The 72,089-nt window shown below is 45.4% G+C and overlaps 1 protein-coding gene, 1 long non-coding RNA gene and 2 pseudogenes across 3 annotated transcripts in view; 2 read left to right on the top strand and 2 right to left on the bottom strand.

Annotated features, from left to right (window-relative positions):
- Nucleotides 1–1,286, bottom strand: part of LOC135915920 (cationic amino acid transporter 2-like) — a 146,813-nt gene extending 145,527 nt beyond the window's left edge. Inside the window, exon 1 of one of the 2 annotated variants that reach the window (XM_065449109.1) lies at nt 1,037–1,286. In XM_065449109.1, the coding sequence (XP_065305181.1) occupies nt 1,037–1,121 (85 nt within the window). In that variant the 5' untranslated portion in view covers nt 1,122–1,286. The remainder of the gene's footprint in view (nt 1–1,036) is intronic. The other variant, XM_065449110.1, reaches the window with a different exon arrangement.
- Nucleotides 1,287–9,905: 8,619 nt separating this feature from the next.
- On the top strand, nt 9,906–10,705 carry LOC139055751 (uncharacterized; annotated as a pseudogene).
- Nucleotides 10,706–55,921: 45,216 nt separating this feature from the next.
- On the bottom strand, nt 55,922–59,987 carry LOC135915953 (uncharacterized; annotated as a pseudogene).
- Nucleotides 59,988–60,313: 326 nt separating this feature from the next.
- Nucleotides 60,314–61,531, top strand: LOC135915954 (uncharacterized). The gene is made up of 3 exons (XR_010568796.2): nt 60,314–60,535; nt 61,287–61,402; nt 61,488–61,531. It is a non-coding gene; the product is annotated as an uncharacterized lncRNA (long non-coding RNA).
- The last annotated feature ends 10,558 nt before the right edge of the window (nt 61,532–72,089 follow it).

Genomic DNA, 72,089 nt, shown 5'->3' with positions numbered 1-72,089 from the left:
TGCCTTGGGCAACGGTATTGCGCATGCGCAGTACCGTTGCCCCAAGCGGGTGAGAGGTGTTACGGTGTTCTGGAAAGATATGTGATTAATAACAAAGCTCGGCGTTGGACGATGCGGGCATTTGAGCATACATTCGACGTTAGGAGCCCACACCTACCTTACCTCACCAGCCCTCTAGAAGCGGTGCAGAACCGTGCCGCTAGATTCATGAATACACCGCTGGCGTGTCATAATTAAAAGCCGAATCGGTTTTATCAAGCTTTTCTCTTCGCCATCGCATTGCCACACTCTGTTCCGCGATATTTTTTTACAGCTGTCTGGGTCACCCACCCTATATCTCGCCACCTGCGATGCACATTTCATTGCACCGGGCATGAACTTCACGCGTCACGTCCACTGTTGCATTTTCCTTGTGAGTTCCAGACGCAGCGTCAGAATGCAATGATATTTCCCACCAAGTCGCCGCAAATCCATTAGGTTTCTGAAGAATGTTACCGATAACTTTTTTTTTACTGACCGACACCATAAGCCAATTTAGTAACCCCAACCCTAATGTAAGACATGTATGGTATGTCTAATGTATAAAGCAGTATGGTGATGATGTGATTCACTGCCCATTAACACCCAAACAGGTCAGCAAGAAGGTAAGACAAGTTCCTACAGACCGTCATAGTTATCAAATTATCCTCTGACATGTCGCCGTCACACACGCGCAAAATTAAGAGAATGAAAAAAAAAATAGTTTGGATCAGCGTTGACGCGCTAGAAGTTACTGGCCTCTTATTTGCGAACCACGTTCACGATCTTACTAAAGAGTCTTCCCGCAGGACAGTCGCGGAAGCTTTACGCTGCGGAAACGTTTCCAGTGGGCGTGCGTGCCTTATTCTTATGCCGTTGTCAGTCACTCGCAGTAGACGGGCGTTGGTCAAAGAGCCACTTTCCGGTACAGCCAAACTATCTACTGAAAATAAATGCGCAAAACCCATCTTCTTATGAACTGCACCTGCACTACGCCAAGAACGGGTAAACAACTGACCTTCGCTGTTTTCGGGGGTGGCCATGTTTCCGTCGCGTGCACCGGTGTCTTGATGGACCGCAGCGTTTTGTTCGTGAGGCTGCATTATAGTCGCTCCAGCCGCGCAGGCAAAGGCAAAGTTCACTCTGGCATCTTTCCGCGGCTCATGCGCTCTTTTCCAGGTTCGTGCCGCCGCTGCTCCACCGTGTGGCTATCGGTACGAAAGTTTCCACACCGTCCCACCAGAGGGCTCGCTCTTCGAACGGCGCACCACGGAACAAAACAGTTCGCAATTGCGCGGGCGCTTGTGTGCGCGTGCGCCGAGCAGCGCATACACTCTCAGCTTGTGGCGTCGCCTGCACTGATAGTGGCTGACATAATCGACGCTGGAATGCGACGGTGACGTGTAGCCATAGAGAAAGGAATGTAACAAGAGCGGTGACTCGGCGAAAAGTGGTAACAGGAAATATGCCACGCTATAGTATTAACGCCGACTGTTTGGTGCCGCGAGCATCGAAAAAAAAAAGAGAATGGGAAATGAGATTAACAGAAGTTGTTTTATTTTTTTTATTCTTTCCCGGCAAAAGTAAAAATATCTGCGCATAACTTAAACTTTGCGGCTTACTTCCGTTGCCTAGCGACAGGCCAATCGGCGAATGACGAGCCAGATGCATGCGTCATTCGTCAGACACACTTCCTAAGCGAGAGAGACCGGCCGCGCATCTGAGCGTTGGCCTGTTGCTTCGCCCGTCTGCATGCCTGTTTTTCAATTTTGTATTTAGCCTAGTTTGGTGGGCTCCAGGCGAATTCTTGCGTTCCTCTGAACTCCGACATGGCACCGTTGCACTATTAGACTATGGCAAGGTGAGAAATTTCAAGCAATTAGGCTTACGGCACGGCACCTAGGCTAAACTTGTGACGCAGTTAACGAAAAGCAGCGCGGCCGTTGCGGCGCAGTTAATTTGAATTATTGATTCGTATTGGGAAATGTTTGAGACGCTTTTTATGAGCCTCAATGCTACTTTAACTTATTTCGGTAGTTTTTGGGCACGCTAGTCGCACAGGGTGGTGTGACGCAGTTTCGCGTGTACTGAATCTTACTGCGACAAGTTTTGGCGCTTTCACTGGCCCACGACATTATTGTAACTAGTTTCGTTAGTTTCTGGGATACTTTTTAAGCGCATTGAGCGCGCCTGGCGCTGTGACGCGGTTAGTGCAAAGCAGCTCGGCCGTGGTGCGCAGTTTCGCGCTTTAATGCACTGACTCGACAAGTTCCTGGCGCTTTCTCTGACACCAAAGATTGTAGAAAATTTTTCTCGGTACTTTTTTTTGTTACTTATGGGGCACGCTCGCCGCGCCTGTCGTTACACAGCGAAAAGTAGCTCGGCCGTGGTGACAGTTAGTTTGGCGCCTACTGAATCTTACTGTGACAAGCTTGTGACAATTATGGCCCCGCAACAATTTAAGCCTTCTTTCGCACTCACGCTTGTCGAAAACGTGACGAGCAACTGTCGAGTGATAACACGGGGGTGTATTGCTTGCGCCGGCAGAACGCGCAAAAGATAACGCCAAGGAGTTCAAACGCCAGGAACAAGTAACTCGAGAATTCCGTATTCTGAACAGCACCCACGCTTTTGTCTTGAGTGTGAGTAGAAGGAATTGTGCGAGCGTCCAGCATGGCCTGGTTGAGAGCTTGTGTTGTGGCCGCCTTTGTGTATTCCTAGCGTACTGTATCGCGTCGGTTCTAGCCAAGTTCTGGAAATGCGCAGTAGCCCGTGTATTCGTGCCATTAAAGTGCAGGAAGTAAGGCCCGGAAAGAGGGGAATGCTTGGAAATAGAATGTTTTCATGGTATGTGCGGTATTGTTTGGGAGAGTCGGGTATATTCTACGCCGTGTGTGTAAATACGTACTGCTTTTGTTCGTAATGTCGCGCATTCACCACTATCCCACGTTTCGCCTCTACACGCATTGTTCTCACATGTTAATGCCAAAATATGGACACGTATACTTATCTTCATCGGGCGACCACGTTTGGCCGCCTAACCAATGTTATCGTGCAGCGCAGGACGCGCCTGCATGTAAAAGAAGTTTCTGGAAAGTTATCGATGCTTCTATCCGCTGTCTGTTGTCGCCGAACCTTGTGTTATCTGATTTCATCGCTTGACACGAATGGTGTAGAACTTTGTGGAAGGCACGCGGGTCCGAACGATTAGTCTGGAACATTCGACGACTGCTGTATAAAAGCCGACGCGCTTGACCCGCTGATCAGACTTTCGACGATCGCCGAGCGTGTTCGCCGCTATCGTTGTGCTATAAGTGTAGCCTGTTTTGTGGGCACAGGTTCACCCAATAAAAGTTTGTTTTGTCGTTCACAGTATTGCTACTGTGTTCTTTGACGTCACGACCACGTGACAATATCACTTGCTCGTAATTCCTATTTTTTTCAGCTGACGTCATCTGGTGGAGCTTCCTACGGAAACTACTGCTGCTTACCTGGTGCCACAACGTTGGATGAATGCACAAAAAGCCCGCAACGAGCATTTATAAAGAATAAAATATACATTTCCACATTTCATAAGGCGTCTTGCGTCTTTATAAAATTGCACGTGGCACATATTCGATGGCGGCTTATGAAGATCATTCGCAATTTTTTATTTCATAAAACGATTTCCCGCGAAGAGCGCGCGCGGTTGAGCTGTAGAAGCAAAAAAAAAAAGAAAAAGGCAGCGGAGCCGGCATGACACGTACCATGCAGTATTCAAAACGCACGCGCACTAAACCGGAAATGTGGTTGAGGTATTAACGCCAACCGCTTGGTGCGCTGCAGTCATTTAGGGCGCTGGGCTCTATGGGAGTGTCCACTTTTGTTGTATTCCCTTCTCTATGGTACAGCTGTCAATCCACATGACTCGAGCCGTGGCAGTAAATAAAGCCCACGCTGCCTTTATTGTCCTCTTTCTTTCCTTTGTTTTGTTCGACTCACGCATTGCTTTAGCAAACCAATGCACAGGTCAGTTTTGCGTGAGCAAAACGCTATCGTCCTAAAAGAAATAAAAAATGTAGGACGATTCGAAAGTGATCAACTGCCATTTAGCGGGCGTGCGATGTTGATGTCGTATAGAGAAGCGCCGGGCAATTAACCTTTTATCTTGAAGCCGTGAGCCGTAAACGATGTGGGTGAAGTTCACGCGCCTGGACTATATTTACCCTTTTCACGGCGACCGCGTGCGCGCTGTCATGTTTGATCATGTGGTGACGCGTCCATTGCTTGCCTCAGCTGCCTCCGTTCCCTCTATGATTACGATAGACGTACTATACATGAAGCCAATGCGGCTCTGAGAACCTCTGTTTCGGCAGATGTTGCGGACGATGACTGGGTTGACTACTCGCGAAACTTTGACTACAGCTTGAAAAGACAAGTAGGCGCTATCGGAGCTCATTACGCTTTGGCCAAACGGCGTGAGCAGCGTACACGGTGCTTGTAATAAAAGCAGGCTTAAACTGTATTCCAAGCTATCCTAATTTTGGCATATAGAGTTGACTCAGTGCCAGTGTATTTAGCTCTTCCTTCATACTTTTAAGCGACGGCTTGTCACGTTTCTGACTCAGTAATGTTCCCCGTATGGTCTGATCTGCCTGGTCACTCGCGGGTTTGCTTAGTTGCGATAGATTTGTTCTTGCTAGGCACAATGTTTGAAACATAGATGTTATGTTTGTTGTAACAGCTTGTAGCATATACGTATTATCGCTAGTTAGTCGCTTACTGTTCAGCTTCGAACATCAGTGTGCTGTCGGTGTAGTCGCCGTCACCCATGCGTTGGTGCATTGATTCAAGTCTGCGCCCGTTCCCCCACTCTTGATAAGTTATCGATAGAGTGGCGGCGTACGTTTGCGTGTGAGTTTGGGTGGATGTGTGTAGATAACGTGCGTGAAACTTACTACATGCGAAGAAGTGACGCTACTCTCTTTGTCACCATATAACGAGCGATGCTCACTCGTGCAGACGCTCAGGGGTTGAAGACATTTCCCTAAATGTCAGCGCTACAACGCCAGCAAATGAGATATTTTTTTTAATCCTCGAGGGAAGCCGTGCATCGCGAAGAGCCGGCAACACAGGGGGTCCTTGTGTAGCAGCGGTCTGTGAACTTAGACACAGATTCATTCGATTCCTTAATATGCCAGTCACAATTTTTCGCACCCGCCGCGGTTGCTCAGTGGCTATGGTGTTAGGCTGCTGAGCACGAGGTCGCGGGATCGAATCCCGGCCACGGCGGCCGCATTTCGATGGGGGCGAAATGCGAAAACACCCGTGTACTTAGATTTAGGTGCACGTTAAAGAACCCCAGGTGGTCGAAATTTCCGGAGTCCCCCACTACGGCGTGCCTCATAATCAGAGAGTGGTTTTGGCACGTAAAACCCCATAATTTAATTTTTTTTTTAACAATTTTTCGCAGCCAACTACTGCACACGTCTTCACTCCACCCACTCCATATTTTGCAGCATGAAGGGAGCACAGTGCGTTAGCGAAAGCCCAGTTGCATTTCAGACAGCTGATCGCACAAAAGCAGGGCACGTACACGAGGTAATGATTTAGGATTCGTGTGCTGTCGCTGAGGCAACGTGCGCCGCGTCACCCAAAGCGCCATCTCCATTCTCTATAGAGCAAACTGCTTCGCAAAAAGGGTCAATAGTTTCATTCCTAAGGCATCAGCCAGAGCATTCCATATGGCGCTAGTACTATTATAGTATATATTACTGCGTGTACTTCGCTTTAATTTTGCCGTTTCAAGATTAACACAAGGACCTGGTGAAAAAGTTTTCCTGCAGGCCAGCGTAGTTCTGGCAAAAATATTAAACCCTGACGAGCAATATAGTACATGAAACCAACGCGAAAGCTGGCGTGAACCGTCGGATTCTTGGTCAACCCGATGTACCTTGGCCGCGTTGGCGCTTGTACTTTTTGATGCCCTTATACCCCGTTTAATACATCAAGTGCAATGCTGTGGAGGCTAGAGACACATTTAAAGCGAAAGCTTTGCTGACCGCGAACTTGCGATTTCGCCGTGGCGGTGCTCCGAGGAGGCACATGACGTCACAACGCCCGCCTCGCCGCGGATATTTCTCTCACTTGCTCCCTAGTCACTACTGCGCATGCGCCACTAGCACCGAGCCACACGTGTTCCGCCGCTGCGCAGCGCCGCGCCTTTCCGCCACCACCGTTTGGTATGACGTCAATGCACGTTCCTCGTCGTTGCGCTCGCCTCCACTCGCTTCGCCAGCTGCGTCGCATGCCTGATAACATGCCGGAGGATTGAAAAGGAGAGCTTGCGTGCGCCGCAACCAAAGTTGAGGCAGCAGTATGGACGGTGACAATTCTGATAAGCAGGAGGAGGCCTGGAATCGACATCGGAACGAGATGAAGAGGAAACGAATGGCCCAGGAAACAGACGAACAGCGCGCCGAACGACTGGCTAAACGCCACAACATAGCTAGACAACCAGACTAACCTGGACTTGCAGTCAAGGTTAACCAAGGCTAACCATGCCATGCCTCGGCTTTCGTTACGTATCTCCGCAAGAATATCGTGGTATAGCCGAGCGAAACCACTGCCAATTTTTTTTGCAGTGGCTGCGTTCGCATTTAGAAATAGTTCGGTGTTCCGCGACCTGATTTTTGTGAAAATTTTCTTCGTATAAGCTCAGTTCTGAATGAAAAAGAAATAATTTACCCATAGAAACAATCCATGTACTTATACGGCTACTAGCACATATTAAGTCGATTTGCTTTTAGTTATTTTTAATTGCAGTCCGTCGCGGCAGCTTCACGTGCATGCTCGCGCGAGCAAACGCAGCTGCCACGCTGCGAAGCATAGACGGAAACGCACGGAGTAATAAATTTTGCTGACCGGACTTCTTGCGTAGCTTCCACAGCGTTGAACCTGCTGTATGAAATGGAGTAAAAGCAAGCTTAAAAAGCGGAATTATGGGTAGTCAAACATGCAATATAAGCATCAGAAGCTGGACAGCCAGAAATCAGTCTCCGTACTTTCCATCCGGTTAATGTGTCAGCGACATATTGCAAGCCCCTGAGCATCTCTCATTACTACATACGCGATGTCAATTTTGAAACAACCTTGAGAAACGGTCATACATATACAAAGCTCCACCGATAATAAAGAATTCTCACAATAATGTTAAAAACGGCGCGCACCTTCAAGGCTAAATACGGAGCCATGCTGTGCATCACAAACAGTGGTGAAGGTTTTGATGTTATGCTTAGTTTTTCTGGGCGGTAACATCGACGGAAGATTCACAGTTACCGCAGCAACTTACGGGTATAACCTCAGCGTTACGCGCCATAGCAGATATAACCAACGGCCTAATGTGGCAGTCAATATCAATTGCGCATGTAAATTTAACCTCGTACGATGATGTCTTTACACCAAACAAAAATAACCAAGGCATCAAAACTAGCAGGGCCCTTAATGTGTTGCTAGATCGTTTAGAGTACCAACACCGTTGTTACCTTTAGGCAATGGGTTCCTGAATCGTCGATGTCATAATAAGCAGTAGCTGCAGTTGCTCCGTTCGTTTTGCTGTGAGAACATTATCAAAACTTCCCGCCACCCACCCCCTTCCCCAGAAAAAGAAAAGAAGAAAACATTAGTTGGATAAGGCCCTCCCGTTTGACATGTCCCCCGAGCTTTCGAGCTCAGAGACTTATGCACTTTCCTACCTGGATGGAGGACGGGAACAATAGGAGGAAGCATAACATCAAGCGTCCAGCCTTCGCAAGCCAACTATCTGTGAAGTGGTCCCCTTACCCTTTCTCTCTATCTCTGCCGTGCTTGTAAAGGTCGGCTCAAAACGCGACTTTAGTCTCGAGTACGGAGTTCACGGTATCTAGGGTACCAGTCGATGTGCACTTGTTTGTGTGTCCTGCCAGCCAATGTGCGTAATATCTTTCTGCCGATATACGTTTCTTAACAGTAAAGAAGGCTTACCGTTACCGTTGTGGGTGCCTACCAATCACCATCAATAGATTTGATTACAAAAGATTACGAGACATCCTGGCAACAACTCCTGCTTCATGGATTACCATCGGGGACTTCAACGCTCATAATATATAGGCATCTCTGGCCTCCTGAAGCCATTGGGTTCAGCGAGAGCAGGGAGAAAATGAACATGTCCGCAGTAGAGATTAGTAAGCGGCGATTGGAAGATTGGTGTAAGTAGGGGAACGACAAACCACGCAAATGCACAACACGGAGATGCAAAAACAAAGTTGCCATTGGGGTTCAGAAAATTTGGTAATGAGAATTTATCGTGGGTTTTTCTTTCTTTCTTTTTTAGCGTAGGTAGGACATTAGGCAATAAAATAACAAGAGCTTGGTGGTGCAACCCACCACCACGATCCAAAGGGGATGCTCATAACATTCATCCATACATCGGACGCCTCCTACCGCAAAATATCTACAACGGCTGCGAGAATAGCGCGCTGTCCTCCGTTTCGATGCACTGTCGAAGCACGATTTTCTGTGGCCGCCGGACTATTTGTGTAAACTTTACGGCGATGGTTTGCCACAAATTATTCGTGCTGAAGGACACCTACACAATCTGATCTCTATCAAACTGAAACAATTATTTTCACCGTTGAAACGTTGCGAAAGCAAAGCTTGCCCCGCATCGTTAAATCAAGGGCGCGGAGCAGTGCATGAAAAAAATGAAGAGCTTATGCGAGGGAAATGCATGTGTCAAGTTTTGTTTGATTTCTTGCTGCCTGCGGAACATATTAAATGTCTCAAAGGGAATATTTGTTTTCTCACAGTAGCTTACTAGCTAAATCATTAATCGTTAGCATCAAGTCAGTTCTTTTCTCTTTTTCGGCTAATGAAATCATCTTAATCGTGGTTTAAAGGAAGGCGAGCGAGGACACTTATGGCAATTTCATGCCTCTAAATAAAATGCGAGTCAGCAGGAGGTTATGTTCTCCCTCATGAGTCTGCAGCGACTGTGGGTATTTATTGATCTCGTGTGTGTCCTATTGAATCTACATTCCGTGCGTTGAGAGCCGGAAGGCTGTGACTTAATTAATCTCACTCTGTATACGGCGTTTGTTTTGCGATGTGTGCGCAAAATTAACAGATCTTTCATACTACTTTCCTCTGTTATCCCGCATGTTATAAATATGCATAACGCTGTGTTGTTCTTCCAGAGAACAGCAGCGTGAGAAGTGTTAGGTTACGTCAAATTGCAAGGTTTAGCGTCCAGAAGCTGGAAAGTGGACTATGAGGGACACCGTGGTGGAGGCCTCCTTGTTAGCCACCGTGGCCGGTAATCGAGCCTATGGCCTCGTGCTGAGCAGAGCAACGCTGTATAGCCACCAGCGCATCGAGTAAGCGGAGCAAATGTGAAATGAAGGCAATGAGCTCCAATATGAACCTGTCGCTACAACTCGCTTTCTGCTAACCTTTTTCTGAATTCTTTTCAATTGCTCGTGTTTTTAACTATCAAAATAGTATACCTATAATTCCTGCTCTCACGAAAAATTGAGCCCCAGGGATTGACAGATCCTGCTTACCTGTGCGGACTGTTGTCTATATTGAAATTCTTACGATAGCTTGAAAGAATCAGCTGTACGCCTGTAGTGTCTATTAACAGCATTTAGCCAAATGTGAGTACTCGGTTGGCAACCTGAAATAAAGCATAGGAGCTTGAGCAATGAGTGCGTATCACCGTGTCACTCCAATCTAAATCAATCAGACCGCATCCCGGTCTACGCGAACACTAAAATGGTGTCAGAAGTGTTACTTGGTCCCATGTGAGTGCCAAACCAAGTCATTGCGTCGTATCATCCATCAGGAGCAAGCGGCAACCGGCAATCGCAGCCATGGCATACACGCTCCCTCCCTTCCCAAGTTTCGACCTTCGCGCCACAGACGCCAACAATACTGGTCACGAATGGACCAACTGGATAGAAAGGTTCGAGAACTTTCTTTTAGCGTGTGATATCACGGCAGATGCACGCAAGAAAGCGCTCCTCCTGCACTACGTCGGCGAGGAAGTCTACGACATATTTCGCTCCCTCCCCGACTGCCCTACACAAGCTACAACAGCTACAAGCACGACCCAGACCACGCAGAGCCCATCGACGCCAGAATACGATGCCGCACGAGCGAAACTGAGTGCATACTTCGCCCCACGAGTGAACTCGATATTTGCGATCTACAAATTTCGCCAAGCCCAGCAAAACGTTGGTGAGCCACTGGACGCCTTCTACGCGCGCCTCCGGCAGCTCTCTCACCACTGTAACTTCGAGAACGTCGAGGCTGAAGCCCAGAACCAAATAATCCTCGCCACAACGTCGTCTCGCCTTCGCAAATACGCAATGCTTCATTCCCTCACTTTACCAGACTTACTTAAACAAGGAAGAATGCTCGAGGATGTCGAACGGGATGTATCCGAAATAGAAAAGAACGTCGGTAGCAATGCGGCGGTGCTCGCAGTGCACAAGGAAGGACAGCACCATGGCCAACACCAAAAAAACAGCCGACAGATGCCACAACAAACCTATGCACCGCAACGACCTCGTGTCTCATCAGCAGATTGTCGCAACTGCGGTGGCAAGTGGCCTCACCAAGGCGGACGATCAAGTTGTGCTGCATGGGGCAAGACATGCAAGGCATGTAACAAGGTTGGTCACTTTGCACGATTCTGTCGTTCAACGAGACAAATGGTACAAGCAGTGGACTGTGACAATGGTCCAAACAGGAATCAGACGGTCTGCAGTAAGAAGAGTTCTAGCACCAAAGAATGTGCTGCCACCTGTGACACCAGTTCAAGCAGTGACGAGTACGTTTTCTTTGCCATGACCTCACCTCAGACAGGCCCATCTCCAAAAGTTATTGTCACTGTCAACAATGTGCCAGTCACTTTCATAATCGACACAGGTGCAACAGTGTCAATTCTTGGCGAAAATGACTTTGAGAGCTATCGGCTAAAGGTGAAACTCCAGGAAACATCCGTCAGAGTGTTTCCATACAAAGCAACATCCCCGCTTGAACTTCTAGGCAGTCTCTGTCACAATGAGATACAAAGACAACTGCATTGAAGAAGACATCTTTGTCATTCGAGGAAACTGTGCACCACTCTTAAGCTTCACAGTAGCATCCAACCTGGGGTTTGTCCAGATCACATACCAAGTTAATGAGCATCAAGGTGACAAGTCAATCGTGGAAGCATTCCCCAAGTTGTTTAGGGGAGTTGGGAAACTCAAAAACCACCACATTCATCTTTTTGTGGACGACACTGTCCAACCGGTTGCACAACCACACAGGCGTATTCCGTTTGCCTTACGTGACGCCACAGAGAAAGAACTTGAACGCCTCCTGTCAGAAGACATCATTGAGCCAGCCATAGGACCTACACCGTGGGTGTCCCCTGTGGTTATTGCGCCTAAACCGCATCAGCCTGATGAAATTCGAATCTGCATTGACATGCGGGTTGTGAACACTGCCATTCAACGGGAACGACATTTGTGCCCAACAGTGGATGACATCATTGTTGCCTTAAATGGAGCAAAAATGTTCTCCAATCTTGACTTAAAGAATGGATATCATCAGTTGGAACTTGAACCTTCCTCAAGGCAACTCACCACGTACTCAACACATGTTGGCTTGTTTCGCTACAAACGACTGAACTTCGGCATCAGCAGTGCAGCTGAAATCTTTCAGAACACCATACGCCAAGTGCTCAATGGCATCCCCAATGTCCTGAATGTTAGTGATGATATTCTTGTTTCTGGGCAAACAAAACAGGAGCACGACTTGTCCCTGGAAGCCGTTCTGCAGCGACTCCAAGAAGCTGGATTGGCACTGAATGAAAAGAAGTGTCACTTTCATCAACGTGAACTGAACTTCCTTGGACTTAATTTTTCAGCTGATGGCGTTCGTCCTGATCCTAAGAAGATAGCAGCCTTCCTACAGATTAAAACACCGGAATCGCCACAAGAAGTGAAGAGCCTGCAAGGAATGATCAACAATTCAGGCAGATTTCTGAGAAATCTTGCTGACCTCACACAGCCTTTACGTGAACTGACACTGAAGGATGTTGTCTGGGGGTGGACAGAACGACAGGAAAATGCTCTTGAGAGCCTAAAGCAAGCCATGTCCGATGCCTCCACCTTTGCTTACTTTGACCCATCCAAACCGACAGAATTAGTGGTAGATGCAAGTCCACATGGACTGGGTGCTATCCTTACACAGCGTGACAGTGAAGACATTGCAGAGATAGCTTATGCAAGTAGAGCGCTTACACCAGTTGAAAGTCGCTACTCCCAAATTGAACGTGAGATGCTCGCAGCTGTATGGGCCATGGAGCACTTCCGTCTTTACCTTTGTGGAGTCAACTTCCTTTTGCTGACTGATCACAAGCCTTTAGTGAGCATACTGGGAAACCCAAGATCATCACCATCTGCCCGCATTGAGCGCCTTGCTCTACGCATTCAACAGTACAAGTTCGTTGTACAACACACTGCAGGAAGTAGTAACCCTTCCGATTACCTTTCCAGGCATCCAGTTCCTGAAACGAAAATGTGTGCCCGCATCGACAAAGTACCTAATGAATATGTCAACTTTATCCAGCGCCACGACATCCCAAAGGCCTTCTCGGTTCAAGAAGTCGCAGATGCAACGAAAGCAGACCAGCAGCTACAGTCACTTATCAGTGCTATCCAGCACCCCACACTCACCAGCTGGGTCTCAGCTGAACTGAAGCCATTTGCATCTATAAAAACAGAACTAGCAACAACGCCCGAGGGCATCGTCCTTCGAGGAACACGCCTAGTTCTTCCCGCTATTCTGCAGAAACAAGCAGTGCTACTTGCCCACAAGGGCCATCAAGGGATTGTGAAAACAAAACAAATGTTAAGAGAAAAAGTGTGGTTCCCAGGCATGAATAAGCTAGTGCACACTTTGATTAACAGCTGCCTACCATGTCAAGCAGCTGTTCCACAAGCAAAGCAAGAACCACTTGCCATGACAGAACTACCCAGTGGAGCTGGGAAGAAGTATCAGTCGACTTTTGTGGTCCCTTTCTAGATGGAAAGTATGCCATGGTGGTGTTAGATGACTTCTCACGATACCCAGTGGTACAAGTCATACACTCCACAAGTGCAAACAGTGTGCTTCCCTCCCTTCGATAAGTGTTTTGCCAGTTTGGAATCCCTGCACAGGTAGAAAGTGACAATGGGCCACCATTACAAGGTAAAGAGTTTGCTACATTCGCAAAAGAATGAGGATTTCGGCATAATCGGATCACACCTTTGTGGTCTCAAGCTAATGGCGAAGCTGAACGGTTCATGAGAACATTGAAAAAGCATGTTCACACTAGTCAGCTTGAGAACATAGAGTGGAAAGTAGAGCTCGACACTTTCCTGATGTCATACAGGTGTTCAAAACACTTAACTACAGGAAGATCACCGCATGAACTGCTGTTTGGCAGACCGATGAGAAATCTTCTGCCTTGCTATGTTGAAGCTGCTTCGGAAACGGAAGACATAACAAAGTTCAAAAGAACTGTGCTCGAGAAAAGGGCATACAACAAACAACATGCTGATGCACGAAGGCATGCTCAACCACATCGCTTCTGTGTCGGTCAGCGAGTCTTGTGCAAGCAAGACAGACACGACAAGTTCACTTCGTACTATGATCCAGACCCTTATACCATTGTCAGCGTTCATGCATCACAAATCAAGGCATCGAGAGGAAATAGAGTATTAACGCGCAGCTCAAGTTTTTTCAAAGATGGCGCTGGCCTTATACAAGCACCAGCCAAAACATCATTTGACTGTGATGACACCATATATCCTCTACCCACCTCAGTGCCGGATCCTGCACCACCTGCATTACACCAGAGTTCTCCAAGAGAGCGCTACCCAAAGAGAAACAGAAAGCCTCCACGCCATCTTTCTGATTTCGCAACCTGACATTGTGACTGTTTGTTCGTAGGAGACATTCACGGCTTTCAACATTGAACTGTTTTGCGTTTACGGTTTCCCTAATCCCATTGTGTCCGCATTCATTTCATTTTCCCCAAGGAGGGTAATGTAGTGTCTATTAACAGCATTTAGCCAAATGTGAGTACTCGGTTGGCAACCTGGAATAAAGCATAGGAGCTTGAGCAATGAGTGCGTATCACCATGTCACTCCAATCTGAATCAATCAGACCGCATCCCGGTCTACGCGAACACTAAAACCCCCACGCTTCACCTCATTCCTCCAGCCCATTCTGTGGCTAACACACTTTCGTTTTTAAACATTTTGACTTCTGTCACCATACTATATACACGTCCGTTTAGCAATTTCGCGGCTGCGCCTTTTCATCGAGCATACGTGGCAGTTGCTGCCTCGACGAAGACAAGACCCATTCTTGAAACGATGGCTCGAGAGACGTCGCTCCTTGAACCAGTGCTGATCTTTTCCCGCTAACCGAATAAAGAAGCGGCCATGTGCAAGGCGAGCGGGGTGCAGCTTAAAGAAGCGACAAGCGGAGGAGACGGGCGTGGCCACCGTGAGAGTTCGCCTAACTCCGGTAGGGGCACGACAAGCGCTGGCGTCGCCAAAGAAACTTGGCTTGGGCTTCCTCGACGCGGTGTGCCGGACAGCCGCAGCAGCAGTGAGAAAGTCGAAGGGAGAGGCAAAGAAAGCTTCGCTTAAAAAAAAAAGAACGTTTCGTGTGTTGATGACCAGGGGCTCTTTCTTCAACAAAAACTTGCAGGCAATCTATATCATATCTCCCTCAGTGTGCGGTCGCCTTCAAAGAAAAAGCGCGGGAGCAGACTTCGTGAGGATTACTCACTAAAGGTTTCATTGTGATAGTTTGCCAAAACATGGCCTCCCAGGAGGAATATAATCTTGAAACTCAGTATCGTTTACATACGTCCGAAACCGGTAAGGTTAGAGGGGGTTTGGCATTGTCAGGATTGGGGGCTCAATCCTATCGCTCGAGATCCGTTGCCAAGATTGGAGTCAGGCATGAATTCGAAGGTAGCTGGCCCATGCCGTCGTCCAACCTATCCACGCTGAGGACGTTGATGAAGGGAAGAACTGTTTTTCATCAAGAACGAGGAATATGGGTTTATTTACAGTATTTAAATCAGTCTAACATGACTGCTTGAGAAAAAGAGTGTCAGTCCAACATGACTGCACGAGAGAAATGTATCAGTCTAACATGACTGCTCAAGAGAAGTGTATCAGCATTCGCACCACAGCAGTTTTTATACACTTGGTCCTCCCGCGATACAAGGTGACGCGAACGTTCGTTTACTCATTGTCAACTTGCCGCCGCCCCGCAGAATAGTTCACGTACACACAGGCACACACATTCCGATGCCCGGCACCGATGTCCGAGGGGCGTCGTTCTGCAGACAGTTTACGCACACATAGGCACACACATTCCGATGTCCGGCACCGACGTCCGAGGGGCGCCGTTCCAGGAAACTCGGAGCCAATGGTGGGTAGCTCGTTGTCTTGCGTCCCGATCGGCGTGTGGGAAGCAACAAAAACCGGCTTTCCCGCGGCAGCTTGCTCATGCGTAGCAGGTCAGGTCCGCGCTGGAGAGCTCGGGCACAATAGTTCGCCCGCCAAACGCGTTTCGTCACAACGGCGATGGGGCTGGTGGATTGAGGCGGTTTTCAGCACAAAGCCCGCTTCTTCGAACGCATCCTAGCTGCAGCGACGGAGAGTGGGGGATGCGCGTCTTGTCCCCCAGTCGTAATTGGGTGGCAATTTTGCCTTGCCGCTCGCCATTCTTAACAGCACCTCCATGGCCCGAAAAATCTCGACTGTCTCGCGCTGACAACCACTAGGCAGGAAGAGAACGGCTGGTGGTCAGGGGGGGATTGATGTCGTGGCTCGCAGCGACCACTTGTGTATTGATGTCACCGCCCCAAAACATCCAACAAGGACAGGCAACTGGAAAATCAACCACACAACTCGGCTCTGCGCCGAGATGACGTGCACTGGCTCTCACTTTAGGCCCGCTAGGCTTAAAAAACAACAACATAAGTGCAGAAACAAAACAAAATGCTGCATTTCGCTATGCCAATTTCTGAAGCAAATTCCTGCTGACAAATTCAGCAATCATGCAGGGAATCCTGCTAAATGAGAGGGGATCTTCTTCGTTTAATAAAATTTACACTAGCAACCCTAAAATTTAGGCGGGACACTCAAACGCAGAATTCAAATTAGCCTGCTCAAACCATCCGCATTGTTATGCAACTTTCTTTTCTTATATCTAACGGAGAAGTTGTACTCTTGGAGAGTGAGGCTCCATCGGAGCAAGCGGCCATTTTTGTGTGACATTTCATTGAGCCACGTCAGAGGACAGTGGTCGGTCTCGAAGATGAACTTCGCTCCGTACAAGTAACACGACAACTTCTGGGCGGCCCAAACTAAACAAGCACATTCCTTCACTGAAGCGCTGTAGGCTTCCTCCCTTACATTTAGTTTACGGCTGGCATAGAGGATAGGATGCTCCTCGTTATCGTCGCCGTACCACGCCCATACCTCTGTCGCTTGCGTCGCATTGAACTATGAATTCCTTTGTGAAGTCTGGCGCGCGAAGCACAGGACGAGAAACCGATAGCGTTTTCAAACTTTGGAAACCGTTCTCTTGGTCCTTATCCCAGTGTACGTTACTCGGTGCTCCCTTTCGGAGGGCGTCTGTTAATGGACTTCCCAATTGCGAGTAATTCGGTATGTACCGTTGATAGTACCCCACAAGTCCCAAAAATGAACGAAGGTCCGTTTTCGTGCGCGGCTGAGAAAATTCTCCAATCGTAGCTATTTTCAGCTCAGCCGGCCGTCTCATACACTGACCGACAACATGGCCCAGATAAGTAACCTGCGAACAACCAAACCTACACTTTTCCGCTTTCATCGGTAAGCCGGCTTCCCTCAACCATGAGAACACCTGTTTGAGGTGCGATACGTGTTGTTCCCAGCTGTCCGAAAAAATGGCCACATCGTCAAGATAAGGCAACGCGAACTCCTGCAAATCTTTTAGTACAATATTCATTAATTTAGAGAAGCTAAACGGCGCGTTCTTCAGCCCGAAGCTGAGTGCGAGAGGGCGAAAAGTGCCTACAGGCGAGAGTATTGCGGCATAGCGGCTGACACTCTGAAAGGGGAACTTGCCGGTACCCCCGCACGAGATCTATAGTTGAAATGTATTTAGCAGCGCTAACTCTTTCAATTCGTTCCTCAATGTTGGGTATCGCGTACAGCTGATCCCCAGTGATGGCATTTAACTTCCTGTAGTCAACACACAGACGCGGGTGCTTGTTAGGGTATTTCTACGAGTATCAGCGGTGACGTGTAGTCACTCTCAGCGGGCTCAATAACTCCCTACTCTAGCATGCGCTGTATCTCCACCTCCATAATCACTCTATGTCTTGGAGACACTCGGTAAGGCTTTGATCTTACTGGTTCGGCTGATGTCAGCTCAATTTCATGCGTTATCAGTTCGGTTCTACCCGGCCGATCGCTGAATCTGTCGAGATATTCCCCTAACACCTCTTTTAGCTCATCTAGCTGCTCGGGTCTTAGAGCGTGCGAGCTTACCGAGTGTTATACTACTTCTTCTAGGCCGATTTCAGAGTTGGAGGTCGCCCTATACTCCTTACACTTGGTACTAGTGCCATCCGGCTCTTTGATGGTATAGTTAACGACTCCGCTCCGCTCTACATACGGCTTCATCAAATTACAGTGATATATCCTCACTTCCTTCCTGCGACCGGGCATTCTCAAAGCATAGTTAGTATCTGAAAGTTTGTGCAACACTCTAACGGGCCCGTCCCAGTGAACTTCAAGCTTGTTCTTTCTTGAGGGTTTGAGGATCATTACCTGGTCTCCGGCGTTAAACGTACGAAGCCTCGCATTCTTGTCGTAATAGAATGTGGCGTTCTTTTGAGCTATTGCCATGTTCTTTCCGACTAGTTCTTGGGTTGCGCTCAGCCGTTCCAGTAAATTTAGCTCGTATTCAACCACTGTTGGACTCTCCCCTCTTTCCTCCCACATCTCTCTTAACATTCTCAGTGGGGAACGGAGTGTCCTCCCATACACTAGTTCTGCTGGTGAGAACCCTGTCGCTTCATGTGGAACCGTTCGCAAAGCAAACAATGCTGCCGGCAGACAGTTCTCCCAGTCCTCCTTGTGCTCGTAACAGAGCGCACGCAAAACTCGCTTATGCACCGAATGCCACCTCTCTACACTGTTTGACTGAGGGTGATAGACAGAACTGTCTACTAACTTTACCCCGCACTTCTGCAAGAATGTGGAAGTCAGTGCGCTCGTGAATACTGACCCTTGATCTGCCTGAATTTCGGCTGGAAACCCAACTCGTGCAAACACTGTCAAAAGCGCGTCTACTACTTCGGTGGAGCTGAGCTCTTTCAAAGGGATTGCTTCTGGAAACTTGGTAGCCGGACACAGCATGGTAAAAAAGTACCTGTAGCCCGATTTTGTTTTTGGAAGAGGCCCTACCGTGTCTATTACAAGTCGTCTGAAAGGCTCTGTTATTAAGGGCACTACCTTCAGTGGAGCTTTCCATGTCTCTCCTGGTTTACCAGAACGCTGGCAGGCGTCGCATGATCTTACAAAGTTTTCTACGTCTTTGAAACAGCCAGGCCAGTAGTATCCCATAAGCAATCTTTCCTTTGATTTGTTTATGCATAGGTGGCCGGACCACCCATTTCCATGACAGAGAATCAAAAGGTCCTCCCTATACTTAGTAGGTACGACTAAGTGATCTAAAATCCTACCATTTCGATCTCTGTAGTGCCGATACAACAATCCTGCTCTCTCACGTATCGTCACGTTGCGGCTAGCAATGCCTTCTTTAGCTGTGTCACGTAATTTAGCTAAGCTCTCATCATTCTTTTGCTCAGCTGCCAGTGACTCTCTATCCACACGTAAGAGCTGATCAAAGTTCTTTGAGGCCGGTGATAATAACGACCCTGTCTCGCTTGTGAGTGCGTCAGCTTGCTCTTCCTGCAGGCTAGAACTTTGACACTCTAGTGCTACGCTCTCATTGAGCTGGTCAGCTGGCAGGCTCTCCTCAACTGTTATTTTGTCCCTCGGGCCTAGCTCGGATTCGGATATTGAAGTTATCTCCTTTTCTGCTTCCGCTGGAGGAGCTTGAGCATTTTCAGCCGAAAGCGCCGCGATCTTAAGAGCTTGGCCTCGGGTCAATGCTTGTACTATGCCCTCTCCCAGTTTGAGCCCTTTGTCACGCAGTAACTGATTCGAACGATTCGAAAAGATGTAAGGATACTGCAGTGACAAAAATTTGGAAACTGCAGCCTCCGTCTCTAGCTCCCCGAATGGTCCATTGATTTTGACTTTGGCCATGGGCAGACACAGGCTGTGTTCTTCTACAACCTGTTTTATCCATGCTACTTCTCCGGTGAAATCATCTACCGTCACGTAAGATGGATGGACAATGTCCATCGTGGCGGCACTGTCTCTTAGCACTCGGCATGGTTTTCCATTAACTTGCAGGTCGTGAAGATATGGACTTAAATGTTCCATATTCTCATCTTTTTCCCCCACGTAGGAGAAAACTACGCTAGGCTTCCCGCAGTTTACAGCTATATGTCCCAGTTTGTGGCATTTGTAACGGCGAATTGGTCTAAAAGATTCGAATTTTCTTTTCTGTTCTTTTTGTGCGGTTTCTCCGTTAAGTTTCTCCTCGCTCTTTTCTGCGGGTTTTTCCGCCATGTCTACAGGCTCCGATCGTCTAGTCTGCGCACCCCTTTTGAACGGAAATGGTTTCCGCGGTCCATTTCGACCGTCCAAGTTTCCGTCCTCAGCGTTCCACTTTCTACGGGTTGCGTACTCTTCGGCTAATTCGGCCGCCCTTTCCACAGTGTTTACATTCCCTCTGTCTTGCACCCACAGTTTCACAGCTTGGGGGATGGTTTTGTAAAACTGCTCTAGACACATGCATTCAATGATCAGGTCTCTGCTGTCGTACGCTTCCGCGCTTTTAAGCCACTCGACTAGGTTGGCCTTTAAGCTATATGCAAACTCCGGATATCCCTCGCTATCTTTCTTGCCTGTGCTCCTAAACCTTTGCCGAAAATCTTCGGCTGAAAGGCGGTATTTCTTCAGGAGACTAGCCTTAACTTTTGCATAATCATATGCATCCTGTGCATTCAATCTGGCGATTACTTCTGCCGCCTCACACGGCAACATAGACAGCAACCGCTGTGGCCATGTACTCGGGCCGAAGTTCATCTTTTCGCAAGTCCTTTCAAAATTGCTTAGGAACAAGCCTATGTCGGTCCCGACCTCAAATGGCTTTAACAGCCTGTCCATGCGGTACGATTCTGCCTCACTTGATCGTCCCAGAGCGCCTTCACTTCCTTGAGACAACTCCAAACGTTTGCTTTCAAGTTCAAGTTGCATTTTTCTTAACTCGCGATCTTTATCGCGTTCCTCTCTTTCTCTTTCCCGTTCCTCTCTGTCCCGTTCTTCTCTGTCCCGTTCTTCTCTTTCCCTTTCCCGTTTCTCTCTCTTTTTGAGAAGTTCCAATCCCATTTCAATATCTTCCTCACTGGCCTGATTGGAAATTAGCTCCAATAATTCCGATTTGAGCATTTCCTTGCGTATATCTAGGCCCAGTTCCTCACCAATAATCAACAACTCGTCTCTCAGCAGTGTCCTTAACTCCATGACTGCTGCTTTACTGCCTTGATTCTGCTCTCTAAATCTAGCTAGGAAAACACAACATACCTAACACTCAACAATCTAGCTTCCCTACAGTTCTAAACAGAAAAACCACAAAATGAAGCCTAGAGAGTCAAAGCAAGAACCAAGCACTCACCGCAGATACAGCACCATGTCGCAAAGTCCATCTCACCGCTGTCAGCCAGTTGTGAGGATTGGGGGCTCAATCCCATCGCTCGAGATCCGTTGCCAAGATTGGAGTCCGGCATGAATTCGAAGGTAGCTGGCCCATGCCATCGTCCAACTTATCCACGCTGAGGACGTTGATGAAGGGAAGAACTGCTTCTCATCGAGAACGAGGAATATGGGTTTATTTACAGTATTTAAATCAGTCTAACATGACTGCTTGAGAAAAAGAGTGTCAGTCCAACATGACTGCACGAGAGAAGTGTATCAGTCTAACATGACTGCTCAAGAGAAGTGTATCAGCATTCGCACCACAGCAGTTTTTATACACTCGGTCCTCCCGCGATACAAGGTGACGCGAACGTTCGTTTACTCATTGTCAACTTGCCGCCGCCCCGCAGAACAGTTTACGCACACATAGGCACACACATTCCGATGTCCGGCGCCGACGTCCGAGGGGCGCCGTTCCGGGAAACTCGCAGCCAATGGTGGGTAGCTCGTTGTCTTGCGTCCCGATCGGCGTGTGGGAAGCAACAAAAAACGGCTTTCCCGCGGCAGCTTGCTCATGCGTAGCAGATCAGGTCCGCGCTGGAGAGCTCGGGCACAACAGTTCGCCCGCCAAACGCGTTTCGTCACAACGGCGATGGGGCTGGTGGATTGAGGCGGTTTTCAGCACAAAGCCCGCTTCTTCGAACGCATCCTAGCTGCAGCGACGGAGAGTGGGGGATGCGCGTCTTGTCCCCCAGTTGTAATTGGGTGGCAATTTTGCCTTGCAGCTCGCCATTCTTAACAGCATTGCTAAAGGCGAATTAAGCTGTTTAATGAAAACAAAAACCTTTTTCTACTCGTTTGCGGTGGAGACTGTTTTTGTGTCAGAGTACCTCTCTGTGTATATGCAAAACATTTTTTTTCGAATTATTCACTGCATTCTTCTGCAAACATGCTGCCCATCTGAAAGCTGTATTGCTGCGGATCGGGCATTGCTTGAACTCTCGCCATGGGATCTCTAAGAATTATCCCCAAAATAATTCCATCGTATTTAAAAGAATCTTTAGCCATGGAAGAGTATCCTGCATGAAATTGTCTCGCAAAAGTTTCAAAACATTTCGCTGTATTAAAATAGCTACACGTCGTTCAGCATAACCCTCCTCTAACATTGTGGGTATTCGCAGCCAGGTCGTTTTTCCGTGTGGCCACGGCAACTTCACGCCTCACAACGCGCTCCGGGGATGCTAGTACTGTCTAGGTTCGGTTCGTTTGAACCACGCCTGCCCGCGTCTCTTTACGGCGAGTTATTTCTGGTTATGATATGGCTACATTTACCCGAGGCCGAAGGCGGAGATGTCCATCCCTCAAAATGACTGCGCTTGTGCCACGTTATGCTAGTGCAACGCTTTACATCGGGGCCGGGGGGCGTGAGTAACGCACGGGGCAAAAGGTGTGCACAGTGCGGATGGCCGCGTCACCATACATGTATACAGACGGGACAAGGATGAAAGCCGCACCGAATCGCCCGATGAGAAGTTCCAACTTGAGTCTCGGAGAGCCGGATGCTTTCTGGTGCTCAACATAGATGGCGTGGAAACTTATTACTCGCTAGGATTAAGGCTTTACTAGCACCCCGAACTGAACTGCTGGCAGGGGCCTATAAGCAGCGAAGCTTTTCCATGGAGCAATGAGTTCTTCCTTCCATTGTCTTTCCATTCGTTGGCCAGTTCGCTCGTTGTGAATTGTGTGCGCGACTGACTTGCCGGCCATGTGGCCTTCAATGACCGTGCGCATGTGCTAACGCGCCGCGCTTGTAACGCTGAAAGCTTGTAGTAAAAATCATTGGCAGGGTGAGGGTGTCAGCAGTAAAGCAGACTTTTGATTTACGCACTTTTTTTCTCAAGTTGTTATTATTAAACAGAAATCAAAACCTGTAGACAGGGACCTCCAATTTGTGGGCATTCAGTGCGTTGCTGAGAAAAAATCTCCGCCGTTTCGTCTTTTGTCGATGTTCATGAATTGCTTCAGCCGGCATGTTGCAGCATATCTGCGACCGGGCTAATTTTTCCAAAATATGCTTAATGTGTGTTATTTACACGTGCACTACTCAGCTCCGTTAACCCATGCTAGGAGCGGTGTCCCAAAGTTCGAGAGGGCGCACGCAGAGACCCTCGGGCACATCAGCGCACTTTTTTTTACGCTTGAGATCTGCATCAAACAGCCGCGATTTTATTGAAGGGACGGTCACGAACGTTTTAGGCAGACTAGCATGCACAAAACATTTAATTATGCTTCCTGTTAAGACCACCTTACTGTCCGCAATTTCGCCAAAATGGACAAACGAAGCGCTGCGTTATTATTCGTCTTAGAGAGCATGTATTATCATTACAAAAAACTGCGCCGCTACATCTTCCTGAGCATTGCAAGCCATTTGGCTGTGACTCTCTTTTTCAAGAAACTTCCAATATCTTCAAACAGGCAAGCCAGATGGCAAGAAAAATAGCAGAAGCATGAAACGTAAACATTAGGGGGGGGGGGGGATGTGCATGTTTAAGTTAACCGTCGGTCATTCTTCATGAGACAGAATTTCGTTATTTATATCAGTACTGATTATTACATCGAATCATATACCATATGTCCATGCGCATCTACCGGTTTTTTCGACTTCGATTCCAATAAATGTGCGTGAACTTCCTGGATATAATATCACGTGTGAGTCAAAGGCTCGTGTTGTCGTGTTCCTTCCTTTTGTCCGTGTCCCTTCGCGATTAAAAAAAAGAAGAAACGATGAGTCCTAACCAAATGGCTCAAGCACGTACCAACAGACAGACAGACAGACAAAGAACTTTAATAGCAAGGTCCTGAGACGCTTTGCCCTCTAAGCACGTACCAAGGATTTTTTTTTTTGGCGGAAGGTGGGGGGGGGGAGGGGGCTACCCAAGGCAACTTTTCTAAGCAACTGAGGGGGGGGAGGTCGCTTTACTAGTACAAAAGTGAATAATGCCCACCATTCGCCATAGAGACGCGTAAGCCTGCAAAAAAGAAATTAAATAAGGTGTATCTATCTAACAGGTAAGCCTGTGAGATACACATCTCCTTTACTTGGCTTACAAGGAATCACATCAAATGGACTGGCGCAGGAAGAAAACTGCCAAGAACAAGTGAACAAGCGAAAGTGTAAAATAATTTCTAGTAGTGTTTTTTTTAATTAGATCTGCAACAATTATAGAGAAATACATATTTGCGGAAAAATCAGAGTTCTTTTGGATCCCTCATTTACCGCTCTACAGAGTTACAGCGCCAAAACCAACTCGTATTATTATTTGGGAAGTTGCGTAAGGACGCGTGGCCGCCAGCCCCGTACAACCGTGTAGAGCACAGGACGCTGACGTTTTAGACGCACCGCGCCCACCGCGGAAGGTTAATAAAACACCCACATAAGATCAGCTGAGAAGTGACTATACGTCAGGCGGTTCGATGGATAACTGCAAAAGCGTCATTCAAAATATACGGTATTATTCTCTACTTCCGGCACCGTTCTTAAATAAAAAGATGTTGATTAATAAATATTTTCACAAACAACGGTTAAATTTGTAAATTTTTCCTTCTCATTCGTGTTTGGCTGTTGCCTACGCTCTGTCCCTTAGTACTCCACTTAATTCCTCAACTCCTTGAGACTCTTGTTTCCGGTTTCCAATTTTGCACGGAAAGTGCTGTGCAATTAGGGCAAAAACTAGACGAGGTGAGGGGTGACATCCATTTGCTTATGGGTTTAAGGGTTATTGCACGGTTTGATGATGGACGCTGTTTCCAATTAGTTTATTTTCCACCTCATCTGACCCATATGACGTGTATATGGTTTCAGGCATCTGGCAGCGTCGCGGCGAGTAGTCACTCGTAGAAATAATGAAGCAAACGAAAAAGTTAAACGCAACTGGCGTTTTCTACAGCCGCTACTCGTTCCACGAGCATACAAACCGGCTCACTGCGAACCGAATCCCTTTCCTGGTCCTTGGATCAGTCTAAACAAAGAAGTCTAAACGAAGCACCAACGATGCACTCAGACGTTCCGATGGATGCTGACAACTGAACGCATCTCGAGTTAATCGGGCGGGCACCGAATCAATGAGAAAAATGGCCTTAGTTTACACCTCAGAAGCTGGCGGGTGAACAGGGAATCGGCAACTACGGTGTCGATTCTATAAACGCTAGAGGTGAGATGCTGGTATACAATTCGCAGAAACAAATAAGCTGAGACTAATGAACACTTTTTTCAGGAAACGTAGCAACAGAAATGGACCTGGAAAAGCCCTAATGGTGAAACAAGAAATGAAATTGATTTCATACTTTCTGCCGATCCCAGCATAGTGCAGAATGTTCAAGTAATAGGTAGGGTAAAATGTAGTCATCATAGGTTAGTGAGGGCCAAGATCCGCCTCAATTTAAACGGAGGAGTAAAATTGGTCGAAAAAAAAAACTGGTCAACTTAGAGGCAGTAAGGGTAAAAGCAGACAAATTTAGGCTGGTACTTGCAAACAAATATGCAGCCTTAGAACAGAGAGGTAATGATGATAACATAGAGGTAATGAATGAAACCGTAACGAGGCAGGCTTTAGGGGCAGCGATTGAAGTGGGAGGCAAGGCACCAAGGCAACCAGTAGGCAAGCTCTCCCAAGTAACGAAGGACCTAATAAAGAAACGACAAAGAATGAAAGTGTGCAACTCAAGAGATAAGATAAAATTCGCGGAACTGTCAAAACCTATCAACAAGGCGAAAATAAGTGATATTCGAAACTATAACGTGAGAAAGACTGAAGAAGCCGTAAAAAATGGACGCAGACTAAAATCAGTGAAAAGGAAACTTGGCATAGGACAAACCAAGATGTATGCACTAAACGATAAGCAGGGTAATATCATCAGCAATCTCGATGATATACTAAAAGCAGCGGAAGAATTCTATACTGACCTTTACAGTACCCACACGACTCAGGAGCGCTCTATTCAAAACAATAATGAACAGTATACAGAAACTCATCCTATAACTATAGATGAGGTCAGAAAGGCCTTGCAAGGCACGAAATGGGGAAAAGCGGCAGGATAGGATGGAATAACAGTCGATTTAATCAAAGATGGAGGAGACATAATGCTAGGAAAATTGGCAGCTCTCTATAGAAAGTGTCTATCGACTGCAAGGGTCCCAGAAAACTGGAAGAATGCAAACATTATACTAATACGCAAAAAGGGCGACGTTAAAGAACTAAAAAATTATAGGCCCATTAGCTTACTCCACTGTGGCTTACTCCCAGTATTATGTGAATTATTGACCAATATAGATCTCCAAAAGAATAAGGACAACACTGGAATTCGGTCAACCAATGGAGCAGGCTGGCTTCAGAAAAGGTTACTCTACAATGGATCACATCTATATCAATAACCAGGCTGTCGAGAAATCCGCAGAGTACAATAAACCTCTCTATATGGCTTTCATAGATTACGAAAAAGCATTTGATTCAGTAAGGATACCAGCAGTCATAGAGGCATTGCATAATCAAGTAGTACAGACCGCTTACGTAAACACCCTAGAAAATATCTGCAGAGATTCCACAGCCACCTTAATTCTACACAAGAAAAGTAGAAAGATACCTATAAAGAAATGGGTCAGACAAAGGAGACACAATCTCTCCAATGCTATGCACTGCCAGCGTAGAAGTATTTAAGCTATTAAACTGGGAAGGCTTAGGAGTAAAGATCGACGGCGAACACCTCCGCGACAATGCAGACGAGTTAGAACAAATGATTGAGGACCTTAACAGGGATAGTGTAAGAGGGGACTGAAGACTAATATGCAGAAGACAAAGATAATGATAAGTAACCTGGCAAGGGAACAAGAGTTCAACATCGCAAGTCAGTCTCTAGAGTCTGTGGAGGAGTACGTTTACCGAGGTCAACTAATCACAGGGAACCCGGACCATGAGAAGGAAATTCACAGAAGATTAAAAATGGGTTGGACTGGCCGACATACGGCAGACATCGTGAGTTCCGGAAAGGGAGCTTACTGTTATCATTGAAAAGGAACATTCTGCAATATACGTATCGTGGTTGCTATTTATATTTACATTTACTATAAACCAAACCTCAAATCATTTCTGCGAACTATAATGGACTCTTTGCTCGTGCTTACGTATACGGACCGTTGTCGTCTGCAAGAGTTACCGTACGAGCCCGTGACGTAGCTAAAAAGGAGCGTTGTAAATAAGCATGTTTACGGCGCAGGGTTTTCAAAAGAGACGCGGTGTATCGCACAAAATGTTTTGGATAACTTACTAAGCACGTGGGTTACGTGGTCATTTCATGTCGTGTGTTCGACGAAGTATTGGCTACCAGAAATTTCATTGATGGCACTATTTCTGTGTCTATGTCATTTAACTTAATTAGAACAAGCTGAACAGGCTTCTCTTGAGGTCGAAATAAAGCCCCGAGCTAAATATGTGCGACAAGAAAAAATAATTGTTTGGGCAACAAATGCACCGATTTTGATAGGATTTTTTGCATTTGAAAATAAATATTAAAGTTACAGAACATCCTAGATTTATGCCGTGTATGTAGCAACATGTTTTAGACTCGTGCAGCAATTTAGAAATTATAATTTTAAGTATTTATTGATTACCAACGCACGCAATGAAGGACTCATTTTCTTAAATTTTTCGTTGAAATTTCGAAACGGGAATGTCTGAGTAACGCCACTGGATTCCAATCATATTTTTATATGGATGGTTAAAGTGAGCTTTGGATAATTGATAGGCTGAGTCGTTGGTACCTTAAAGATCCAATGTTTTCATTTTTTACTGATAACGAGTCGCCATTGACATAGATATTGGAAAATGTGTGACTTCATATAAAACTGGTGCAATAATCTGAGGTTGTCACACCTTTTGAGGTTAGAATAAAAATGCAAAATTTTCATGAAATATTGGTTCATGAAAATTGTCATCGTTCTCCTCTTTGTACTAATCTCGCATACTAAATTCGCGCGCACCATATTCTAAATGTTGCTTATGATTTCACAAGTGTGTGATCGAATATCTTAAAGAAACGAAACCACCTCGTTGCTTTAATACTGCCAACCGCTTTACAAACACTTCTTCAAGTTCCCAGGTTAAAATTTTGCCATTTGGTTGACGTTCGTACATGTATAAATAAGTAAATAAATAAATAAATAAATAAATGCTGTTATTAAATGCGCATGTAGAAGCACGCGTGCGCAAAACAGAAATTAGAAAGAATAAATCTTGAAACTGTGAATGCGTCTTTACAAGCAAAATTTTTGGAGTCGTGTTTTGAATGTTTACCTAAATTTGGGACAAGTATAGTCCTTTCAAAGCTAATTGAAGTACAATTAAAGTAATATCTTCGAAAGTGGATGATAGAGATAAAGCTCCAGCATATGAACAGCCAAATGGCTTGCCCCGTGCCCTACCTTTCAGCTGAGTTGTGCCATGTGCATGGCCATGAGCTCAAATCAAGGAGACAGGGTGAAACTGTCTTTAATGAACAAAGGTAGTCGACCTATATGCTTCATGATATGAATTATACGGGGTGATGAAAGTAATTACATTTGCAGCTGGACACAACACTGTATTTGGTACGCCACTTCCGGACGCCTCTCTTTGGTAGTGCTCGCTCAGTCCACCAGTGGAAGCTTAAATATGTGAATCTATGATGTCGCTCAGCTTCAGATACTTCCGAATATGACGAAGGCAGTATTAGTTCAAATGGCCCAATTGACTACTGCCGTGAACCGAGTCGAGGCAGGCGATCTCATTGCGAACCACGCCGGCGAGTCGCATGAATTCGTTCAGGTCTGCCATGCTACGTATAAGCTTTTTCGTGTCGACCAAGTCCATTGCCTGCTACTTCATAGCTTTTCCAGCACGAAGTTCTTCCACCAGCAGTGGACAATTGGGCATTCTTCCCAGCGCTTCTGCGGTGTCCTTCTTGGGATATCCGATGACGAAGCCTGCGGCGCGCTTTGCCAGGCTTACGTTTCTGTCCACGACGTTTCGTATTCTGAGCTTTTCTGTCAACATATTTGGTTCGCTGTGCGTGAACTTCACGAGCGCCAGGTCGTAGTTGTCCTCGAAATTTGGCTTTGACAATTCGCGGACAAACTCGCTGAAGGCTTCAGACCCAGGAGGCTCGAGCATGAATTGCCACAGGCCAGGGCTTCGCTGAAACAGTTCGGCTAAGGGAAGCAGGCTCATTCCGGGATTCTGTGGCAAGTTTACGCTCAGTATTCTGATGGCCGTGTTGTGGAGCACAGCGTCGCAGAACAATGGAGCACACCGGTTGTAGCACGGGCTGCAACAGCCGCGGTCAACCTGGATGGCCAGAGTTGCCAAGGCGGGCGCTTTTCAGTTGAGCTGAATAAGTGGCGAAGCGGCTGGTGCACGTAAAATTGAATAGGGCTCAGGCAGTCACGCTACGTTTACTGCAAACCGGACCGTACCCCACTCCGTATTTCATAAATAAAATTCACCCCGAAAGAGAAATTAGGAAAGAATGTACCGTGTGCGATGGCATTATTGACATCAGACACATGCTGGTGGGCTGTCCCGCGACTCTCGCCGATCCCCAAGAAAAATGGCTTTACTGGCACAAGATGATGTCAAGCTCTTCCTATCAAGATCAACTACAGGCTGTCCAGAGGGTCCACGATGACGCCATAGGGCTCGGCCTGGAGGTGCCGACGTGGACGCGGCCAGCCACGGTCTGAAAAGACCGGGCTTCAGGACACTAATAAAGTTTTGTGAATGAATGAGTCAATGAAAACCGGCTGGTTCGATCACAGCCGTAATTCAGAGGAAAGAGAAGACCTTCAGCATTACATGGTTGACGAGTTGGCACGCGGCCACCTTACTAGAGTGTTTTAGTTGAGCGTCTTTACGGTACGCTCCGCTCCGGGTGGCCCCGCTAAGGGCCGATTTACGCTCGAGCCGCCCATCGCCGCAAGCCGCACCGCACGCGTGCGGTCGCGCGAAAGATTGCACGTATCAGACACTTGTGATTAAATTTCGGTTTACAATGTGTAAGGTATACACTGTACACACAGTGTAAATGGTAATTTCTGCACAAGTGCTGGATACGTGGAATATTTTGCGCGACCGCAAGCTTGCGGTGCGGCTTGCGGCGATGGGCGGCTCGAGCGTAAATCGGCCCTAAGCCAAAGCGGAGCGGCGGGCGATTTTGGGTGCCACGGTCGTACGACCATTCGCATCGGCAGCCGCACTCAGCAGGTTCTCAACCAAATCCGCCGCACGCGGCGCCGAATCGCACGCCGCGCATGCGACCAACTTGCTGAATATTCTCGTGCGACTGCCGCATCGGTCGGGCGACCGCAGCCAATGACAGCGCAGGTAGCGCGAACGTCACGGCCACGTCATAGACCCGACGGGGCGGAGCCGGCGAGTGAGCGCCTCGCCGCTTCGATCATGTCTGTTTTTTTTTTCTTCCTGGTCGAAACGAGGGCCTCTTTCGCCGCTGACGGCGGCACATAAATAAGCTGCAATTTGTTTCTGACACGAAGTAACTTATAGAATTAAGTGGCCTCGAAAGAGTGCATGTTATAAAACGTTGTGCGATATAGTAAATTGTTGGCGTGATTTCTAATCGGACGCGGTCAGCGCAGACGTGCCAGCAATCGTCTATACGAAGCGGCTCGCCTGACTGGCGTATTTACTCATCGCTACTAACGGCACCGAGAAAACTAACAGTATTTTCACTTAAGAGAAACATAAATGTTCAAGCATTGATTGTGCTGATCAATTTAGGCGCTTTATTACGAGCTGCGGACGCATCGGCATGGGCCCTCGGCCTCTGATAGACGGCCGGCTAGCTAGGCCTACGCAGTCTCCCAGCGATCGGAAGCTCGCCTGGTAGCTCGTTCGCTTCCGTCGGCGCCAATGAAATCAAATGTGCTGCAATTTAAGCGTGAGATAACTGTGTACATGTTGTGGCGCTTCGTTATACGAGCTGCAAGCGATCGTGTCACAAGCGCCACCGGTGTCGGATTCGATGGCCGAGCGAGCTATGCCTGCCGGCTACTATAGACCGTTTTTTCGTAGGCGCCGCCATATTGTGAACGCAGTGGCGCGGCCTATGAGCAGCGCCATACTGGCTTGGGTGAAAGCGGTCTTTTGCATGGCAGGTATACGCTCGGCGGCAGGTTCTGGCGTTTGTTTTCGCGGTTGTGCGGTTTGTTTAGTATAACGTGCGTTTTCCACGTGGTAAATGGTTCTGTGAGACGTGCTGAAGTGGTTTAATGCGTCATGGCCGGAGTTTCTGCTGGCGTTGAGGTGGGCGGAACACGCAGCGCCATGTGTACGCGCATATTTGAGCCTACAATAAGCCTCGGAGACGAATTGTGTATTTCTGAATGTTCCAGTCACTAATGTGACCTTATTGCGGTATTATCCTCTATTTCTAAGCTGCGCTTTACCCACGGTACCCACGCTGACGGCGTGAGCGTGGGTACCGTTCTGCTACGGTAGGAGCTGTGATGTTATACTTTGACAAGCGTTCAAACTGTTCGCTGCAGGTTACATTGCGTGACTACTTGGTTCGATGAATGAGGTTTCCGCCCCTGAATAAAATAGTTTTGGCAAGTGATAGCAGCATACCTTACAGTCCGAATTACGCTTGTCCAGCAAAGGGACTGTTTACGAACTGCGCGAGCGTCTCAAGCAGTGGTAGGTGCTGGATTACATATATCTTTGTTCTATATACCGCATGGTCCAAGCATACCACATCAGCGGTTATATATTTATAAACGTTGTGCGGCGTGACTATGCGAGGCCCTCTTGCGGCGTTAGCCCGTTTTCTCTTGCTTTTTCGAGAAAGAGGATGATAACCGAATTTCTTTTTCGGTTGTGTTCATTCCGTTCTCAACGACGCACTCTCACGCATTACGGAAATTTTGTCCTCAAAAATAGGCATCGCATTCTTTTTATGCGATCCCTCATATATTATGGCTGTATGCAGGCCAAAAAGGCAATGTCGAAGCGCACAGCTTACATATGTACCGTGCTGGTTCACCAACCACAGTGATCGCTGTGTTTAGCAGCGCCATCGGCCTCATGCAGGAAGGCTAGCGTAGACATATGGTAATTTGAAGCCTACTAGACTTGAAATGCGCGAGAACGATGCCGGTGCATCACAAATATTTGATAGCCTGCCGCTTAGATGTTTCGTGGTTGCCTTGGGTTGGCCGTGCACGAACATGCGCTCTCATAAGCTTTATGTTTTACTCCCTACACCAAGCGATCAGATATTGAATAGATTTACGAGTTCGTGCTGCTAATACAGAGACACCGGTTCTCTTTGTCGAATTTAAACCGATATAAGCAAAATAGTTCACAACACATACACACTCTGCGACTGATAATGTGCGTACACCGTGGCTGATAAAACGCGTCAGATTTTTGCGCCCCCAAAAGATATTTCCGCCTACTGTAGTTACCTATGCACGGAAAAGCTACCCTGACGAGCTCATATGAACGGACATGGCGTAAATTTCGCAAAGTAAGATCTAAAACATCTCGAAATCGTTCCGCAGCACGCGACAGCAATACTTTCAAGCAGCGCCGCGCCGGATCGCCCAAGCCAGAGAGGAGGAAAGGCTGTCCGCGCGCCCTATCCTCCTCGCCCGATGAAGCGGTCTTATGCACATGATGTCATCCGCTAGGAGCGCTAGCGGCATCGACGGAGGCCGCCATAAATGCGGTCGCAAGTGCGCGCTGCCTACGCGAGCAGGCCTGCGTCGCCAAGTGGCCCACCGATACGCACGAACCGTCAAACGACCTTTTCAATGTGTCTTTTTGACTTGGCTATCGAGTAGTACGTCTTAGGTCAACGATGGGTCTAAGCACGTACGTGCGTGGGTTGAGTGAACCACAAAAATCGCGTTAAGAAAACGAAGTGCGCTCGTGCGACTGTGTCGACCAGCTCTAACTCAAGGATCATCAACTTCGGCGCCATGTCGGACTACTGCCTCGCGTGGACGTCGCAGACATCAAAGATTACACTGCGAATGCAACGAGCTTCGCGACCCGCGAGCAATCGAAATCCTACAAGTCGATGGAAGGCCACAATAATCTGTCGAGCGGCTGGGTGCCGCAGCCGCGCGTCAAAGTGCTCGCGTAACATGATCGCCTTCATTACGGAATTTACACCGCGTTGTCCACTTGCGTCGTCAAAGGATAGCGTTAAATTTGCTTCAATAAAAAAAAAAGCCCTCCTCCCCCCTCCTCCCCGAGAACTAAACACTGATTTCACACAGCCTTCGTAATTTTTATGTTACGTCAATTATTCCGGTCTTGCCAAAACAGTCTTTTTTTTTTGCCCTCCCAGGTTTGTCAATCACAATTATTCGATGAAAAGCCACTCGCACCATGGCTTCTCGCAAAATAAAACGGCGAGGTGCTGGCGGCACACTGCGCCTGCAAGGCAGGCCTGGCAGAGGCGTGCTCGCACCTAGCTGCTGTGCTCTTTTACATTAAAGTTGCAGTTAGGAAGAGAAATAACCACGTGTCGAGAGGAACCCAATCTGAACATATTCCTATCACCGAGTTTCTTTCTTGTGTGACTGCTGCATTCGAACATAGCACAGTTCACCGCGACACCGAAGCTCAGTTGACGCACGGCCACGCCGGAGCGTAGTCTGTCCGGATACGTAAACATTGTACGTACACCTGTTCGTAGGCGTTGAACAGCACTGCGCTCGAGACACTGAAAGGTCCTGCTTATATATCAGCGACTGGATAAGAAAACAAGGCGAATGGCGGCCAAAAGATAGGGATCAGGTGTTCGCGCGAGCAAGACCGCTGCCATTCTTTTCGATGCTCCCCGACCGTCAATATGGCGTGGCTGCCACAGCGACCCTGTCGCCGCCTCGCGGGTCGAGCTCAGTGCATACCTGAGTCGAGCTCAGTGCATGGGTGGCTGTCAACGAAGCCGTTACTGCTAACGCGGCCTTGCGGAAACACGTCTACAGTGCTTCCATAGGCGTGTTTATATTGTCATCGTTTGTTTCAAACAAGAGAGCTGTGCAAATACGTTTGCTTTCACTTTCTGTTCGAAGTTATGCAGCATTCCGAACTTCCACGCAGGGGCGCCGGTTCTGGGTGGAGCTAACCGCTGCTCGGTCATTCGTACCATGTGTCCCGAATCGCCGCATGCGGCAAGTCGCACACGACGCGCCGTACGACAGATCGCACGGAAAATCGCACTATGTGTCTCCCGCTTTATACGTTTAGCGTAGCGGAGCGGACCTTTCGTAGTTGCAGCGCCCTCTGGCCAAATTCAGGTAATGAAAGAAAATTAAAAAAAAAACATTTTGTCACGTTTACAGAATAAAACGGATGTATGTAACTTCTACGTGCATTTAGTATCTAGACGTGCACTTGTAATGCAATATCGGTCCATTTTATTGAGTGGAAAATAAAGCGTCGACTTGGTGAACGCCACGTGATACCCAGCGATGTTGCATTCCGCATCCAATCCAATCCTTTCTGACGCCAATACGCCTGCGACGTTTTTGTTCACACTTATTTCCTTAGAAAACAAGTTGGGGTTGCGTTAGGCAAGTTATTAGCGCTCGCACTAGTGATGCCGTCGAGAAGTGTGCTAGAGGACACCTTTCTCATGTCTACATTGAAGTGATCAGAGATAGAAGATTTGTTGTGCCACGAAGTGTTCCAGTACACGCGCCGAGACCCGCTGTCACTGCATGGCTACCTCGACATCGATGGTATGGACGACGGGCAAATCCGCACGTACTTTCGCTTCGAGCTACATGATGTGCGAAGGCTTCAGCGTGCATTGCTACTGCCTGAAGTTGTGTCGACGCCGCAGTGTGTCAACATTCCAGGAGTTGAGAGCCTCTGCCTAATGCAGCGGCGGCTGGCACATTTGAACAGGCTGCATGAATTGGAGCCGATCTTCGGGCGGCATTATTCAGTAATTTCTTCAGCCACTAATGCTGTTCTCGCACACATTGAGAGCACGTTCGGCCACCTTCTGCGAGATATGAACAATCATTTCTGGCTCGACCTTGCTCAACTGGAAGCTTTTTCCCAGCTATGCAATCAGCTAATTGCCAGGGTGTGCTCGTGCTCAGGTGTATCACGTTTACTCGCAGTCCGTGAATTCCAAAGGAGCGCCGCTCCACAATTGTTGGGGCTTCATCGACGGGACAGGGCGGGCCATTTGCCGTCCATTGAAGGATCAGAAGGTCTTCTTTTCGGGGAACAAACGTTTTCATGCCCTTAAATACCAGTCCATCATGTGCCCCAATGGAATTATCTGCAAATTCAACGGCCCATACGTGGGCAGTCGACATGATGCAGGCAAGTTAATGATTTTGATTATTTGTATCATGCACAGCCAATCGCTACATGCTCTGACTCAAATACATGCACAATGCAGTCACATCTATGCGAGACCAGGCACAGACTTGATCACTAGTTCCTTTGTTGAAACTGCTCCAGCGGCACTTGTTCAACTGCTATTCATCTTACGAGTGACCTTGTGAGACAAATGTCCCATGTGGTAATACGACTGTCAACGTAGTAGTGAAAAGGGCATGGTAAAATTTAGTAAGGGCGAAATTGTGAAACAGTGACGCGTCCTAATTAACATTGTAATGCTATAAGCCAGTTTTGTTTGTTATTGTGTAACGTGTTTTCAGTTTAAATTTACAAAGGAATAATACCTATGAAGGTATCATCATTACTAGAAGCAACGGAAATACCTGTTTGATTATCAATTATCACGGAACCTTGTTCTTTAATAGAGTACCATGAACTAGCCTTGTTGCATGAAGGAAGTGTGCATCTGAAAAATCACACTGGGCAGCTTTCTCAACAAGTGTATATCGTTATTGACAAGCCAGCTACTGTGCGCAGGTTGCAATATACTCTTCAGTGATATCCTATAGTAAAATGTGCTCCTATATTTTCAGGTATCCTCTGAAAGAGCAAGACATACCAAAAGCTTGAAAAACTTGTCAGAGGTCGCAGCTTTTGTCTTTATGGTGATCCCGCTTATCCCTTGCGACCTCTGCTGCTAAAACCTTATGGCGGGACTAGCATAACCTTGCCGCAGTATGCTTTTAACAAGAAAATCAACACCGTGAGGCAATCAGTCGAATGGGGTTTTGGAAAAAAAGCAGGCCTGTTTGCATTCCTGGATTTTCGAAAGAATCAGAAGTTGAACCGACAAAATGTTTCTCGGATGTACAAAGTTGGTGCTATACTTGGAAACTGTCACACCTGTATGTATAGTTCACAGGTCTCGCAGTATTTTGGGGTTGAACCCCCACAGATGGAGGCTTATTCAATTGAGGCCACAGAACTCAGTCACACAGTGAAAGCACTTTATTTAAATAGACTCGCAATTTGTTTCTGCTGCTCCTCGAGCGCAGTTTTAATGCTGCGAAGCATTTTTATATTTTCGTCGTGACGCTGGGCATCGAGTTTCTGCCGCCCTTCTGCCGCCTGCTTTCGTTCTTCAAGGGCCAGACACCTTTCGTCATAATCAAGCCGTCTCTGTTGTAGTTCTGCTTCCTTCTGGCGAAGAATAAACTCGGTCTCTTCTCTCCTTTGTTAGAGCTTAAGCCTCATAGACTGGAGGCCCCTGATTCTTGTAAACGGGAAAACAAGCAAAAACAAATATGAAACAAATTGCGCTAATGTTAACAGACTTCGATTACTTTCTGTCACAACACATACACTGCGACAGCAGCAGGTTATGACATCGTTCCTCACTGTCTTACATTTCCCTCTAATGAAAGTTAAGCATCTAATATTAAAAATAAGAACGAAAAGAAAAAAAAAACGGACGTAGTGTCTTATGCAAACAGAGCTAGGCGTCAGAAGACACCTTAACAAATCATGCAAGCCTGATTTGCTGCACCTGTTGGGACAGCTTGCACGTGTCACCGTCTTGTGCGCTTGTGGATGGGCGCTTGAGCCTGCTGGTCCGCATCGCTGCCTTCAGTGGCTTCCTCAGCTTCTGTGTTGTCCAGTGCTACAAGGGCATTAATGAGTCATTGCAAACTTAACATGTGCATTATTTGGTGTTTTTTCACATGTTGGCGTTTTTCATTTGCTATTGAATTAACTTGTGTTGCGCCCTGGTAATTTCTTTATGCACATGCCCAAACACTGGTATGCGAGAAGCCCATCTTGTAGTAATACTACCTCCTTTATGAATATAAGTAAGCACAGTAGTAAGATTGCACTTGCTTCTCATGTGTGCTTGTCACCTGCCCATAAAAAAAAAAGATCCTTTTTAACAGAGCCTGTTGTATGCATTGTGAATGATTGAATAAAATGTGTTTTGAGTGCACTTTGCACATACGTGATTGAATGGCTGCCCCTTCTTGAGTCGGCCTGCTCACACAGCTGTCGTCTGGAGTTGGGTCCCTAACCATTTCTCCAACTGGTGGCCCTGTACACTCATCGTACATAGAAAGCAGCAAGTACGAGGGAGAGCTCTCATCTGCACACAAGAAAACAAGGTAAAGGTATGACAACATTGTTAGTATAAAATTACATTTGAAGTACAAATTCATTTTGTGAACCTTGCCTCTTAAAGTAGCACAGCATATTAAGCTAATGTTCAATTATGTTCAAACCATATCCTATATTTTTGTACGCAGAATAAAAAAATGACTGATCCAAGCTGAACAGCTTCTATAGGACAAAATAATGGGGGTTCAAGATTTTGGCCGGTAGGGTTCCTAGGGCACATAAAGAAGCACAGCTGCCAACATGCGACCAAAAAACGTAATACTTGCACAGAAAATTCCTCAGCTAAATGAGTAGTCATAATACTCGGCCAGCAATACGCCATTCCGTAAGCACTAGGCAAAACTTGTACGACGTCGATCACAATCCGGAAATCGGAACGTAATTAGAAATTGCATCTGTGGAAGCTGAGAAAATTTTGCGGACTACAATATACACAAACATATCCGTTAATGCCAGTCCCCACTCTAGATCACTTGCCATTTAGCTGTTTATTCTGGGCTGTGTGAACTACGGCCATTGAATCCGTGGCCGAGTCCCTAAGCTCGCGCACCATGCGCTGCCGAGCTGTTGACGACGGCATCGATGTGACAGGTCGCCGAGGTCCCATGGAGCTTGCTCTTCGTGGCACGGTCCTCGGCACATACCTGGCGTTCCGCATCAAATCTGACACTTCTTGGAGCAGATGTTCGCGTTCTCCATATTGTTCCTCGGTGCCGGATCTACAGAGAAAACGAGCAGGTTACGCTACGACTATTCGTTTCAGCTATGAACAAACCGCGCAAACAGTACTACAAGAAGCAGAGCACTCACTTTCTCAGGTTGACTGTGTCTTGCTGTCTGAAATAGCCGACGAGCAGGTCCACCCGCTCCTTGATGGCACGAATGGTCAGCTCGCGCTGCACAGCGCGCACCATATTGCGTAGTACATCTTCCCACGCTGCGGCGTTTTCAAATGGGTCGGCGCTAGTGACCTCGCGTGGGAGACACAAATCTTCATCAATCCTAAATCTCTCACGTGCTTTGCGCTGTGCAGGCGAACATCGTGTGGTTGAAGCGGACGGCATGGACGGCATGGGCAACATCTCGCTTGAAGGTGCCATCTTTGAAGAAAGCACCACGATGCATGCGTGACAGACGGCGCGCGCACCGACCACCCTCGCTCCGGGCTCCGCTTAGGCAGCTCGTAAGCGGACCGTGTTTCTCGCTCCGCTAGCCCGCTTACGGCTAAGCGGACGGCGCATACGCATTCGTGCTTCCGCTCCGCTTAGCTGCTTAGCGGAGCGTAAACACGCTTAACTAAAACACTCTACTGAGTGTGCGTTCAAGGTCCCAGAAATAAACATTATCAAGCTGGCCTATGTCATATTGCGGCAGTCCTGTTGTGCTTGGATATGCGATGTTTCAAAAAATGTCGGTGGTCACTCTGCCCCTAACTCCAGTAGCGGTAAGGAACTTGCAAAACTCATGAGCGTTCTGGCCCAGACGGTTCATTGTGACCCTGTGCAGTGTAGTGTTTTTTGCCAGGGCGTTTAGGGATGCTCGGCACTCCAACGTGCAGAAGCCGAACATGGAGAAGCGCAGCTCATTCAGGGAATAAGTTTCCTGCAACAGGGCCTGCAACCAAGGCTTGATGCGATCGGTCTCTCCCTCGTGAAACGTGCCACACATCAAGCAGTAGGACAGTGGAATCAAAAAGGACGCGAGACCAACGATAACAAAGCGGTGGTAGAGTTTGTCGACACAAGTGAAGCTGAAACGCTTGAGGATCTTGGTAGAGCGCAGCAGGTTCCTAACCGGAGCGGCAAACTCTTCCTTAAGTGGGGACAACTCTAGGTCGAGCTGGGTCATAACCGAGTTAAATGGCACGGCCTGGCAGATGGATTGGACATAAACCTCTAGCCCATGCATTCTAGAAATCACTTCAAGAGTTGCCAGTGAGTGACTCGTCGCTAAGTACCAAGCAAAGCCGGCAGGTCCGAGATCTGGCAATCTATCACTGTCGAATGCTTGGAGTATCCCTGTCGCCATCGAGAGGGACGATGGACTTTTGTTTTGATAGAGCCCTTCAAGGAAGTCCTTGGCTCCATGAAGCCTCATACTGACTTCGAGGGCGCAAAGCATCTTCAAGGAAGAGGTAGTCGCAAGCAGAAGAGCCAGATTGGCCAAGAGCTTTGGCACGTAGATCATTAGGTTCAGTTCCATCATGTGCTTCATGGAACGGATAGCTGTGACGAGAGCATTGTTCATCAGTGCCTTGGCCGAGGATTGCAGCAACGTCAGCGCCGAGATCTTGCCTACGCTGCCACTGAGAGCGCGGCACACGACCTGCTCGTGGCCTCCGAAGACGTCATCGTTGATGGCCGCCATCACGACGCATCTGTGTTGAGTCAGCACCCAATACAGCAATGTGGCGGCCTGCGTCTTCTCTTCGGCCGTGTCCATGTTAGCTGTGGTCACACCTTCGCGTGCTCCGAGGAGCGAAGGGGCTCCACAGTTCAGCTCTCGGAGCTCCAGACCGATGTTTAAGAAGAAGCCGTTCTAGGCGGCAGCGTTCTTGCAGACATGACACAGTTTGTTTGGACCAGCCGTACATGGTTTCTTGTAGTCGACGCTCAGTCCGATGTGGCGGCTGCAGATGCCGTCCATGTCGACCAGTGGTAGAGCCATGCCATTGTTCTTCTCTCTTTTGTCCATGGTGGAAGTACTTGCTTCCCGTTTTCTCCTTGGCATCTCTGGAGGTAAAGGATGAAGGATGAGCCTGCGAATAGACGCATTGCAGGAGGATACGCTGTTGTCATAACTTATACAAAAAGTACGCTTTCGTATAAAAAAGAATTCTTAAAGGCCGCACCTAAACAACAAAATAAAGCAATCAAACGGTCGAAATAAAAAAACAAAACACAAGACCGGTATTCAAGTAATAGTTAGTTGAAAAACATCACCAAAACAAACATCCAACGCAGCAATTCACCCTCTTCATGTATATATGCTCGACAAGCTGTGCATACCGAAACTTCATCGAGAAACTTTAAATGCCTTGAAGTATATAAACGTGCACGTTCCGAATTTTTAAAGGCAGCGAGTACTCTTTTGGTATATTGTACCTGTCCTTGAACTGTATATGGCCCATACAAATTTTCGTAACCTCGATATTACCCTTCTACCTCATGAAAACTATCCAGTATGCACGAGCGAGTGCGACTGTTATTCTTAAAATGTTTTAGAGGAGGGAGAGCGCCCTACCGTTCCCGGCTGTCACGACTCTACTCAGTACTTCCTTCACAGACCGGGCACGGCTGTGGTTGCGTAACAAAATTGCAGGTCAAGGTTGCCATTTTGTAACGCGATCACTTCTATCAAGAAGTAGGCGAACATAAGCTTTTTCGGATACGAAACTAAAATGAATTGTGAGTACTGAATCTGAAATACTCATACGCAGATGGATGTACTTGCCGTAGTAATATATGTTTCGGTATCAGTGGACGTACCACGCCTGTACTGACTAGTTCAAAGGAAATTTTGCGAATCCCCCCACGGTGGAAATCAGCGCTTTGCAATGCAATTTGCATGCAGGCAGCTGGATAAGCAGGATTGTTTATGGTTCCGCGTAGTGTTACCAGGCTAGCCAGTGTGCTTGTGTATATCATGAAGCTGTGCGTGTGTGATGCGAGTACAGTCAACTAGAGTTAACGCGAGAGTGCGTGTTTGAGATGACAGCAACGAGACGACATCGATGATAACGACGATTGCGTAATCTCTACGAACGACCGATTCTTCTAAACGAGTGGCGTAGAGGTTCGACACTGGTAAGAAATGCCGAAATAATTAAACATGGTCCGCAACACGTGGTATCCTTTGAAAGACACCAATAAAACACAAATATCAGCATTATCATTTAGAGGACACAAACAGGTGACTTGAGGGCGGAACTGTAGCTCAACCTAAGCCCATGTCCTTTGATATAGACAGTCGGATGACTGGCTTGGTTCACTCCTCACTTTCCCGGAGCCGTGATGATTTTGCCATAGTGCAATTCGGTGCAGCATTGTCATACTCGGACTCTATGTGGACCAGGAAAGAGCAGGCCATAATGTTTGATTAAGCGTGCCTCGTCACGACGAGAAGGGCTGGGGATCGAAGACCGGTAAAAAGCTTTGGGAGGGACAAGGAAGCGGTGCGTTGGTGTGCGGTGTTCGGAAATCCATGCCAGCGGAAAACTTGCTTTCCGATCAGTGTTTGGACGGATGCAGCCACCAAGCGGTGCTCTGCTGCCGAGTTGCCGGGATCTTCCCTGAAAATTGTTGAAATATGCATAAGGGCAGGAAAGCTTCAAGTTTGTGCACATCCTGCGTAAGATGATGGTGCTGCCCTGGCAGTACATTATGAACATATATGTGTTGTAGCTGTAACAGATGATAGTGTGGCAATGGAAAACGGCGCTTTAGGAGTAGTGCCAATAGCACATGCGTGCAGAATAATGTGGGTTATCTTCGAGAGGATTGCAGTTAATAAAAGTTCAGTTGTTGTGTGGGATGCGTGATGCTCACTCGTCTTGCTCTGCCAACAAACGCATTCCGATTATAGCAAGAGGGCTGGACGCTTGTAGCGAAAATGCTATTCTCATAGACTTTCACACAAACTATGCAAACTATTCTCATAACTGCGCCACAAAGAGTACTCGAAGTTTCCTGTTGCTGTACTGCAGGGCTGGAAGTTACTTTTGGTGTTTCGGAACAGCTTTTCGAACAAGAAAAGACGGCACTAGCAACCACACCACTGCACACTCACGTTCTTGCGTCGCTATTAATGGTTTAGACTGAAAATTAGCTTGGCTTGCTCACTTGGGTGACCTACACAGTGTTTGGAACTATTACAGTTAATTCAGTGTACAGTCGACATGGAGGTAACAGAAATCTTATGAGCCTAGGTGGAGATGTGGTGCGATAAGCAGTCATTTCACATTTTATGTATTTGTCTTTCTTTCTTGCTGCTGCATTTCCATTAATGATAACTAATTATAAAGAAATGAAAGTAAGGGAGCTGATGCTGCGCATCATTTTTAGCAATTGCGTGCTGCTAAACTGTATTAACTTAAAAGAGGGATCTATATGAAGGTTAGGGCTGCATGTTGTTCCCAAACTAGACAAATTTAGAAGCTTTCCGAAATTAGTCGCCAAACATGCAAAACATCACTTTACCGTTTTGCCAGCCTCTCAAGGTCTGCCAGCTTCTCAACCACAAAATGGTTCAGCTGCTTGAGTGCAGCAGGCAAAATGTGTTCAGGGACACCCTGGTGCCGTAGTCTTTGTCTGTAACAGTCTGAAACAAAAAAATTCACAAGGTCTCACTAGTTTGCAGTAAGAAAATTTTTTTTATGAATATAAAGACTGTTATCCACTTACCGCGCATCACTTCCACCTTCGAAGGTGTCAGCGGCGCCTTTGCAGGCCGATCTGGGTATCGAGGACACCGCTTACCTGCAAGACAGAAATGGACTATTCACCCATAACGTTGCAACTTTATTAAAAACTGCTATAATAAGCTTTAATGTGCAGTTTTGCACCTTGTAAAGAGCGGTTTTTTAACTGGTCCTTTGGCCAAATGCCCAGCAGGAGTTCTTTCACAAAGAGTGAATCCTTCTGATGGCCTTGGATGTGGCTCCACGCTTGTGCATTAATCGCCAAACCACGGCCAATGTCCACCTGCACGAGAGGAATGTGTTGCAAAAAAAAATTAACTGATGACAAGCACATAGCAATTATACAAAAAAAAAACTGCAGAGGTTGCCCTTTAGATCGGTACCTTACCATGTTGTTATCCTTTCTGGCACAACTGGCTGGTAGTGGCAGTGGAGGCGTCGACTGTTCGGTTCTCTCAAAGCTTTCATTAGCTTGCGTTTCCCCAATGACAGAATCATCAAATGACTTCTTATGGCCTGGAGCTCCACAGTAGCCTGCATTATCAACATGAGATATGGCTCATTACAAACAGCAGAATTCAGTTACTTCAAGACAGCATGGCATCACCCATTGTTCAAAATTTTATATGTTAAATAGCATTAGGAAAATGTTAATATACATAAATTTTAAGAAAACCCTACTTTAAACAATCTAGCTAAACATAGTGCATACATAATAAATAGCACTATCTCGCAGCCCCAAAAGTGTGGAAAGCTGAATTGCATACCTTTGTTGTCGAGCATCATCCACATTTTCTCTTGCAGCCTCATATTTAGCTGCCTAAGGTCCTTTGCCTCCTGCTCGTGGGTTCTGTTCTTGGCTAGAACTTCTTCCATCTTTTTCTCTTTTTTTTTCTATTACGTCTTCTAGCCGCTGCACCTTCTCACGGAGATTAAAAACACGGGGGTCAATAAAATCGTCTACTTTCTTCCTTTTTAGTGCATGCGAAGAGGCCTCCACCTGTCGTTGCCTCAGGTCACTTGTTTTCTTTTTCAGTATTTGAAGTAGTTCATACTTCGGTCCCCGAGGTTGCTTTCTTGCAGGGCGCTGCACATAAAACCAGAAAATGTCTTACAAGTCTACTTTAAGAGATACAATCCATAAGCATTGATACAGCACTGAGTAAACAGATACCTCTGGCGGGACATCATCATCTTCCGACTCGTCGTTTGGCGAAAATGCCATTCGCTCAAAGCGAAGCCTCAATCGCTTCTCGCTGTCAATTTCAATGTCTTCCACAGATTGAGGAATATATCGAGAGGAAATAACTTCATTATGAGCTACGCATGTCCGACGGGGCAATATGCTACTAGCACATATGAAAAATAAAACGTTGCAACACATCTAGTTGTTCACACACTGATGCTTATATTCTGCGTGCTTAAATAATACGCTTTCTATTCGTATAAGAGGCTAATCAAAACTTTCAGTAGTCTAGCTGCATCAGTGCTAAAGCCGCCATGCTAAATCTGCACGCAAACCTGCGCGAAATCAGCAGGGGAAAAATACAACTGTGCGTAGTTTCAGAGAAAGCATGAAACATTTTCATAGTTATTTGTGCAGCCGATACCCACAGTAATTGCACGTATGGTATGAAATATTTCTCCATAATTACTTTTTTTTAAGTGTACTTGAATGTTACAGTAGTTGCAATGCATCTATTACCCTAATTTCAGGACAAGTATACTTGTGATGGTTCAATACCGGGCGATCGAGCGCACGCACAGGGAAGCAGCAGCAATCGACATATGCGCATCGCGGAACACAAGATACAGTGAATATTTAACTTGATAAAACAAACGAAATGTATGCTAGGCTTTAAAATAATGAGCTCACTTCCCAAGGCGAGAATTCGAGGCCGGTAATAATCCGACGTCCCATCAGGATCCGTCCACTTCACAGAATAGAAGAACTTGGACTTGAAATCTTTTGTATGCTGAGGACTGAAGTTTTCAATGGCCTCAATGCTAACAGCCAGCTTCCCGTCATCCTCATAACTCACTTTCACGTGGGTTATCATTTGAAAATCTGCGTTAACTTTTCCGAACTGAAAGACACGTGCACAGAAAACTAGCGGAACATGATTGCACGTGTAGGCACAGCGGATCGCAGGTCTAGAAGGCACGGGACTGTAGCATACGTGATGTGAAGAGCCATACTAGCCGCATGCTCGTACTTCAGGCCGCATGCCGACACATAAAAACCTCGCGCTGCGTAAACGTACGTGACTTCTACTTTAATAAATTTAATTTATTGACTTCATTTTTCTTAAATATATATAATGGGAAGCGAGAAGTAAATTACTGCTAAATAAAATATTCAAATACGAAACAACGAACATGTTTCGCCGTTCCCGGCGAGTGATTCCCACGTGCAGTATGTAGCTTAGTCGTTGGCGAGCCTTAAAACTTCGTAAGTAATGTGTAATGCTCCAAAAAGAAAGAAGAAAGACCCATATAAAGAGTACATTAAGCATGGGCCAGACTTCATGCTACCGAGAAGTATTTCGAGGGCTCAGGCTCACCAACGCAGTGTAAGTTTCTCTTTGTTGTTATTCTGCATGATACATTCGATGTGCGCTTGTCGCGCTGTTTTATTTTTGTGTTCAAAATTTATACGGGACTGCATTTTTTTGGTTCGGGAGGTTCAATAAAGCACCCAGCATTGTTACTTGCTCTGTTTGTCCGCACGCGCGAGGGCCAGCAAAAAATAATAATAATAATTGCAGCAGAACTCGCTCCTACAACGCGCAATCATGCCGAGCAATGGCTTAAAAGATTCCTTATTAAAACGTGCGTACCGAAAAGAGTGCCACTGCTGTTACGTTTGAGTACAAATAAAGCGGTGGTAAACGGTGCAACCGTAAGTTATACACCGTGTACTGCTTTTTCTTCGATTAAGAGGAAGGTTTATCTCAAGGCCCAATTCGGATTTCCGTATGAAACTCGGAACTGGTTTTATAGAACCACTGTGCCGATTTGAGCGAACTTTGTTGCACATTAGAAAGCTAAGTTCTAGCAACAGAGACAAGCAGAATTTTCATTTAGGGCCTCGATATGTTTCAGGAAAAAAAATGAAGTACGAGGTTCACAAGCCCATCATTCTGTATACCGAAAGTAGGTGTCATAGTTTAGTAAATTGCATCTATTAGAACGTCTAAACGGGCAGTATGATTTCAGAGGTTATGTGAGGTTGCTACATTTGCAAGAACCTTGCAAAAATCCTACCTACAGACGAGTGTCTTATGTCATAGCTGTGCATAATGAATGCATCAATTTTGCCTGCTTTAGATGCATCATTAGGTGCAGTTTACAGAATTATGGTATTGATTTTCATGGCCGAGTCAGAGTTGGCGTGTTGAAATTTTTCTGTTTTCATGAAATAAAAAATAACGTCACCCCAGAATTCGAAATATTGTGCTAAAGTTGCCAGATTTTTATTTTCTCATTTATATGCAACAGACCTTTTCTATTATAAACCCGTGCTATTGTTCTCAAAGAAAAATATTTCGCATTCTTAATTGTTTAGATGACAGCTACCGAGGCGGAGCTTCCTCTTAGGGCACAATCATATTCCTAAAATGTGTTTCTATGTTCAGGATCTGTCAACAGATGCATCCTTATCTAACGATGATCCACCTGTTAACAACACAGTAGCCGGACCAAGCCAAGCAGCAAGTGGAACCCGATTCTCGACAGAAAGAAACTGCGAATTTGGAACTGATGCATCGGGTAGTGATGATGAACAGGTGAGGTAGTATGTTTCAGATGTTAGTGTATGATATAATCAGCTATTTCATCGCAGGAGGCTATTAACAACATTTGGAGTGCAACGGCCAGCAGCACAACTGCTGCCGTGGTTCATAACGCTGTTTCAGAACTGCAAGCAATTGGCGATAGGTTGCAGCATGCCGTCCCAATAACTTCACATGACACATCGCTGAATGATGAACAGGGACATATAATAAAGGGAAAATCAGACATCCACCCGTTCGCAGCAATTGCTACAAAGGAAACCCATACGGGTTTTTCGAAAGAAAAGTCTCGCAGTTGTGTGTGTGTGTACATATGCTCTGGTGCCTTATATAGTATATCCCATGCATGTCATCTTGACCAAATTCTCTGCTAATGTGTTAGTGCAGGCTATTTCGTAATCCCTATGCTTGGTTTTTTGGTGCAGAATTTACAATGACAAGACATGATAGCACTTGACCATTTCTTTTAACTGTGTGTACTGGCATTGTAGATTCTGCACTAAAATGAAACAAGATTTTGATCTTGCATGTCACTGAGTGCATCTATAACAGCTGGGTCCGACCTTTGTTTAGTTCCTTTTTTCTCTTTCATTATTTTTCTGCCTTTTTTGCAGCTGTTCATGGCTGATGACGATGCTTCACAGCAATGTGTTCCTGGAGAGCTGACTTCAGAAGAGGACATGGTAGGTCCATCAGAGCTTACTAGAACTTCGCAAACATGTTTGAGGTCAATAACTGTTAGTAGGCCACTCACCAGGCTTGGGCATTGAAAATAGTTCAGTGTAGCTAACATAACGATCTCTTATGATATTACAGCAATGTTTGCCATAAAACGATGTTGAAGTATCGCTCGAATTGAAATCCGATTAATGTCTTTTGGAAGAAGCACTAAGCAGTGCAATCGAAATTATACAAAAGGCACGAGAATTTTCCAAGATGTGCTGCATCTCATCATTTGCTTTATGATGAAGGGTCTGCTTAAACACAGGAGTAGGGTCTCGAGTTGCAGCTTATAGACTTCAATTTCAGGCTATATTTAGTTTTCAAGTTTAGTAATGTAATTTGTTGGGCGGCTTGGTTCATATTAGTTTGCAAAAAATTTTCATAAGCTTGTGCACATTTGATCCCCTCTTAACAAATCTTTATTTTTTTTCATAGGTTCTTTGCAAAAACATTCTGGTGTGCTTTCCTTGAGGGGGATGTCTATATACGCTGATAAAGTTGGGGGGGTTATTCTTGCAAGGGGGAAACATTGCTTGAAACATCAGAATTTCATTTACCTGTAGTTGCATTGGTAGGGCGCTCCAAACATATAAAGGAGCTCGCTTTCCCAACAATGTATTACAATTATCTATGAATAATACATATGATGGGGACTGGGCGAACCATGTTGTAAAGCTGAAAACTAAACATGAAAACTGGTGTCATTCAGAATGAAGGTTGTAGTGCTGAGTTTATCGCTACATGCATGTGAAATTTTTAGTAACAGGTGCAATCGTGTTGTCCACGCAGTAGGTTATAAGATGTTTTGCTTTATATTACCTGCTCAATGTTCAGTGAAGGCATCTAATACAGCAGCTTCTAGCTCCTTTTCGGGTCCAGTGCTTGACTGTCAAGCTCTGTAGAGCCAACAGTACATGTTGACAGCTGTGCATTTGCTCAATTTTGGGTGGTTATTCCTTTTCTACTTTCAGCATCAAACGCCTGACAGCTCCATGGGGCCCGGTGATGGTGGCGAACCGTATTTCGAGGATTTATTTAATGATGTTATCACTGAAAGATTGGTTCTGTCTAAACGTGATATTCTTCTCATTGTGAAAAGTATTCGTTACTGGGGTCCGCTCTGGGCACACTCTGCATTTCCATTTGAATCTGGGAATGGCGGCCTCAAGAAATCTGTAAAAGCTGCAAATGGGATTCCCCATAAGCTGTGCAGGGTTTTGCAAATCAAAAATACTGTAATGGAACTGCAGGACCTGGCTAGTAACCCTAGTGTGGTGCAGTACTGCAATTCTTTTGATGCTAAAGTAACGCAGAAAAGTGTATGCAGCAGTGATGGTACCCAACTTTTCGGGATGAGTTCTCAGTATATTCCACAAGCCAGTCCATTGCCTTGTGATCAAGAGATCCCACCACATTCTGTCCAATACAGAATAATAATGTTAAATGGGTCAATCCTTACTGACAGCTTGTACGCATCAAGGAAGAAGACAAACAGCTCAGCCGTGCAGCTCTCTGACAACTCGATCATTTGCCATCATTGAACAAATAATTTTCAGTGGTGATAAAACTTACAAATGTGTTTAAAAGCTTAGGTGCAGACCATTAAAGCATTACTTCGTGACAGGAAATCATGTGCAAGAAGTGTTTCACAAGGAGTCATCCACAGTAATTCTGCAGACTGCAGATATAAGAAGTGTTAATGTATTTATCAATTTAGAAAGTGCTGCATACATATGTGCTCCTTCCAATACGCTTTCCCTTTAGTCATTTTGCTTGACGAGCACTATGGGAGTAACGATTATATATTTTGTTCTATGGTTAAATATAAAAAACTGTCTTCTGTAATACATGATTGCTTGCTTTCAATATTCCCATTTGCAATGTCAAGGCTGTGAGAACCACATTAGTAGGGTTCCCAGTTTATATTTCACCTCTGGAGGTTTCTTTTATTTTCAGATCTGTGCTCATGTTGTCTATTTACGTCTTGTTCTCATGTTTTTGAGCATCCAGTATGAAATCAGATTTTTAGGGTAAGTTTGTAAAATGTAATCTGGAACTAAACTTGTGACCATATGCTCAGCAGCAGTATTTGCATGCTTGCGTTGCTGTACACACTAGTCTCCACATGCTGCTCTATGATTTGTAGTTTGTAATGTGCTCCTTGAGTCTACGTCGATATTATCGGGGCCACTGTAGCGAATTTACATAAGCATTCTCATGTATATAGTATTTGTTTCCTATCTTTGAAGGCATCATTCCAAATTTAAAAGGACCACAAACAACTTTCACATATTCTAACTTTACACATGCATGGTATGTTGTATACAAACGCAATCATTTTTGTGGCGACCCTCCTGTTTACTTGTATTCTCGTCTCATCCTTGCTTCTTTTTGTACCATGGTTCCTTTTTAAGTCCTCTAGCCAGAAAATTGTTTCTTGTGGCCAGTGTATAGTGTCCAATAGGTTTTTAGTAATTCTAGTTGCTCTACCTTGTGAAAACATTTGTGCACTGTTTATTTGTAGTATGAAGTAGCTCACTGGTTTAATCTCAAATGCTGCTATGTATGAATTTTGTGCATTTCGTGCATGCTGCTTAGCAACGTATGTATATACATTCCGTGCATATAAATTTATGCCTTGTTTTTAAGCCCTCATGTCTGAACTCTGCTGTAATTTTGCCCATGTCAATAAATATACAGTGCTGGGATGCCACGGACTTGTTCTAAATGTTTGGTGGTCTTGTTTTATGCACAATGTTCAAATTTATGACTGTGATAGTGTACTTTATTTAAATACAATCCCACCCTTGCTACTAGCTTGCAAGGCTGTCATCAATGGCATACATTTCTTGCAGATTCATCAGAAGATCAGTCCTCTTCCAATAAACTCACTTATTTTTGCGCTAAAAATGACATTTCTTATATACATCGCCTAGTCAGTTTTTTTTTACTTGAAATCGGTAAGTTCGTGTTTCTGTGAGTGGACACTGATATGTCTACACAAAATATCCAAGAAAAAATGACAAAATTACACAAGTTAAAAAGCTTGCTTGTAGCATTGGGCTTATTTTCATCTAGGTGTTTGCAGGATACAGAAGTTAAAGCATCTGGGAGCACAACAGTAGGTTACCACAAACTTCTAGAGCTAGCTACATTTTACACTGTATTATATATAAACTGATTGTCAGCTGGCAATGCCCAGCTGTCCAAATTCGAGATAGCATGGACACTACGGTACATTTAAAAATCGAGCAAAAATTCTAAGGAATCCAAACATAAGACATGCAGCTCTTGAAATACCCTATACGAGTTTAAATTGAAAATTGTAAAGTCAATTGAGAACTAATTAAATGGTTAATAGGTCTAGAATGCTAACCAGCGCTAGATACACGTTTAATTAGGCTGTCATGTTAACAAGAAATATTGCAACTAGAATTTTAATTGGAAGAGCAATGTTTCAATGGGTCTACTCCAATTGGAGACGTACGACCAATTAGATGCATACAAGCATTCCAATTGGGGCACCAATGGGAAATCACTGTTCCAATGGGTCTCCAATTGGAATGTGTACAACCAATTGGACTAACAAACATTCCAATGGGGTTACCAAATGGAAACGGTGAACCAATTGGAATAACCAACTGGAAGTGTGAAGTCCAATTGGATTTTCCAATTCAAGTGCAGCACTCCATGGCTTCCAACTGATTCCATTTTGGTCCAATTGATATGAACTGGTGTGACCACTTGAACCAATTCACTTTTTTTGACTAGGAACCACTTTTCCCGCCTGCGCTTACCCAGGTGAAAATAGCGAACTGGTAATGAACTGGGACCAACTGGTCCCAGCTGGTTCCGGACTGGTCCCAGCTGGTTTCAGATTGGTCCCACGTGGTTCCAGATTGGTCCCAGCTGGTTCCAGATTGGTCCCATCTGGTCCCAGACTGGGACCAGATGGGAGCCTACTGGGACCAATTGGGACTTGACTGGAACCAAGTGGTCCCACACGGGGATCAGCTGGTTCCAGCTGGCTTTTAACTGGTTCCTGGTGGGAGTGAAGTGGGACCTGCTAGGAGCCTACTGGGACCAATTGGGACTTGACTAGAACCGAGTGGTCCCAGCTGGGGGCTGACTGGGATTACATAGGCTTCAACTGGGACCACACATACTCCAACTGGCAGCCCAGTGGGTCCAGTTGGAGGCCATAATAAATACAGGACCAATCAGAGGCCAATTTGGAAGAGCCAATGTGCATGTGTGCCACTTTGATAAGACACGAAAATTGACTCAGGAAGCCAGGCTGTATATAGCATTTGCATATATTTGCTCCGATGCTTAGTTGTTCATGACGCCACACGAACATGCCGACAGTATTATATTCTACGCTGGGAAAATTAACCACTTAAACAGTGTAATATGCATCTACAACTAGATTTTGCGGCAATTTTTGTGAAGGCGGCCTGCCAAAATGTGTATGGAATATGTCATCTCCAAACTGATTTATGATGATGCTAACTTCTCAAAGCAACAAATGCCTAGCTCTGGTTATCTGGGGTTCTTTATAATGTGCACCCCAAGTTCAGTACGAGTGTTTTCACCTCCTACCCTATAAAGATGTAGCTACCACGGCCAGTAATCGAACTTACAACCACAAACATTCAGTAACAGACGACTCTGTGGCAATTAATAGCCACAGAGCCCCCATGGCAGGTCTGTTATACTTTTCAGATGTTTGAAATTGCAGCCAATCTTCAGGCTTTTTGATTCTGCTGGTATAAAAGAGCACACGCCCCTTTGAAATATGATTAACTGGTGTAAATAAGAGCTATCACAATGAAAACATCTACAATACACAAGTACAAATCATGAGAAATATTAAACTGTAATTATTGTTTATTAGAACAAATTCTATATAAACACAAAACAGAAAGGTGTGGGCATTTACTTTATTTATTTACAGATACTGCTATCACATGTCATTGAGATTGAGGCATTGCAGGAGTGGTACAGAAGGTTTCACATATAACTATATTATTAGGAACCTACATGATTACAAATGTGAGCGAAAAAATTAACACAGAAAACAGCACAGTATCATTCGAAAAATATATGATTAGGTAATTCTCGCACAAAGTGATCAAGAGACATCATATGCAATGTGCCATCTAAATTGTTCCATAGTTCAACTGTGAAAGGAAAGAAAGAAAATTTGAAGCAGTCTAAAAACGGCATAAATGGCATGACGTTAAGCGGGTATGTACTGCGAGTGACACGTGCTGAAGAACTGGCAACAGTAAAGGGGGCGTTAGCATAAATACGCCTGTTGATAATCTCGTGTAGAAGAATAATGCGATCGCATGTGCGTCTGTGTTGAAGTGCGCCAAGTGATAAGGTGCCAGGGTGAACTGTGGGCATCATTAAGTGCTCCCAATTTTGTGAGTTCGATATAGGGGAGCATTTTAGTTGAATTGAATTCAGTTTATTCCGCAACAAGAAAATGTTACAAGGAGGACACGTAAAAGCTGTAAGAACAGCTTGAGGAGCCCTGACCCCCTATCACATGGGGAAACATAAAAGCGTGCGGCTAAGAGAGTACAACCTACTAAGAGGAAAACACTTACAGGAGTTATAAAACGTCACTTTTAAAGGGGATTATACAGTAGTCAAATAGAAAATCATCGTATCACATCATTATACAAACATTAAATGCAGTTGTTTTGGTGATGAACTAGATATGTCAATCTTATTATCTTTTATTATGTGGTTTAGAAGTTTAGGCAATTGAAATTTTAACATTTGATTTCTGTAATTGGTCCTACATTTGGCGACGTACCACACTTCAGGATGGCGCACGCGATAAGCAAGGAAGTTTTTCTCTGGCCTTCCTAGGTTTGTCATGGCATCATTATTCTTCAGCAAACCGAGTTTATATAAACAGCATAGCTTGTAATCATACATTGATGGAACTTGAAGCATGTGGTGCTTCTTAAACAATTCTGCACTGTGGTAGCGATATGGGACTTTTCAGGCTAGGCGTAGAGCACTTCTTTTTTTTACCACACTCAAACATTTAACTTGTTCTCTTGAGTATCTAGATGATTATGATTAATGGTGTTTAATGGCACAAAGGCTACTATGACCATACAGAGCCAGAGTAGGCGAGTATCCAGGTAATTTGCACACATACAAGCACATACACCAAAGTTCCATTCCATAAAGGTGCCCTAAAGCACTTAACACGCATGGTGGATAAAGCTGCACACACACACACTATATATATATACAAACTAAAAATGCAGTGGCAACTGCTCTGGTGTACAACTCCAAGAATTTGTATAAATGTACTAGTCAACTACACTGGCCTGTTTCCATAATGTCAATGCAGAGGTGACTTCATACAATATCAGTGCCTGTCGGGAACTATGTTTCAGAATGCAAAGGCGCAGAGGGCAGTTGCCATGTGGTTTGGTAGCCGGAGCTCATACTGAACACTCAAGTTGTCACTGAGAATAGCTTTAAACAACAATGAAGCCACGAATTCCTGAGATAAATGTTATATGCTGTAAAAGCGTTGTGTGGTGATGCCTTTTCATTCAAAACATATCATCATCATCATCATCAGCCTGGTTACGCCCACCGCAGGGCAAAGGCCTCTCCCATATTTCTGCAACAACCCCGGTCATGTACTAATTGTGGCCATGCCGTCCCTGCAAACTTCTTAATCTCATCCGCCCACCTAACTTTCTGCCGCCCCCTGCTACGCTTCCCTTCCCTTGGGATCCAGTTCGTAACCCTTAATGACCATCGGTTATCCTCCCTCCTCATTACATGTCCTGCCCATGCCCATTTCTTTTTCTTGATTTCAACTAAGATGTCATTAACTCGCGTTTGTTCCCTCACCCAATCTGCTCTTTTCTTATCCCTTAACGTTACACCTATCATTCTTCTTTCCATAGCTCATTGCGTCGTCCTCAATTTGAGTAGAACCCTTTTCGTAAGCCTCCAGATTTCTGCCCCGTAGGTGAGTACTGGTAAGACACAGCTGTTATACACTTTTCTCTTGAGGGATAATGGAAACCTGCTGTTCATGATCTGAGAATGCCTGCCAAACGCACCCCAGCCCATTCTTATTCTTATTTCGGTCTCATGATCCGGATCCGCGGTCACTACCTGCCCTAAGTAGATGTATTCCCTTACCACTTCCAGTGCCTCGCTACCTATCGTAAACTGCTGTTCTCTTCCGAGACTGTTAAGCATTACTTTAGTTTTCTGCAGATTAATGTTTAGACCCACCCGTCTGCTTTGCCTCGACAGGTCGGTGAGTAGTGAGCATGCATTGCAAGTGGTCTCCTAAGTTACTAAGCAAGGCAATATCATCAGCAAATCGCAAGTTGCTAAGGTATTCTCCATTAATTCTTATCCCCACTTCTTCCCAATCCAGGTCTCTGAATACGTCCTGTAAACACGCTGTGAATAGCATTGGAGAGATTGTATCTACCTGCCTGACGCCTTTCTTTATTGGGATTTTGTTGCTTTCTTTATGGAGGACTACGGTGGCTGTGGAGCCGCTATAGATATCTTTCAGTATTTTTACATATGGCTCGTCTACACCCTGATTTCGTAATGCCATTATGACTGCTGGGGTTTTGACAGAATCAAACGCTTTCTCGTAATCAATGAAAGCTATATATAAGGGTTGGTTATATTCCGCATATTTCTCTATCACCTGATTGATAGTGTGAATATGATCTATTGTTGAGTAGCCTTTACAGAATCCTGCCTGGTCCTTTGCTTGACAGAAGTCTAAGGTGTTCCTGATTCTATTTGCGATTATCTTTGTAAATAGTTTGTAGGCAACGGACAGTAAGGTGATCGGTCTATAATTTCTCAAGTCTTTGGCGTCCCCTTTCTCATGGATTAGGATTACGTTAGCGTTTTTCCAAGATTCTGGTACGCTCGACGTCATGAGGCATTGCGTATACAGGGTGGCCAGTTTCTCTAGAACAATCTGCCCACCATCCTTCAACAAATCTGCTGTTACCTGATCCTCCCCATCTGCCTTCCCCCTTTGCATATCCACTAAGGCTTTCTTTACTTCTTCCGGCGTTACTTTTGGGATTTCGAATTCCTCTAGACTATTTTCTCTTCCATTATCGTTGTGCGTGCCACTGGTACTGTACAAATCTCTATAGAACTCCTCAGCCACTTGAACTATCTCATCCATATTAGTTATGATATTGCCGGCTTTGTCTCTTAACGCATACATCTGATTTTTGCCAATTCCTAGTTTCTTCTTCACTGTTTTTAGGCTTCCTCCGTTGCTGAGAGCATGTTCAATTCTATCCATATTGTAATTCCTTATGTCAGCTGTCTTACGCTTGTCACTTAACTTCGAAAGTTCTGCCAATTTTATTTTAGCTGTAGGGTTAGAGGCTTTCATACATTGGCGTTTCTTGATCAGATCTTTCGTCTCGTGTGATAGTTTACTGGTATCCTGCCTAACGGAGTTGCCACCGACTTCCATTGCACACTCCTTAATGATGCCCACAAGATTGTCGTGTGTCACAAGATATGTGACAACTTTAATAAAGGGTGTTGCAGGGCCTCTGCTGAAATAAGTGTTCCCTTGAAGTCATGTTTTATAATTCATCACCTATTTTTAAAAAGGGCTTTAAAAGCAAGTGGTGCAAAAAAAATTGATTGTTCAATCTCCATGTATAAACATGGAATGATGCCAGTCTTTACCTCAATGACATGGCTGGACTGCACACTTTGGGCCTTGTGAATGTGGGAAGCTTTGGTCGGACTTGTGCGAAATTTTTCACATGCTGCAAAAACTCTAGCTTTGCCAGTGACGTCTTTAAACCCAAGGATGTGAGAAATTATTACACATGCCCCTGAAGGAAGCATTGCAGCAGTGCAGTCTGTTTTGCTTGGTCTTCTATACTGTTTGCTGTGGAAAACATATTGAGACACTGCAACTTTGCCATGTTCCACAATGGGACCGACTATCATGCAGCCAATATGGTTCATTAACAAATCTAAAACTGGCTGCTGCACTTTTCGTGGCTTGCCAATCAATAAAACAACTGCTCGACATTTTGCAGCATTCCCTTTAGTTAAAAATTCTCTAGTCTGAGGGAGAGTTGATGCTTTCAGAATAGCGAAAGAGCTAGCCATCAACAGCCATTCTACAATTTGGATTGGCACTCCTTTTGCAGATGTGACTAGCTCCTTCACATGCCCAGTGTTGGATTCAAATACAAAGCAGGAATGTGACCAAAGTGGTCCCTGCAGCGTCACACTCTTGGGCAAGTGCAAAAGCTGGTGTACATTAAATGTCATTTCTCTTTCTCCATAAAGAAATTGCACACCTACTACAAACTTCACTAGTAGGCTAGCGCTCTCACTGACATCAGTGCTGCTAACATTGTCCATTAGCAGTAGGGATACTCCTCTAATAAGCAAGGTGAAGTGCCTGAGATACTCGATAAGCAAAATGCCATCTAAACAAGGCAGTGAAAACCACAACAGCCACTGCTGCCACTCTGAAGCCTTCCAATACTTCCGCAAGGAAAGGGTACGCAGCAGCCTGAAACACAATGGTGGCTTGATGTTGCACAGCCGCTTGTCTACAGCATTGAGCAGTGCTGGCCTCCCAATATAGTAGGGCTGGCCCACACTAGAGAGCCACAGTTCCGTCAACTGTCGTGCAACTGCCAGCAACACACAATGCATGTAATCTGGCGTGAATCCCCAGATTATGTCAAAGTGTGGCATATTCATTAATGGAGTGGGACCTTTTATGCCTTGAACAATTGTCCCTGTGCGTGCTGCTGTCTTCATGGCGTCAATGGTTTCTTCCATTGTCCTGTCTGGCACTGGCTCGTCGATTGTATACTTAATGGTTCCTATTCCAAAAGAAAACACAGGTGCACAAATCAGCAGGTCAATCCTACATGCTAATATCAAATTCTCGACGGTGTTTTAATATTCAAGTTGATGTACATAGCACCTTTTATGCGGCTGCTCCTCCCTTATCGATGAAGAAAAGTAATCTTGACTTAAAAATGGCTACAGCAAGATGACGATACTTTATTGGAAGCAGCAGGTGAAAAATAAGATCATGAAGCACCATATTACGCACTGCTATACAAACAATAAATATTTCTGGAAGTATTATACTGTAATTATGTACTGTTCTATTAAACACATTGAAATTACATCAGCATACAATCAGAATCTATATATATGAAGATTCTTCATGCACTGGGCTTTACCTGTCCTACAGCTATGTAATTACCATACGAAAGCTTTCTCATGCGAGAGGCACGAAATTTGATTACCATCTATGACAAACCCAGGATGCAAGCACCAGCTACAGCCAAAATGCCCATTGAACTGGCGCATATTTTGCATTATTGCCCTTGCTGGGGCATCAGCACAATAGCTGAAGGGGTGGACCTGCAAAGCAATGAGAGCAATGTTACCAAGAATTAAATAAAGGGCACCACAAATCTGAATAACCCATGTGGATTTTGACATTCGCTGCAGTCTGAATAAGAAATGGCGTGTTGTCTTCCAGGTTTAGAACGTATAGAAAGATTATCTTGTAAAAATGTAAAACACATCTGAATAACTTATGTGCCACACTAATTGCATTTCTGCATTTCCTTATCACAAGCCCCAGCAGTGCATTCAAGTTCACATTCAAGAGGTAGAACGATATAACTTTTGCCAAGTGTGACTGACAAGAAACAGCTAAAGTATACTTTTGTAGCGCCCATCGACAACGCTACGCACGGACGCTAAAGGTCGGCACTGCGAAAGATGAGGAAAAACGTTGGGCAATGCGTGATCATGGCGCAAGCATGGCACGCACTAGTTTGTTCTAAGAGCCTGCTACATTGGTCCTATAGTTCTGGTGCTCCGCTGCAATCCCTCGGTTCGCGACACCATTGCATGTATGAAATCCAAGCTGACTGGCGTGACAGCAGTGCTACTTATGTACTGTGTCCAAGAAAAAGTTGGGAAAAGTGGGATTGGTAACGATGTTTTTGAAAATGACAGACAATGTTGCACTGCGATAATAAAAAATGACGCCATCCGAATTCATGCGCACCTTAATTAAAACACTTATCACAGTTGTCATGCACAAGTTTGTCAAGTCAGAAATAGTGAAGGGCAATTGCGTAAACCGGGGTGCACTAGTGCAGATGAAATGCTTTGGTAGTGTGCAGTAAGCATTATATTATGTAAAAGAAAAGAAAATACAAGCTAGCTGGCCAAAAAATTTGGTATCAGGCTTTACTCCCTCAAGTTTTGTTACTGAATGTCACATGCACTCACAAAATCTGCATATAACATTTCCCATGTAATATCTGACATCAATATAATGCCACCCCGGTTGAATGAGCACTACTAGTTTTTAATGCTGTACATACCTTCGATGAGATAGACTTTGTGCCATCCGTCTAGGTGATGCCGCCCTGCATGAGGTCCTCCACTTCTTGAACAAAACTGCCCATTAGCAGTCCCATGTCAGGATGTGACTGCCCATACCAAAGCGTGGTGGTGAAAACATGTTTGCCGCGGGTATGTGGAGGCAGTTCATTGACTGTCACCTGAACTGGCCAAATAGAGTACTTTGAAGACTTAAACAGTGGGCTTCCGTCGGAGTTAACGGTCAGGCTGAGGTCATATTTGTTTAATTTCTGGCGCATGGCTCGGTAGGCTTTGCCGTCTCTTATGTCCAGCATTTCATTTGTTACGCTACTTTTGCAGCGGTCTTCGATATGGTCCAGCCTTTCTCGGAGGGTAACTGCAAGTCCTTGTGTTGAAAGTAGGGACACCAACTGTTGGCGCAACGGGAGGCTGACAAAGAAATGTCCGTCACGCATCATCTCTCGCCCGCAATACCCTTTAGTGCACACATTGCAGCTGCCCCGAGTTCCATTTCGCTCAGCCAGGAGTCCTGACGTCTCAGCTACGAGAGACGTACAATCATTGCAATAAAAATGAAACTTGGCGGCGTCGATGCTGATACCAGCGTTTTTTTTTAACAGAAACTTTGTCACCGGTAAATCACGTCTTCGCAAGACATATTCAAGTAATCTCTGCAGTGCTTCCACCGCTTTCCAAGGAAGCTTGTATTCGATCGCGAAGTTCACAGCCAGTGCTAACAAGTCGTCAGGACTCAGCTTCGGCTCCTCCTCCTGGGCTGGTTCTGGCGGCAGTTCACCGCAAGAACTTGGTTCACTCTCTTCGCGAGAAGGCAATGCTGAAGGCACGTTGGAATCTTCGTCAGACTCCAAATGCGCGGGGCTGCAAGACGCCGAAGAGGCGGTACACGTGTGATGTTGAACGGCTGCCTGCTGCGTCGCTGTGTCTGCCGTCTGCGGCACAGACCGCATTTCAAGTAACCTTTTTCTTGTAGTGTAGGGAAGGTCTGTGACATCCCCTCCAGTATCGAGATATCGTTTCCGGGGCCTCATTTGAATACACACAATGTCGCGCACACACTAGCCACCAACGAGTTATAAGCTGTTGTCTGTCTCAGTCATAAAGAACCAAGCTAGGCCACCGGTTAGCTGTGGTTAGCTTGGCTAGCTGATCTAAAACACGGTGATCATGCCATGTTATTTTGCGTCGTCAAACTTTTGAAAAATGTTTGAGCGAGCTGAGATTAAATTCACAGTTATAAAATTGTAGAATAAAATTCAAAAAGTACAGTTATGTTTGCTCATTCTTTTTGATTCAACGGCTGCGGCCGGTCATTATATCCAATCTAATGAGGATGGATGTATGAAAATCCGACTCGATCCACCAGATAGCCGCTGCAACACATTTCACGACGTGCGTCGGTGCGGCGAGTAGCTCGTTTTTATTGTATTAAGATATGTTTGCTTTAGTGAGGTTTCTCAAAGAATTCGACAAGAACCGGCTGTACATTGTGACGGCCAGTTCGATTTTAGACTTTCATCCTCGCAGCACAGAGGATTTTAACAACAGGACTGTGTACTCGGTATTCTGGGTTGACGAAGAGAACCACGAGAATACGCGGGCCTACGAGGCCCAAGTTCTGCTGCTGGCCGGTAAGGTTTGCACACGTGGAGCTTGCGCGCACGTGCTCGCATCTTGCTCAAATTAAGCGTTTAAATTTGTTTACAAAAGATGAAGCGCTAACAGAGACAACACACTAAGAAAGAACAATGACATGGCAAGCGCCTTGTTCTGTCATTGTCCTTTCCGAGTATGCTGTGTATGTTCGCGCTTCACCTATTAAAAGCTCTGAATCATCTAGCCCCACAGTTTGTTCTACTGCATATTTGTTTAAATCGTAGACCATGAACTACTGGCATGTAATACAGATGTAATCTGAAAAATACGAAATAATTTTTGCAGTAGCAGGCGATTTCGAATGAGCAATCGTGTACGGACTTCATGCAGTGCGTATGGCGAGCGGTGTGACCGGCCACAGGCGCATGTGTGTTTTCGAGATTAATCGGCAAAATATTAAGGCAATGCACGAGGCAGTTAATTTGACTGCGCCTGCACATGCAGCCAACGTATTAATTAAGCAAGACAATTTATTTTCTTCGGGTGTAGTCAAAACGTACGTTAGAAACATGTTGACATATGTCAATGCACGGACACGTTACCATCGTGACGTGCAATTACACTAAATTATTCCCATCTATATAAGCAATAATGCTTGCTCTAATGTCGCACTGTTTTGGCAGGCAACTTGATTCTTCAATTGTACTACTTGTGCCTGCATTTAATTAATACTACTGCTTTCATTTTACTATTCATGTAATCCCCCTTATATGCCGTACTCATCAGAATCCCGGGAGGAGCTAGAAAATAAGAAGTCGACCAAGAGAGTGCCCATGCCAAAAATACAAATGGAAGACGACAGTGAGGATGAAAGGCCTAGTGCCAAGAGGCAAGACAAGCAGGTATGCCATGAGCTTAGGGTGCAGTTTCCTATTATCTCGTGACCTAAAGCTTTACCAACTCAGTATTTTTTACTGTTTTTATTAGGTATCACAAAAGCGCAAAATTGCGCAAGCAAACGCAAAAACTGCAAACTATAGTAGAATTCTGGCAAAGCATCTGCAAAGTGCAAAAAAAAAGCCAGGGGTGAGTCATGCAGCCAGCCCAATCAACAAAGCCATGTAAGTGTGTCTGTACACTGTGTATTTGCAATTGATAATCATCTAAATGATTCAATTTTTCAGAGCCCAAAACCCCATTGGGAGTGCAACAGTTCATCATCTGAGGATGAATCTCTGATATCCGAGTCAGAGCTGCAAAAAGAAATAGCAAAAAAAATGTGGAGAGAAAAAGCTCAAAAATTAGAAAAAGAAAATGAAATCTTGCTGGAGCAAGTGGCATCGCTTCAGCGGTGCTTAGAAAGCAAAATATTTCAAGGTAAGCGTAATCACCTTGGCTTGAACACACTGAATAATGCATACTGCCAGAAGTGTGTAAGAGAGACGCGCTTCAAGAATCGTATATATTTTGAGACAGGCATGCTCATAGTGTGTAAATATTGGCTGTGCATTAAGCATATAGGTATAATTGGCATGTACAGGCGCCGACAAAAGTGGTATACTCCACGCAGCGGGAGCTGGAGCAACGGCAAACTGCATCGCAATGCCATCTACAGGCAGCATCTAGGATTATGTCTGTCGATAATAAAGGGCACCCATTGGCTGTCTCGATCCGAGATGCTGCCTGTAAATGGCGTCGCAATACAGTGTGCCGCTGCGTGGAGTATAGCACTTCTGTCGGCGCCTGTACATTTTGTTTTAGTGAAAGCTTCTCTTCAGAGAAGGGACCATATAGCAAGAACGATAGAAAGAACTTGCCTTCCATTGCAAGGCAAGTTCTTCCATCTAGCATTCAAGTCGAAAGGCTAAAGCCTACATTCCTTATCAGATACACGCATTATTGGTGACTTGTTTTAGTAGCTTTAATGATTAACTGCGTGTGTTACGTGTTATGCTAATATTTAAACCTGTCTGTTATAGTGTAAGGCATTCATGCCAAGCAAGAGCATAATGCCAAAGGCCATGGTAGGATGGGTGAGCTATTTCATTTCTTCTATACTTCTGGGACCATTTCTGGAACACTTGTATTATTTCTAAGCAACTCTGTTTTCTTTAGTGCTTTACTAAGTGTTTTACTGTACTTCATTCCAGAACAAGCCATTTGCACCAGGCAAGGTTAGTACATGGAGAGCTGTGGTTAGGCAGAAAAGATCCTTTTGCTTCTCTTTGTGTGATTATAGCCTTAATTACTGGGAAGATAAACTTTTTATAATGACCTAAAGTTCTAATATCTAACCACAATAATTTGATGCTTTTTCTGCAGCAGATGATCACGTAGGACGAAGTCCAATGACAGAAGGTAAGTGCTTTCAGTTCCTCTCACATTCAGCTAAAAGCATTTTTAGGCAAATGAATTTTCAGAAACTATTTGCAGATATGTGTGCCTGTGTCATATGGGCACTATTGAGCCAAAAGCCTTTGAAAAATGATTCTGAAGAGAGGTAGAGAGCATATGAACACAGTACCTGTTGCAGAGGCGCAGTGGATATGGAATTCTGCTGCTGAGCACAAGTTCAGAACTTCGACTCCTGGCAATAGTGGTCGCATTCCAATTCAGACAGTAAAAATGCTCGTGTACTGTTGTGTCGGATGTAATGTAATTGTGTCTTGATAGCATTATTTCAATGCTAAGCTTGTTTTAAAACACTTATTTGCACACACAGTGGCATTAAAGGAGTCACAAAGATTTCATTGTTTTTATTCTTATCTAGTGCCTGAGAAAGATTTCGTACGTCTCCCTGATGGATCAGTGAGTACAAATGCACACTATTTTCACATTCCTTTTCAAGTTTAGTGCTTCGAAAGGTAATATTGGCATGCTAGCCTTTCAAACAGCCCATAAGGTTGTCACTGTCCTAACGAGATGGGGGAAATGGACGCTGCCTAAACCGTATTCACCCATTTTGTATGGCAGTAGTTTTCATTTTACTTATAATTATATTGGAGTTTATTCCCTGATGTTTCAGTCACTGAAGCGATTTACCGCCGTTGCTTAGTGGCTGTGGTGTTGGGCTGCCAAGCACGAGGTTGTGGGATCTAATCCCGGCCACGGCAGCTGCATTTCAGTGGGGGCAAAGTGCGAAAACACCCATGTACTAAGATTTAGGTGCACGTTGAAGAACCCCAGGTGGTTCAAATTATTCCGTAGTCCTCCACTAAATTATGGTTTTGGAATGTAAAGCCCCATAATTAGTTTTTTAGTCACTGAAACTGAAGGTTGGTGGGCATGTTGAAGAACATAATTTCTGTGAGCAAACCCTGCTTTCCTTTTTCAGTCAATGAAAGCACACACAACCCAGCTGCATTTCACATCCTTCCTTTCAGAATTTTTATTTCTGTTCTCTCATGCTCTAAAAATTACATAACTGGAGAAATTTAGATGAGACAGCTGGTTGCACAATTCATTAGGGAGGTCCTTTTTTTCGAATAATATGAGTATGGATGTTTCTTGTTCCTTTCAGTTTCATCTGGCAGAAGGCATAATCATTTCAGCAAACCAAGCTGCAAAAATTCTGAACAACAAGAAACCAACGCTTGTATGTAAAGATACGGCTCAAGCTATATGGGGCACTGATGGCCTCGTCAACAGAAGCGTGAGTGGCGTTGCTGCCCCAAAGCAAAGAGCAGCTGGCGAGCTGCCAAAGCAGCCACTCACGCCTAAAAAAGTGAACGTCATGACAGGTATAATGGAAATGTTTGCTTTTTAGATATAGATTGCTGTAACCTTGAAATGTCTGTAATGGCATATTGTGTCTAGATTTTGGCTTTGTCTATAAAATTTTTAGTTTTCTTGACATTTTCCTAACATTATTCAACTTTATGCACTGCTGTGCCTTTTTTTATTTTTTTTTTTGCAGCCACAGTCCGCTACTGGGGCCAGCTCAAAGGTGAAGACACCACGGCAACTGTGGCCTCAGTAACCAAACTACTTTCTGAGAAGATTCAAGATGTAAGAAAATCGCACAAGAGACTGCTATCGAAAGAAAAGCTTGATTTTTAGGATCTCAATAAATGAATTTTATCAATGAAGTGGCCTAATTGCCCTTGTTTAGCAGCGGCTCCGAATGCAAGCGTGCCAATGGGCGTGCACCTTGAATGTATGGGGCTGCTGCCAATAATAGTGCCCACTGGTTCCAGCTGGTCCCAGTGGGGGCTGGGACCACTACCAACTGGTCCCAGCTGAACTGGTTCCAGCTGGTCCCAGTGGGGGCTGGTACCAATACCAACTGGGCCCAGCTGAACTGGTTCCAGCTGGGACCACAACCAACTGGGAATTTCACCATAAGCCAGTTCAACGGGGACCAGTTGGGAATCAAGTGGGACCACTTGGGATATTTTCACCTGGGTACCCGAATACGAGACACGCTAAACCTCTCCAATATATATTAAAACGACGTCTGTCGACACTTGGCGAAAGATTTATAAGATTATCTACCCGCCTACTGCGGCCGAGCCGAAGCAATCCAAACATACGTTTGGTAAACTGTAGTTAGGCGTCTCGTGCAGCATAATCCGTTGTGGTCTGTGTTTTGTTTATTCAAAGCCTCCAGCAAATTTTGACGTACCGCAAATTTTGACATGCCCAGTGCACCGGCACAGCGTGCCGGTGCGCTCTGCGACCAGCTTCTTTATCACGTCGACCATTAAATGCACACGTTCTCGCTGGCGCAGCCATGTTCTCGGCTGTGTGGCGGGATGGACGGCTTGTTTCGGCTGGTTTCGCTTCTCGTAAGTTCTCATACACCGCGACAGTCGCGTGGGTAACGTGATCGCTTAGGGGCAGCGATGTTTTCGGAACCCAAGGACGCAAGTACACGTAGCGGTCCGCGCATGCGCTCCCAGGTGAAAATTTCCAACTTGGATCCAACTGGTTTCAGCTGGAACCAACTGGTCTCAGCTGGAAACCAACTGGTCTCAGCTGGAAACTAACTGGTCCCAGTCGGAAACCAACTGGGTAGCAACTGGACCCAGTTGGGATCCCACTGGACATCTGACCAGTTGTACTGGGATCAACTGGTTCCAGTTGCGTTCCAACTGGACGCAGTTGGGATCCAACTGGACCTAGTTGGGATCCAAGTGGAAATCTGACCACTTGTACTGGGATCAACTGGTTCCAGTTGCATTCCAACTGGAACCATCACCAGTTGTACCGGGATCAACTGATTCCAGTTGCGTTCCAACTGGTACTTTGACCAGTAGTATCAGTAGCAACTGGTTCTAGTTCTAATTGGTTCAACTGAAAGCAAGTAACATGCAGCGCTTGCAAAGACAGGAGCAGCTAGTGTTACTTATACTGAGTAATTCAGTTTTGAAAGTGAACTTAAACCTGTATGAAAAGTTTAACCTATTTGTGTATGGCTGGTCGTTATAAACACAGGTGGACTTATGAAAGCATGACATGCCATCTGAGCTTTCAAATGGAAATGAATATTCATTCACTTAGGAGGACCAAAACTGGATGCAACTGCTTTATTTGTAGGCCATGAAAAGATCACATAAATCCAAGTGGGATGCATGCAGTAATTGTAGAGGCACACAAAATGCACTTGTTTACAAATAGTATGAGGCAAAATAAGTCGGACGGGAAAACAACAGTGGAAAATTTTAACAAATGGTTTTTGTCCGATGCAAGATTTGTTTATTTTTTTCTGTACCCCCATGACCTGAAGGGCATAGACTATGTTTCGATCAGCTTTAAAAACACATAATTACAATGTTGATATAGTGAATAAAGCATACACTAATTGGATTACAAGGAAACAGCACCAAATTAACGTTCAAATGCCTTGAGATAAGCGTTAAGTGGCATTGAAACATGATAAACAAGGTTATTACACAACTTTCTTTTCTACTTCATTACTGTATAAATGTATGTGACATACACACTAGTGATATTATGGCAAAATACATAAGCAGCTTGTAAATATGGATACAAAGAAAGGAACAAAAACTTAATTCGGGTTACATTCAAAAAGCCTAAGTAATTTATTTTGAAATACCTAAACAGTGTTGACTGCTGCTATATATGATGCAAATTAATTGCAGCCCATTGCAGTCCATTGCAAGCACAGGAGCTATGGCGCTTCAACGTAACCTGGAACCGGACGGACCAACCGACTGACCTATGTTTCCGGGCAACATCCAATGGTGACGAGTTCAAATCACCTGTTCTTTTCCTTTTTTTCCCCTTTTTGATATGTCTTTTCTTTTAGTTAATCACTGTACAGGGACCCTCCTAAAAAGATATTTTCTATTACGTATGGCCACACATGTGCAGGTCATAACTACCAGGTTCTCTAGTTGAGTGCCATCCGTGCGGTTCAACCGAGCTCAGATTGGTTCACCTTGACTGATCAAATAAGGCCCCACTGTAGGTTAAATGAGGCGTACAACTCCTGCGCGGGCGGCAGTGCATCCGCCTCGCGTGGAAGAGGACCGTGGTTCGAATCCCGGTGCCGCACGATTCTCCTCCGGAAAAAAAACCGTGTGTTGAGAAAATTGCACAAACAGGCCTGGAGTGCGGCCTGATCCCGGTGACTGAACCTGTAACGCACTCTCTCACCAGAGCAGAATTGGCCACCTTGGTGCAGTACTTGGCCACAACCTCCTATATGAATACAACAATCAAACCCCGGTCTTCAGTCCTCAGCAGCCGCGAAGCAATTGACCACGGCGGCAGTCAGATCTGTGACGCAGCAGAGGGTGCTAAGAATACCTGGCTCCGGACAGGCCACCATTGGAATTTGAACCTGGCAACGTCCAACGTTAGAACGTTATCTAGTGAGGCGAGTCTAGCAGTGTTATTGGAGGAATCAGAGGGTAGTAAATGAAATATAATAGGGCTCAGTGAGGTTAGGAGGACAAAAGAAGCACATACGTACTGTGCTAATAGGCTTAGTGGAGAGACGAGAACTAGGAGTCGGATACCTGATTAATAAGGATATAGCTGGTAACATACAGGAATTCTATAGCATTAACGAGAGCGTGGCAGGGCTTGCTGTGAAACTTAATAAGAGGTACAAATTGAAGGTAGCACAGGTCTACGCCCCTACATCCAGTCATGATGGCCAGGAAGTCGAAAGCTTTTATGAAGACATGGAATCGGCGATGGGTAAAGTCAAAACAAAATACACAATACTGATGGGCGACTTCAACGCCAGGGTAGGCAAAAAGCAGGCTGGAGACAAGTCAGTGGGGGAATATGGCATAGGCTCTAGGAATAGCAGGGGAGAGTTATTAGTAGAGTTTGCAGAACAGCATAACATGCGGATAATGAATACCTTTTTTCACAAGCGGGTTAGCCGAAAGTGGACGCGGAGGAGCCCGAATGGTGAGACTAGAAATGAAATCGGCTTCATACTCTGCGCTAGCCTTGGCATCATACAATATGTAGACGTGCTCGGCAAGGTGCGCTGCAGTGACTATAGGATGGTAAGAACTCGAATTAGCCTAGACTAAAGGAGGGAACGGAATAAACTGGTACATAAAAAGCCATTAAATGAGTTAGCGGTAAGAGGGAAACTAGAGGAATTCCGGATCAAGCTACAGAATCGGTATTCGGCTTTAACTCAGGAAGAGGACCTTAGTGTTGAAGCAATGAACGAAAATCTTATGGGCATCATTAAGGAGTGCGCAATAGAAGTCGGTGGTAACTCCGTTAGACAGGAGACCAGTAAGCTATCGCAGGAGACGAAAGATCTGATGAAGAAACGCCAATGTATGAAAGCCTCTAACCCTACAGCTAGAATAGAACTGGCAGAACTTTCGAAGTTAATCAACAAGCGTAAGACAGGTGACATAAGGAACTATAATATGGATAGAATTGAACATGCTCTCAGGAGCGGAGGAAGCCTAAAAGCAGTGAAGAAGAAACTAGGAATAAGCAAGAATCTTATGTATGCTTTAAGAGACAAAGCCGGCAATATCGTCGCTAATATAGATAAGATAGTTCAAGTGGCTGAGGAGTTCTATAGAGATTTATACAGTACGAGTAACACCCACGACGATAATGTGAGAGAGAATAGTCTTGAGGAACTTGAAATCCCACAAGTAACGCCGGAAGAAGTAAAGAACGCCTTGGGAGCTATGCAAAGGGGGAAGGCAGCTGGGGAGGATCAGGTTACAGCAGATTTGTTGAAGGATGGTGGGAACATTGTCCTAGAAAGACTGGCCACCCTATTTACACAATGCCTCATGACCTCGAACGTACCGGAATCTTGGGAGAACGCTAACATAATCCTAATCTATAAGAAAGGGGACGCCAAAGACTTGAAAAATTATAGACCGATCAGCTTACTCTCCGTTGCCTACAAAGTATTTACTAAGGTAATCGCAAATAGAATCAGAAACACCTTAGACTTCTGTCAACGAAAGCACCAGGCAGGATTCCATAAAGGCTACTCCACAATAGACCATATTCACACTATCAATCAGGTGATAGAGAAATGTGCACAATATAACCAACTGTTGTATATAGCCTTCATTGATTACGAAAAAGCGTTTGATTCAGTCGAAACCTCAGCAGTCATGGAGTCATTACGGAATCAGGTTGTAGATGAGCCATATGTAAAAATACTGGAAGATATCTATAGCGGCTCCACAGCCACCGTAGTCCTCCATAAAGAAAGCAACAAAATCCCAATAAAGAAAGGCGTCAGGCAGGGAGATACTATATCTCCAATGCTATTCACAGCATGTTTACAGGAGGTATTCAGAGACCTGGATTGGGATGAATTGGGGATAAAAGTTAATGGAGAATACCTTAGGAACTTGAGATTCGCTGATGATATTGCCTTGCTTAGTAACTCAGGAGACCAATTGCAATGCATGCTCACTGAGCTGGAGAGGCAAAGCAGAAGGGTGGGTCTGAAAATTAATCTGCAAAAAACTAAAATAATGCTTAACAGTCTCGGAAGAGAACAGCAGTTTACGATAGGTAGCGAGGCACTGGAAGCGGTAAGGGAATACATCTACTTGGGGCAGGTAGTGACCACGGATCCGGATCAGGACATTGAAATAACCAGAAGAATAAGAATGGGCTAGGGGGCGTTTGGCAGGCATTCTCAAATCATGAACAGCAGGTTGCCACTATCCCTCAAAAGGAAAGTGTATAACAGCTGTGTCTTACCAGTACTCACGGTATGGGGCTGAAACCTGGAGGCTTACGAAAGGGTTCTGGTGAAATTGAGGACGACGCAACGAGCTATGGAAAACAGAATGATGGGTGTAACTTTAAGGGATAAGAAAAGGGCAGATTGGGTGACGGAACAAACGTGGGTAAATGACATTTTAGTTGAAATCAAGAAAAAGAAATGGGCATGGGCCGGACATGTAATGAGGAGGGATGATAACCAATGGTCATTAAGGGTTACGGACTGGATTCCAAGGGAAGGGAAGCGTAGCAGGGGGCGGCAGAAAGTTAGGTGGGCGGATGAGATTAAGAAGTTTGCAGGGACAACATGGCCACAATTACTACATGACCGGTGTAGTTGCTGAAGTATGGGAGAGGCCTTTGCCCTGCAGTGGGCGTAACCAGGCTGATGATGATGATGAATTGCAGTCCATATGTTCCAGAAAATAATTCATTTGGCTTACTGCATGGCTATTATAGGCATGTCAGCAACCTAACATATGCAATTATTGCACTGTGAAATCCATGTATGTTGCATGAAATGAACAGTTATAGACAATAATCATGCAGCGTTACTCTGCACAGCTTCAAAAGCAATAATGTAAAGACTAGGGCACCCATGCTTATACATTCAATTTCAATTTTCAAGCATACAAATGATTTATACAGATGCAACTTGAATGCTGATGGATACAGGTGCCATGAAATAATTTATGGAACCGCACATCCTGTTAGTGTTGGCAAAAATAGATTTGGCATGTCCATGTCAGGAGAGGCTGGATGTTAGATTTATAGCAGGGCATTTACGATATAACAGAGGAATGGGGCATTGTTATATACTACAAAACAAGGGGACAATGTGCTGCAACATGAAAGACACATTTTGCATTTACCTGCATTAAGGGCCACCTTCCACTTCTAATAATTTAGAAATGATATTGGGGTCAGTTTTTTACATTGCTTCTTCTGGTGTGCATTCAAAAGCAAACTTTAATTGGTGATGTGAGGTTGCCAGGCAAGTCTTATGCACATCAAAAATAACAAGGGCACAATCAGAGCCTCAGGGCAGGGCGGAGACCACTAACAAGAAAACGTAATGATTATTAGCGTGCGCATACTGTGAAAAGTTTGAATGATCAATGATCTGGCTACCTACATTCTAAAGCAAACAGTTCTGACAACTGCTTTACAAGAGCATAAGAGCGTAAGCTCAATGTCAAAGCCATAAAGAAATACTTTCGAAGGTCATGGTGGGATGGAGTGAAGCAGAGAAGACTCACGAAACTAAATGCAGAAAATCTACACGATTATTTATCAAACAGCTTGAAAGCTCAAATTTCAATGGAAACAACTAGATTGGACAATGGTTAGGTGCTGAGTGTTTTCGTGACATTTATGGTGTGGAATTGTGCAACATTCCTTTCACTCTCCAGGTAACTTGCCATATGCCAATGTTGTTTTTACGCTAGTGGAACTCAGAATGATTGAAGGAAAAATAGGCAAATTAAGAAAAAGAAGACAGGAGGTGTGCTAAACTTTGGTATTACATGTCACTGGTAAAGTGCTTTCATACTGAGTGAATTAAACCAGATCATGTGACATGTTGCAAAAGACCAATAACAACATATTTTTTGCATGATGCAAGAGTTGTGCCTGCGCCCACAACTTCAGCAGATCCAATGTTTATAATAATTACGATCCGCTTACAAGCGAGATTACAAAAGCAGAAGCCAGAGCATGATTTAGAAGGACGTGTGAGCTTGCCGGCTGCACCTCTGTTATGCAAGGAGTTGGTATTTCTTGGTCTGTCAGAAACTGTTGCATGAGTAGTGTAAGGTCGCTCTGATTCTTCGGGTTCTTAAGTCTCACGAATCGGCCTCGTGCTTTGTGTATAGAGAGGGGGTTCACTTCCCCCCCATGTCAGCGGGGCGACAGTTGCTGTGTTATGTGGGGTCACAGGCAACGCGCGGGGTTGGGTGACGCGTCGCGGCAGGTGCCAGGCGGGCGTGTGCCGATTCCTGGAAGTCAGTATTGTGCGCACGATGTTGGCAGTCCGCCGACGGGTCACACAGACCAGCCTTGAAACGAACCGTTGTACAAAAGGTATTGTGGGTCTGGCGCCCGAGTCCCTGACTAATTGGAGGCGCCGCCGAGGTTAAGAAGGACTTAGCAACTCTGACTCCGTGCCGCATGCAGTGAGCATGGACCTAATCCTCTACGCGTCCGGAACGTAATCGCCAGCCTTGTTGTTGGGTGCGACTGCCTGCGTGGTGTCGAAGACCAGCTTACCGTGCACGCTGTAGGAATGCGGCGCACACGTAAAGAGTGCATTCGCACGACGGCGTCTTGGAAACACGCACTCAAAGAACTTTGTCTTGTAGAGAATAAGTTTGAAGGACA

The sequence above is a fragment of the Dermacentor albipictus genome, chromosome 2 (assembly GCF_038994185.2).
Source record: "Dermacentor albipictus isolate Rhodes 1998 colony chromosome 2, USDA_Dalb.pri_finalv2, whole genome shotgun sequence".
Taxonomy (NCBI): Eukaryota; Metazoa; Arthropoda; class Arachnida; order Ixodida; family Ixodidae; genus Dermacentor; species Dermacentor albipictus.
This window is presented reverse-complemented; position numbering and strand designations above follow the sequence as displayed.